The following is a 72,089-nucleotide window of genomic DNA, read 5'->3' as shown; positions in this document are numbered from 1 at the left end:
ATCTACAACTATTTAATGCTCAAATCTATTTTAAATCTAACATAGTACACATTAATTTTCCTATCATCTGAATGGACTAAAGCCTATGGTATCATGCTAGACTTTTTCACTTCTTAGACACCCTATCTCCTTTCAACCCCCCATTAAAATGTGCTGATTCATTTTTCTAGGATGCTCATAATTTTTTATTGTGTATATGTTTTGTAACAATCCTTGTGCATGTGTCACTTCTTTCCAAGGAAAATATTAGCTAAGTAAAGGCAAGGGTTATTTAATTATTTTGTCTTCCTGTGCACAGTACTCAGCCTTAGAATAGGGTATGACAGATTAGACACTTAACAAATTCTTATTAAATTTAATTTGACATTATGCAAATGGATAGGAGTCATTTCTATTCCCATTGTGTATATGAACTATATGATGATAACAATTAGGTTTTTCCCCCTCAAGTATATTAGGAGACTGAATCTGTCATATAATATTACATAGAAACAATTTTAATTTGTAGGTCAACCCTCAGGCTATAAGAACTTGATTCATTGCTATATTTAATTTTATTCTTAGCTTTAGAATAATTATGTTTTGATATTTTCTTTTTAATTAATAATCATCACATTTCTCAATAATTAATTAATTGGTTCACTGAAGAAAATTAAATTGTATTTATTAAATGAACTTGAGAACCTTCATTTTCAAATAACTTTTTCTATATCTTTATATATTAAATCTTCAAACAAACAATTAATATGGAAAATCTAAGATATACAACTTGTTAAATAATGTAATAAGTAACAAGACATTGTGAAAGGGAATTTCTTCATCTTAATTTAATCAAGTACTTTGGAGTGCCCCACCCTTTTAATCCAATCAGTCAGGAACCTGTGAATACTTTTGATAAGAATTTACACCCTCAGAGGATGGGAGCTGGATCCAACAGACACTGCCCCCTGGGCAGTGCTTGGCAGTTTGGAAGTTGTGATTGGTTCTCATGAAGTGGGAGAGAGAAAGGAAGTGACATGGAAAAAGAACTATAAAAGGCAAGACTGAGGAGAAGTTGTTCATTCATTCCTTGACTCATTGATGAGGAGACTCTCCTGGGTAAGGAAAATTCTTCATGATTCTGTGCTGGAGGCTTTCTGAGTTGATGACTGGAACTGAAGGTAGAGGCTTACACTGTTGAGGCACATAATGTCATTATCAGACTTCCACGTGGAGATTGGGACCTGAGGGAACTTTTGTTGAAGTTAAGCTGTATTTCTTTGGATTGGCAATTATAGGGTATTTAGCTAGGAAATATTTTCTGCTTCCCTCTTACATGTCTCTCTTTTGCTAAATTTATGTTACATTAAATTATTAAGAGCTACTAACAAACTTTTTTTGACTAAGGAAGTTAATTATTTTTATAAATAGTGACCACACAATCTTACATTTATAACTCTCATATTCAATCAAACCCAATTTCGAATCTTATAACATAGATAATCATTTAAACTATTTAACTATTTTTAAAAGTAAGTCAGTGACCACAAGCTCTTACTATAGCCACATATAAATTTTTCTCACTTTTTCTAAAATAATTCCTTCATTCATTTCATTTAAGAATCTGTCAACAATCCTCCCTTCATATTTTACATCAAGATAAAACAAATTCATTCTCTGAGGAAATCAATAAGTGCAACACTTTGTTTTCAAGTTATCTTATGTTCTAGCATTATATAGAAGATATTTAAAATTCACAATTATTCACAGACTCCCTTCCCTTTTTTTCTCCTCCCCCACTGTTCTCATTTACCCTTCCTGATCATCCCTTCTCTTCTCTCTGCTTCTCTCTCTTGATATATATTTAGTAATGTTATATGTTATCTTTAACATAGATTATTAGTTAAAATATTGAGAGATTCACCAAGTTGAATATCCACATACATACATTTTTTAGATATAGATTTATTTTATCTATATCTCTCTTAGATATAATTTATCTCCTGATCTCTCCCTATATATAATGTGTGTATGTTTATTAATAGTTGTGAAATAGTAACTTTTTACTTTGCTTGACATCTAGATATGCAAATATAAATGTCATTATTTGAGGTGTTTATTCCTATGGTGAGAGAAAATGTATGTGCATGTGATATGCATACATATATATTGTTGTTGGTTGTCTCTCAAACCGAGGATGACGATTGTCTTTGTGCATTTTTGTGCACAAAGACACCTGTGCATGAAGATTTAAGTGGAAAAGTCGATGCAAAGAGACAGTCCCACTCTCTTGGCGTTGGAAGCCTGGGTCCAGTGGCATGAAAAGTCGTTACACTTGGAGACTTCCTCAGCTGCATTGGATGGCCATGTTGTCTTTTGTGCTCCACCACGCCCTGAGCACTCCACAGTGCCTTGCTGCATCGCCATCTTAGCCGTTGAACCTTCTTGTTGGTTTCTTCTGCCTTTTCCGCCGAAGCAGTCTTTACATGCTGGGTGAGCAAAGCCCTAGTTCACCAGGGGTCGATGTTGACCCGATGGCTAATATATGTGTAGATATAAATGCATGTTGTTCTTATTCATTAATTTCAGTCATATATGACATTATAACTACATTTAAGATTTTCTTGGAAAATATCCAGGAGTGGTTTGTCATTACTTTTCCAATTCAATATACAGATAAGTAACTAATACAAACAGGGTTAAGTGACTTGCCCAGGGTCACAAAACTAATAAATGTTTGAGGGAGGCCCAACTTGAAATTAGGGAGATTATTCTTCTTTCTTTTAGGTCTAGCACTCTACTACACCACCGAGCTGATATAGAAAGGTAAATAGATTGGTTGATTGGTAGATAAATAGTTATATATATATACACATATGGCTATAGATAGTGATAAATAGATAGATAGATAGATCGATAGACAGAGAGACAGAAATTTCTATTTTTATAGGGGGGTGAGGAATGGGTGTAGTCATATAATCAGTCCTCAACTTTCTTACAGATAATATTTTTGGATGGGGGGGGCTGTTACAAGGGAATCACTTTAAAAGACTGATATATATATTAATTTAAGGTCGCCAAGGAATCAGCTATGTAATTCCTAAATGTAAAACTCAAGTCAGCCGTCAGCCTTTTTTGGAGTTTAATTACAATAGGAGTAAGAAAGGAATTAGAGATATATATACAGAGAGAAGGGAATAAGGCTTAAATACCCCTTCTGTTTAGGCTGGGCCAAAAGGCCCAAGCCCTTAGATAGCTGGGGCAAAGAAAAAAGATCAGTCCCTATTACTCACGTGTCCAAAATGGAGAAACAGTCTCAGAGGCCATCACCTTCAGCTTCCTTCAGAGCAAGCTTCCTCAGAGCCCAGGAACCACACCGACCAAAAACTCAACCCTCCTCCTCGAGTCTCCAGACCCTCCTATCTTTAAGGAAACCATCCAAGTTGCCTCCCCTCAGTCCTCACATCTACCAATCACTCTTCATCAATTTCCCTGTCAATGGAGGCTCTCGCTTAACCCAGGACCGCCCAGAGGTTTCTGGCTTTTGCACATGTCTGTTGAAGGTCATATTTTCAAATGATTAAATCTTTACTCCTTTGCTACAGCCCTTTCTAAATCCTGTTAACTTGAGTAGGGTAGAGATTGGAATAATTAAATTTTGATCTAGGCTGCAGCCCTTACTCAATCCTATTAGGACTGAATAGGGTGGAGTATCTCCATTGTATCAATTCTAAAATCAATCAAGACTCAAAGAAATTCCTGTTCTATGCTTAAGCATAGCTCAAAGTCCTTTCCATTGTTCAGAAAAGGGTTTCTGTCCTAAAGTAATCTTAAGAAGGGAAGAGAAGGAACCTCCCATGCCAATGGAGTTCCCATTCCAATAGACTATCAGTAAGAAATTTTCCAAGTATGAAATATCCCAATGGTGAAATTTTCAACAATTATAAGTCTAAGGAAATTTGAGGTTTACAGGGCAAACATAAGATATAGGGAATTAGTTTTCCCTTTCCTCCAAAAACTAATCTTTCACTAAAGATTGTTCAGAATATATTTTTTCTGCAACTAATCCTTTAAAAAAACATTGATTCTTTCAACCCAGTAGCTGTGAAATAAAATAACTCCATGAAATACAGTACAGAAAACAAAACTGGTAACTTGCAAAACATTTTTTCTCACTAGTACTTCCTTACAGTTTGTGAATTTCCGTGTTCACATATCAATAACAAATAATTGATTTCAGGTAATATTCACTTTTTTTAACATATGAAATCTAAATTACTACAAATAGTGTACAGAAAATAAAAATCTTAAAATGAGAGCATTTTAATCTGAATCTTATCTCTCATTATGTCACATGGTAACATGAAAGTGTGGTATTAAATACTATCCTTATATAAGCCTCTGTATCTTGGCAATCCTAGGAAAACCAAGGGAAAAATTGCTGGGACTTTAGAAATTGCTCTTACAAGGAGACTGGAAAGATTTAAGTATCACCTCCAATATTGTCCTTCATAGTTGGTAGATGGCATTGGAGATTATGAGGGTCATGTAGGTTTGAAATAATTTGTCAGCTGCATCTAGTTCCTGTTTTCTGATCCTTAAAGGTCTCCAAGTTAGGGAGCACAGGAGAGACAATTTGATGTTTAATCTTGAGGTTTTGTGATTGGTAGCTCTGAAATCTCAAGTCAGCTGGTTGATCAGCCTTTAAATTTGATCCCACCTACCTTTTAAGCTTGGAAGCTGTGAGTGGCTCATGATTGTCCATGCAAGAGTGAAAATTAAGTCATTAATAGAACCATCAGAATGCTTCAAGTATTGAAATTCAAACGAATTAATGTTGAGGTTTAAGGATATATCCATATCTATATCTATATAATCTACTCAATGATCCATCCATCTATCTATCTATTTATCTATCTATCTATCAACCTATCTATTTATCTATCTATCTACATACATACTGACCTATCTATCTAATCTAGCTATCTGCTATGTGTGTGTAGTTATTAAGATATCCAAATCAGAAATATCATCTCCCTGTCCTCTACAACTATCTAAATTTTAGCCATTATCTGGATCAACTATAAGAACTACTTCTATAAACTCTTCACTGACCATGCAAGATATGACCATTTCTTTCTTTCATCAATCTCTTAGATGAAATCTTTTCAATTAAAGCCTTGCAATATCACCTGTCACTAAAGTTTCTTTTATATTTCCTTTAATATTCATTCTGCCTAAATAAACTATTTATCTGATTTTGTTTTTATAGGTCTCTTGGTTTGTTCATATGATTTCCATATCCCATTTTTCTAATATCTCTCTATAAAAAATGGATAAATAATTTGAAGCTAATATGACAATAGGGAACCAGGTCTTGATAAATAATTAGGAATGTCATAGAAATGCAGAAAAGTAGATTAAGGATGTGAAGATTTACTTTCACATTCTGGCTTTGCTAAATTATTCACTAGATAATCTTGGAAATTAATTCACTTTAGTAATCTGGGACTCAGTGACTTCCTTTCTGAATTGATGGATCTGAACCAAATTATATTTAAGACTATTTCCAGATCTAATATTATGTACAGATCCTATATGCTGAGGGTAAAACTAGACAAAATGACAAAATATAAATTTACATTTTTTTTGTTTTTGTTCTCCCCTCCCCAATGTATATTTGATTAATTCATTTGCAAGATACAGGAGAAAGATATATAGCTTTATTCCTGCATATTTTCTTCCTACTAATCAATAGTTCAGTCACTAGAAATGTAACAAATTCCCCCACATTCTTTACATTCAAGATTGTACGTTGTATTCACCGAACTCGGCAGCCTTCAGGAACTTTGAACAATTGCATCTTCCATAGCTTTGACTGGGATGGAGATTCTTCTTCAACTTTAGGCTCTTCCTGTGTGATTTGCTTCACAAAATTTAACAGAGCAATGGGAATGACTACTTGATTTGTATTCAGAAACCAAAGTGCAAATATACCACTTGCTACCCATATAACTTTCAACAAGTTTTCCCAATAAATGCCTTTGAGTACAATGATGGGATATTTTTGTTTATTTTTTGCTTATTTATGAATTTCCCTCCATCTGTCTAAAACATTGCCTTGCACTAAATCAGTATTTTGTGCCTCTTTTACCTTTCTCTTTCCATATTTTCTTGTAAAACTTTCATTTCTTTTTTCCAATTTTTTCTACTGCTCATATCTTTCTTTACCTTATCTGTGAATTATTGTTTAGGCTATGTCAAATGTTAATTCTTCATTGAGGTTTCACTGTATCAGTTTTCATGTTGTCTTCTGAGTTTGTATCTTGGTTATCTCTGTTAACACAGTAGCTTGTTTTCTGATCAGTTTTTGTTATTGTTGCTTCTTTTTGCTCATTTTCTAGTCTATTTCTTGTCTTTGTCTCTTATGTTAAAACTGGATTCTGATGACCTTAGTAGATTGTGATAGGGCATTCTTTCAAACTTCAGGTTTATTTAATTAGTTCTTGTTTTTATGCTATTCATTTCAAAGCTAATTTTAGCTGGAAATAAGTTTTTGATGCTTAAAATTTTGTGTGATCCAGAGAGAGACACAGTCATTGTTCTTTTGGTTTTTACTCTTGTCTTTACCCAAGAAGGATCTCTGTTCTCCTGCAGCTATGAGGAGGAATACTCATTAGGGTTCTAGAACTGTAATCTGGTCCCCTGTTCTTTTGAGGGCAAGTACAACAGCTCCAAGTTTACTGCTTCTCTAAGTCCTACAACTATCCCAATGTCCCCTGCTCTGCTATAGCTATAAGTTCCAGTCTCTATGTTCTAGGACTGTGAATAGGGCCCTTGATCCCCCTTGACTGATCACAAGCACGCTTCTCTATCCTGGAATTGCAATGCAGAACTCCAGATGGGCAGGGAAATTGTTAAATTGCACCAGTCTTGTGTCCAATGGCAGAAAGAAATCCCCCTTTAATTTCTTCTGAATATTTGATAGATTCTGCTACCAGCTTTGGAATAGAGAAATTTGTGAAAAGATCTGCCCAGGAAAGAACAGTATATAGTTCAGTATAGTTAGATTGCAGAATATGTGGAGGACAGCAAAGAAGATAAAGGGATAGCCTGTAAAATGTTTAATATCAGGTGCTGATTGAAGCATAATTTGAACTTAATGATTTCTTAGTTTCTCAGAGAGAGACAGAGAGAAAGGAAGAGAAAAAGAGAAATAGAAACAGAGAGAAGTATATATATATATATATATATATATATATACATGTGTAAGTAGATAGATCATTTATGAAATGCTTACTATAAACTACTAGGTAGTATTCTAACTGGTGGGAAGAAAAACAATCAAATAAGGCAGCCCCTAGCCTCAAGGAGTTCACACTCCAATGAAAGATGATAAACATAGAAGCACTACAAAAGGGGGCAGCATAAAGGGATCGTAGTTAAATGGGGAGATAGTTAAGAAATGGATTGTAAGCATGAGCTCTAGCAAGAAAATTAGAAGGATGATTTATTAGAGTGTAGCAACTCAGAAATGGATTCCAAGCTTAAATTAAATTGGAAGGGAAAGTGAAGTGAATCAGCATTTATATAGTGACTACCCTTTTCCATGTACTGTACACTAAGCTCTCATTTAATCCTCACAACAATGGTGTGATATAGAGGATGTTATTATTTCCATTTTTGTAATTGAGGAAACCGAGAGATAATGAGGTCAAGTGAATTTCTTACTATTACACAGCTAGTAAGTATCTGAATTAGAATTGGAACTTAGGTCTTCCTACCTCCAGGTATGAAGATTGGATTTGGCTAGTCCCTGATTGTAACAATGAAGGTACTTAGCTCTTCCTTGATTGTATTTATTGAATTGTAATTCCCTATCTATTTTTAGATTTTAATCCCCAAAATGTAAAGCACAGTACTTAAAGTTGAGTATGGAGATCTACCCATTTTGGATTTTAAGCACAAAAAGGTGTGGACACCCATTTCACATATTGAGTGGGAGGACTGTGACCCATGTGTAAAAGAATGGGCAGTCTTGGAGTGGAGCTTTGGCTGTGATTGGTAGGTGTAAAAATTTAGGGGAAGTGACACAAGAGAAAAAGGTCTTTAAAAGTGGAAACAGAGACACACACAGGATACTTGAAGGAAGTCACTTGGAGTGAAGAGAGACTTGGAGTGAAGAGGGACACTTGGAGTTTGAAAGTGACACACTTGGCATAGAGCTTGCTGGAGTTGAATCTGACATAAGAATCTGCTGATTGAACTGACAATATGGTGAGTGTAAAGACTGCCTTGCCCTTTCTGGAGCCGTGAGCCTCCAGGAAAGGCCCATCATCTTAAGACTCCTTTCCCCTGCCTGGGTCCTTAGAATTTCTACCTGGTTCAGAGGAAGTGCTCTCTCTCTCTCTCTCTCTCTCTCTCTCTCTCTCTCTCTCTCTCTCTCTCTCTCACTGTCTCCCCTTTTCTCTCTTCCTTAATACCCTCCCTCTATTGTAAAAATAAACTACCATACATTACATTTTACTTTATTAATTCATTTTGGGATTTAGAACTTGAATCTCTGGCATCAATTAAATATTCAGTCTAACCATATAATTAACAATAGCTTCCCTTATCTGCCCCTGAAACAATAACAAAGGACAACTCAAAATTATACAATACTTTCATAGCTCAAAAATCATTAACTTTCCTGATTGCCCTTTCTCCATTTCTATTAGTATACCACAAGAGATTCAAAGTAATAAAATAATTGGGACCTCCTTTTCATTGTGCTCAGCATGTCTACATCATCCTAGATGCTCCTGATTCCTCAGGTTAAAGAGAACTCTTTGTTTCAGCTTTTCAGTAACTTGCCAATTCTTCTTTTGACAGTGTTCTTTTTTCCAAGCAATTTGAACCAATTTTGTATATGAAACTACATAAGCCACTTCATCAAATTCTTTACTTCAACCAAAATATATAACATCCATCGCACACTCTTTATCCACTAATCTTATAATTTCATCTCTGAACATTTGACAGGCATGATTTGTTCTCACCTTCTGCTCCACTTATCCTCTGTGTGAAATTGCAGGTCCAACACCATGAGAGATTATGTGGAATAAGGAAGAGGGAGGAGAGTGAGCAACTTTGGAAGCTGGAAACAGGTACAATAATAGCTAGGATCTATGTAGCAAAAAAAAAAAATTCCTTCTGTCTTAGAATCAATCCTGTGTATTGTTTCCTAGGCAGAAAAATGCTAAAGGTTAGGCAATGGGGGTTAAATGACTTGCCCAGGGTCACATAGCTAGAAAGTGTCTGAGGCCATATTTGAACCCAAGATTTCCCATCTCTAGGCCTGATCTCAATCTACTGATCTGCCCAGCTGCCCCTATATAACATTTTGGATTTGAAAAGCACATTACAAATATGATTTCGTTTTATTTGTAAAAATTCTGTAAATTTGGTGCTGTTATCCCCATATACACATGAGGAAACTGAGTCAGAGAGAGGATACCTGATTTTTCTCAACTCACACAGCTAATGTCAGAGGCCAGATGTGATAAAGGTTCTTCCATATTCCAGAACCACTAACCAAGAGAAGAAAGGAGCAGTTTGGAGGAGACACAAGTTGATGGTTATCTAGATTTTGAATGCACACAATGACATAAATTTTGTCTAAGATTACTATCAATAACTGCTATTGGGAAATTAACAATCTTTCATTAGTGGTAAGTGCCACATTCACTGTTTTAATGCTGGCAATTTACTCTTTGAAATTTATGGTTGTCCTGACCAGTTCCTACCAAAAAGCATCACTATAAACAAAATTTCTAAGATCTACCTACAGCCCTAATGCCTCCATTCTCACACCAAATGATTCCTAAATTACTTAAATAAGATTCAAACTACAATTATTAAATATTGATTGTATGCTCTGCTGTCAGATAAGTAGAGGAATAAAGTCCCTGCCATCAAGGAACTTTCTCTCTTTTCATATTCTCCTGTTGTTGGGAAGCAGTAGAGGAGCAAAAGAATTTAAGAGGATTGTGTCATCTAGTTTGACTGCAGTACAGAGAATATAAAAATGAGATGATATGGAAAAATGAGAGAGTAGTTATGAATAACACTGAATGACTGGCTAATGAGTGTACCATTCTATAAGCAACTGAGAATAGTAGAAGATTTGAAGCAAAAGTGATTTGCTAATATCAGTGGATAAGAAAGATTTGGTAGTAGCATGAGAAAGGGGTTGGAGAGATTAGAGAAATAAAGACAAGAAGCCTAAATAAGAGAATATTGGAACAGTTCATATCAGAAGAGGAAAGATTCTGTTGTAGGATGACAATAGAATGAGGATACAGAATTGGACAGATGTGGAGATAGGTGCAGAGGCGGGAATCAGCAAACTCAAAAAATGATTGGATATAGATAGAGAAGAAGATGGAGAAATCAGAGATGATTTGGAATTTTGATCCTTATTATAAGGGAGAAATAAGGTCTGGGAGTTCAGTCATCTTTCAAGCTGAACAATTGAAACTTGAATGGGATAAAACTAGATCACTAAAAAGTTCTCTTATAATAAATAAAATCTTGGCACATTTGATGTAGAGATAAAGAAATTAAGGTGAGTTTGAGAGGAGATAGTCAATTTAGAGTTTTCTTAGAGGAAATTCCAGGAGGATGATTAAATTATACTGTGTTAAGGTATGGAGGAAAGAGCATGGGGTTTGATTTCAGAAGACAAGAAGTTGCATTCTGACTTAGTCATTTATTATTTGAATATCTTTGGAAAATTCACTTCATTTAGCTGGACCTCAGTGTTCTGCTCCAATGTGTTTGAAGTTGAAGTTTTCCAATGTACCCTTCCAGGTTTCAAGCTCTTATCATATTGTTACAAGGGAATCACTTTAAAAGACTGATATATATTAATTTAAGGTCGCCAAGGAATCAGCTATGTAATTCCTAAATGAAAAACTCAAGTCAGCCGTCAGCCTTTTTTGGAGTTTAATTACAATAGGAGCAAGTAAGGAATTAGAGATATATATATAGAGAGAAAGGGGAGAGAAGGGAATAGGGCTTAAATACCCCTTCTGTTTAGGCTGGGCCAAAAGGCCCAAGCCCTTAGATAGCTGGGGCAAAGAAAAGAGATCAGTCCCTTTCACTCACGTGTCCAAAATGGAGAAACAGTCTCAGAGGCCCCCACCTTCAGCTTCCTTCAGAGCAAGCTTCCTCAGAGCCCAGGAACCACACCGACCAAAAACTCAATCCTCTCTCCTTCTCTCCAGACCCTCCTATCTTTAAGGAAACCATCCAAGTTGCCTCCCCTCAGTCCTCACATCTACCAATCACTCTTCATCAATTTCCCTGTCAATGGAGGCTCTCGCTTAACCCAGGACCGCCCAGAGGTTTCTGGCTTTTGCACATGTCTGTTGAAGGTCATATTTTTCAAATGATTAAATCTTTACTCTTTTGTTACAGCCCTTTCTAAATCCTGTTAACTTGAGTATGGTAGAGATTGGAATAATTAAATTTTGATCTAGGCTGCAGCCCTTACTCAATCCTATTAGGACTGAATAGGGTGGAGATTTATTCCAAGTATCTCCATTGTATCAATTCTAAAATCAATCAAGACTCAAAGAAATTCCTGTTCTATGCTTAAGCATAGGTCAAAGTCCTTTCCATTGTTCAGCAAAAGGTTTTCCGTCCTAAAGTAATCCCAAGAAGGGAAGAGAAGGAACCTCCCATGCCAATGGAGTTCCCATTCCAATAGACTATCAGTAAGAAATTTTCCAAGTATGAAATATCCCAATGGTGAAATTTCCAACAATTATAAGTCTAAGGAAATTTGAGGTTTACAATCCCCCCTGATGATCATTGGGAGACTAGTCTCCCCATTGATCATTTAACATAATTATTTTGTAGTTCTAAATTCACTTCTAACTAAAGATATACACAATATTCAATTTTCTAGGAGAAATTAGAATAGTGAGAGAGGAAATAGAAAAGAAAAGAAAGCAAAACCAATGTTTGCTAGGCGCATTGACAGAAAGCCAAATTAGGGGCAGTCCCTTTTGGCATAAATGTTACAATAAATGTTCAATCAAAAGTTCAGTCCAATCAATCACATCCAAAGTTCATTCTTGATCTTCTTGATGAAGTGTAGGTTTTCGGCATCTTTCTGCAACAGTTCATTCTCTGGATATAAAAGTTTCAAGCTTCTTTCTTGAAGATCTTTTCTTGAACAAAATCAAAATCTTTGAATTTTTTTATAACAGTAAAATCTTAAACAAAAGTCTTGGATTTTTATAAAAATACAATCTCAAACAAAAAAAATTCAAAAATTCTTAGATTTTAAATTAAAATACAATCCCCCCTGAAGTAAGTATTTAAATATATATATATATATATATATATATATATATATCAAGTTTAGCTCAGAATGCAATGTTCAGTTATGGGGGTGTATGTGTCAATTATCAAAAGAATAGAAAAATAATCAAAAACATAAGAAAAATTCAAAATAGACCTTGTATAGGTCCAGTTTAAAGTAATTTCTATCCCACAAGTATGTAGGACAGAATGCAGTAATATTTCACTTAGCCATTTGTAGCCAAGACTACAGGAAGTTGCCATAATATAAGAAGAAAAGAATTAGAATTCTATTTTGATGGGGAAATGTCATTCCCTTGTCTGATTTTTTTCCTTCAGAGATATAGGGAGCCAGCATGATAGTCAAGCTTTGTACTTGTTTGAGTACTTCAAAAGGAGTGTAGATACAAGGAAGTCCTATGACTTAAACATAAGTTAAGCGTCGCAACCTTGAGTCTCACTTTAATATTTCATGTGTGCTCTATTGGCACTATTCAGGTTTAGTCTGTGCTCCTTGTTTTTATCCCTTTTCCTGGAATCAGACACAAACATTAATCACAGTCCTATAATATTTTATCAATAAATGGCAGGTTCCCATAGTTTAAAGCTTTTAGGCATATATTGATATTATAGCAAGAGTATATATATTAACTTGTATTACTGCAGGGAAAAAAATATTAATATTAATTATGTGTACCTTCAGTACAAAAAATGAGAAAAAAATCAAATATTCTGATAAAAAATAAAAGAAAAGAAATAAGAAAAAATAAGAAAAAAATCAGTAATTCAATATATTCTTGAGAGAAAAAAAACCAGCATCCATTTGTCTATGGATTATTATCTCCAATTCTTATGATAAGATAGAGTCACAATTCATATGATAGGATAGAGTCAATCAGTCTCAGCAGAAGATGCTTTCTTCACATGTGAGCAGTGAATCCAAGAGTCTCTTTCTCCAATCTTTATAGATGTTGGAGTAGTTAATAATATTTGGAATGGTCCTTCCCATGAAGGTTCAGTTGCTCCAGTTCGCTTGAAATTCTTGATATAAACTTTATCTCCTGGGTTCAGGTCATGCAGAGAAAAGTCTAATGGTCCAGCTTGTACTGCAGCTCCAGATTCATGAAGTTCACGTAGTTTGTGCTGTAACTCCTGTATATAGGAAGCAATAGTAATATCTCCCCCTAATAGCGATGTATAAGCCGGGGAGAGAGGCTTAGCCTGTATAGGTGGATGTCCAAAAAGCATCTCAAATGGTGAAATATGTAAGTCTCCTCTAGGCCTGCTTCTAAGATAAAATAGGGCCAGAGGGAGAATTTCAGGCCATTTTAAATGGGTCTCAGTGCATAATTTGCCAATCATAGTCTTAAGTTCTTTATTCATCTTTCCTACTATTTGGAGAGGAGAAAAAAAAAACTGAAAAAGGTTAATTAATATCAACAAAATCAATACAATCTAAGAAGAATCATCTTTATTATACTGGGAAGTTCCCTGGGCACCCTCCTGAAGGGCACCTCTCTGAGGATCATTAGCACCTCGAGTAATTTTTGGACGAGCGCCATTTCTCATATATTGTTGAGTATTATCATTAAAATTTTCTTCAATTTGAGCATTGTCATTAAATTCCCAATTCCTATTTCTATAATTCTGGTTTCTAAAGTTCTTATTTCTATATTTATTATAGTTATTTCCATAGTCATTATTATAATTTCTAGAATTCTGGTTTCTATAACCATTATCATAATTTCTATAGTTATTATTTCTAAAACCATTATTAAACTGTGTATTCCTTCCAAACATCTTAAGAAAGGTTCTACATTCCATCATTTTGTGCCCCTTCTTCTCACAGAAGTGGCAAGTAATGAATTGATAATTGGATTTCTGGAGAGGGGCAATTGTCGTTGGTTCATTATCATGCCCACTTTCTAATTTAGTTATCCTATCTATTACACATCTCATTTTTTTCTTCATTTCCTCCATGTCATCATTATTCTCTTTCTCCTTTTCTTCGTTTCCCTTAAAAACATATATAGCTGTTTTTCACAATTCTTCAAGGTCCATATCTGACCATCTTGGGCATTGTGTTTTAAAATAATTTTTAATTACTTTGCAAGAATTATTTACAAAGATTCTTCTAACTTGTCTTAAACTATTCTCTTTATTTAAGTCCCAATCTAAGTATCTGTCCCCAAACTCGATAATTCTGTCCATAAATCTAGAGGGTGTTTCGTTTTCCTTTTGCTTAATTTTTTCCAGTTCCATCCACTTATCTGTACTGTCCGCACATTCCTTCATGGCCGTGAGGATGGCCTCTCTACAACGGTATAGTTGTAGATAGTCCTCAGGATTATTATAGTCCCATTCGGGATCCTGAGATGGCCAATGTGCTGCATTACGCCCCCGGGTTTTGTTGACATGAGCAATTATTTTATTTTTTTCACGTTCACTTAAAAAAGCCTGTAGTAAGCTCTCAACGTCCTTGTAAGACGGATTATATTGAAAAAATATGTCTCCCATCTTTTTTGTTACTAGAAAAGGATCTTGTTCATATGTGGGGATATTTCGTGTAAATTCATTTATTTCTTGGGGAGTAAATGGTATCCTATGTCTTAAAGTCACCACATCCCCATTTCGTCCTATTTCAGGTACTTCTCTTAGAGGAAACAGGCCTCTAGTTGAATTTTGCACCTGTGGGTCAGTTTGACAAGGACAGGTTTCTCTAGGAGGACAAGATCTCCCTTGCATTGGAATTTGGTTTTCTGTAGGAGAAGGAACATGAGAAGCTGGGATTGCAGGGGAAGGGTTTTGGGGATTAAATTCAGACAAGATTTGCACTGCACGAGAGAAGCAGTCTGTTAACTGGGCTATAGGGAAGGTGTTTTCCATCTCTATTTCAGGGAAGGAAATTTCCTCATTCAAAGGTTCAGAAACAGGTCTGTTTCTGGTAGAGTGGGTGTTTGCCCATTGATCCTGTAAGAAACATTTTAGATCTTCTAATTGGGCTTGCATTTTTTCCTCAATTTTTCCTATTTTATCTTCCATATCTCCCATTTTATCCTCAATATTTCCTATTTTATTCTCAATATTTCCTATTTTATCCTCAAGTTTTTCTATTTTATTCTCAATATTTCCTATTTTATCCTCAATTTTTTCTATTGTATCCTCAATTTTTTCTATTGTATCCTCAATTTTTTCTATTTTATCCTCAATATTTTCTATTTTATCCTCATTTTTTTCTATTTTATCCTCAACATTTTCTATTTTATCCTCAATATTTTCTATTTTATCCTCATTTTGTTTTATTTTATCCTCATTTTGTTTTATTTTATCCTCATTTTGTTTTATTTTATCCTCATTTTGTTTTATTTTATCCTCAATATTTTTTATTTTTTCATCTCTAAATATAGTATTGAGGAGTACAAAAATGACAGTACCTATTAATATAAAAATTTGGAGGTATCCTTCATTCCTCAATGCCCCTACTTCTTCAGCTGCCATATAATTGTCAAAGAATGTAGTACTCATTTTTATATGTATATTTTGTAATTTCACAAAACACGTGGGGAGCAGGGCAAAGCAACAAACTTTCCACAGGGTTTTTTTTTTTTTTTTAATCCAGGAAGTTGTTCCTTAAGGGAAAGGATATTTAGAAACAGTTCTTCCAGCCAGGACTTTAGAGTCCTGTTGCTGAGATTTAAAAACAGCTGTTTTCTGTCTATCAGAGTCACACAGCTGGGAAGTATCTGAGGTCCGATTTGAACCCAGGACCTTCTGCCTCTAGGGCTGGCTCTCAATCCGCTGAGCTACCCAGCTGTCCCTTAAGATTAAAGGGAAGAAAAAGAAAAAAAACTGCTGATTCCAATTTAACTTAAGGAGAAAAGAGAAAAAGTTTTTTATACTCACGTGTTCTAGCAGCTGTGTCTTTAAGCCAAGTTTTTTTGTTAAAAAAAAAAAAAAGAACTAAGTGGTGAAACAGTATAGTAAAAAGGCAAGGAAAAAGTTTTATTGAGAGGATTCTTTAGACTCCCGTGTGGTCAGCCACAATGTTACAAGGGAATCACTTTAAAAGACTGATATATATTAATTTAAGGTCGCCAAGGAATCAGCTATGTAATTCCTAAATGAAAAACTCAAGTCAGCCGTCAGCCTTTTTTGGAGTTTTATTACAATAGGAGCAAGTAAGGAATTAGAGATATATATAGAGAGAGAAAGGGGAGAGAAGGGAATAGGGCTTAAATACCCCTTCTGTTTAGGCTGGGCCAAAAGGCCCAAGCCCTTAGATAGCTGGGGCAAAGAAAAGAGATCAGTCCCTATTACTCACGTGACCAAAATGGAGAAACAGTCTCAGGGGCCCCCACCTTCAGCTTCCTTCAGAGCAAGCTTCCTCAGAGCCCAGGAACCACACCGACCAAAAACTCAATCCTCTCTCCTTCTCTCCAGACCCTCCTATCTTTAAGGAAACCATCCAAGTTGCCTCCCCTCAGTCCTCACATCTACCAATCACTTTTCATCAATTTCCCTGTCAATGGAGGCTCTCGCTTAACCCAGGACCGCCCAGAGGTTTCTGGCTTTTGCACATGTCTGTTGAAGGTCATATTTTTCAAATGATTAAATCTTTACTCTTTTGTTACAGCCCTTTCTAAATCCTGTTAACTTGAGTATGGTAGAGATTGGAATAATTAAATTTTGATCTAGGCTGCAGCCCTTACTCAATCCTATTAGGACTGAATAGGGTGGAGATTTATTCCAAGTATCTCCATTGTATCAATTCTAAAATCAATCAAGACTCAAAGAAATTCCTGTTCTATGCTTAAGCATAGGTCAAAGTCCTTTCCATTGTTCAGCAAAAGGTTTTCCGTCCTAAAGTAATCCCAAGAAGGGAAGAGAAGGAACCTCCCATGCCAATGGAGTTCCCATTCCAATAGACTATCAGTAAGAAATTTTCCAAGTATGAAATATCCCAATGGTGAAATTTCCAACAATTATAAGTCTAAGGAAATTTGAGGTTTACAATATCATCTATATTTAAATTCTTATCTCACAGTGAACTAATTTATTCTAGAGTATTACATAATATTGAATTGTATGAAATATATTAAAATTTCAAAGTTATTAAATTTCTACTATTTTTTAAAACCCTTACCTTCTGTCTTGGAGTCAATACTGTGTATTGGCTCCAAGGCAGAAGAGTGGTAAGGGCTAGGCATGGGGGTCAAATGACTTGCCCAGGGTCACACAGCTGGGAAGTGTCTGCGGCCAGATTTGAACCTAGGACCTCCCATCTCTAGGGCTGGTTCTCAATCCACTGAGCTATCCAGCTGCCCCCTTAAATTTCTACTATTGAACTAATAATGACTTAGAATTATATAGCATTTTCTCCATATTTATTCTTTTGGGCTTCCAGTTCATGATACTCCATGACCTTGGTAGAGTGACTTCACCTCTCTGAAACTTAGTTTCCTGATTTATACAAAGGAAGAGTTTGGCCAAATGGAGTTGAAGTTCCTTTCCAACTTGGAATATATGATTTTCTGATTTAATTTTGACAAAATTTAGCTGGTTGGGCTATGAGGCATCTCTATCTCTAATTTCAAGATAAGACAACTGAGACTCAGGAAATTTACTGATTCACTCAAGATCACATGACTCTAAAGCTTAAGGCAACTAACTTGACCTATTCAGTACCACCCCAGTGCCTTGCATATAGTGTGATCAAATATTTATTGAATTGAAATCAGATCTTCTCACTCCTAATCCAGTGGTCTTTCTGCCTCTCCTCAGACATCACTTGCCTTAAAAGAAAACTACAAGATTAATCACTAACTACCAAGGGGAAGATGCAGGGATAGTGCTAATGACCAAAAGCAGTAAATAAATTGTTTTCCTCTATTAGGGACCACTTTCAGGGAGGAGAAGAGGGTGGACTCATTGAAACACTCCAATCTTTCATGAAGAATGATTAATGGAAACACCAACAGAGACCCACCAAAATGCTGAGTCACCGGGCAGCATACAAACAGCAAGCATTAAGCTGCCTGCAGTGTCACAATTAGCTAGGAATCAGTATTTAATTTCCTTCCAGCCTGACCTTCGAAGACAACTGTGGACAGATACCAATTTCAGGTTGATGCATGGTGAAAGAACAACATTTTTCAGAGGGAACATGGCCATATCATAAAAAAAGAAAGTACAATTAAGTCAGATAGGGCTAGAGATTTGTCACCATATGAAGGCATCATTAGGAATATATCACAGGCAGTGGAAGGGTATGGAAGGAGGAAAAAAAATTACTTTACTCATGAAAGTTAGTGAAACAATATTATTTCCCTTCATTTTTTTCTTTATCTTTATTAAGATGGTTTATGATTTATATATTTTATTATATATGATCATATATAATATTGTTATTATATATGATCATATATAATATTGTTATATTATATATGATCATATATAATTTATAAAATTAAGTTCAGTCCAAGGATGCTTATATTTTACTGTGTTTATTGCTCTGAGGCTACATCTGTGTATTGCTAAAATAATGTCTTGGTTTACTTGATTTTTAAAAGTCAGATCAAAGCATTGATTTGCTGACAATTAGTTACTTTTGGAGTATTAGAGCTGATACGGGTGGGCTTGGGGCAATGAAATTCATTTAATCTTCACAACAACTATCATTTAGGTATTGCCATTATCCCCATTTCACATATGAGGAAACTAATGCTTACGCAGGTTAAGTGATTTACTTAGGATCTCACAGTATGCAATTGTCTGGGTCAGAGCTTGAACCTAGCTAGTCCTTCCTGCCTGTAGGTCCAGGATTCTCTTCATTATGCTTCCTAACTGCCTCCCATGATAGAGGAACCAGATTTGAAGTCAGGTCTAAATATGGGATTTTGCATATGCTACATCATTTTCCTGGTTCTTGATTATTTATTTGTAGTTCACTGACTTTTAGATAAACATCCTTCCATTCTGTATATTTTTTAATTAGTTGGCACGTATTAGAGCATTTTGGCATTATTATTTAGGAAGACAGAATCTACTTTGGAACATACCTCATTGAAAGCAATAGAGAAGGAACCCGTTAATCTCATGAAGGGTATCAGCATCTATTAATAGGATTAGAGCTAAGCCTATAACTGCAGCTCTTGGTAAGGGCAAGCCACTCCAGTCACTTCCAGAGAAGCAGACAGGTGTTGAAAGGAGAGGTCACTACCCAATATAATTTGCCTCTTCTTGACAGAAATCACATAAGCCGTAATTAGACAATGCAACACGTTATCATCTCCATATTTACTCTTGAAATAAAATTGTATTTCTGTCACTGGTGGGATTGAAAGTGTGATCACAACAGTGTGTAAAGGTTTATGCCAAAATATCCCATTGTCCTGATCTCAAAGTTTGTTAGACTCTCCAAAATCTTATTAAGGAATGTATTAATTGCTTAAGAAGAGAGGAAGAGACTCATATGCATGCTTACTTGAGGGAAACAACTGCAGCAAATAACCGGTACTCTAATCAGAGCCTAAATTAAAAAAAAAAGTTAATTTTTCCAGTTCAAGACTAGCATGTTTATACATTGTTGTTCAAATACTGTCTCCTCCATTAGATTGGGATCTCATTAAAGGCCAGGATTGTCATTGACCTTAAAAAAACCACAACCACCACCACAACAACAATGAAAACCTTTACCTTCTGTCTTAGAACTGATACAAGTATTAGTCTCAGAGCAGGAAAGTGGTAACAGTTAGGTAATTTGGGGTTAAGCATTTGACAAGTCACACAGCAAGGAAGTGCCTGATTTGATTTGAACCCAGGTCCTCCCTATTCTGGGCTTTTCAGTCTCTCCACTGGGTGACCTGCCATTCCCTTTTGCCTTCATACCCACCTCTTAGCAGTTTTCCTGGCACATAGTTGTTACTTAATAATTGATATTATTTAAATGACTATCAACAAAAATGTTAAGGCAATAGGATGTAGAGTAAAGAGTTGAATTCAGGAAAGGAGAACTGGGTCTATCACCTATTCTATGACACTATAAGGCTGGGCAATTCATGTTAGTTCTCTGAGCTCTAGTTTCCTTATCAATGAAATGGGGTATGTAACACAAAAAGATTAGTGTGCAACTTGAAAAAGATAATGAATTTTAAAACATTTGACCAATTTTGAGATGCTAATTAAATTGCTTTTCCAGTGGTGGGGGATGTGATGGTTGAGTTATACAGAAACTCTGGAACACTGAAGGTTACCCCTGATTGACTCCTGTTTAACTTTAGAAGACTTTATTGCCAGAACAGTGAAAACCTTAAACATCATATAGTCTCATCATCTTAATTTCAAGAGGAGAAAACCAAATCTCTTAATTGCATTGTCTAAGACTACAGTATTAATTCATCAATGAGAATCGATTCCTTTACCTGTATTATTTTGTTCAAGAAATTTTGTTGATAAAAGGTTTCTTAGAGAAGTATTTATTATTATTGGCTCAATTTTACCAATGATGAATGTATAGATTAAAGAGAACTCACCTTGCCTTATATCAGAAAACTAGACTGAGTTAACAAGTAGAACTGCAAACAAGAACTTCTCAACTTGAACTCCACTATGTTATGATACAAATACTTGGAGGTCCTTTGAGTTTGTTTGTTTTTCTCATCTTGTATGGTAAACACCTGAATGGGAAAATCTTATCTGCAAAAACAAAAGCAAAAAACACGGTTTGCACCTTCTTTGAAATTTCAAATTCTAAAGACTTTGCAAGGGCTCTGAGAGATCTAGTAAGTTGCTCACGGTTGTATAGCATACATGTGCTGGATTAATGGTTTTCAGGCAAACTCTCTATCCACTATGCATATATACATGCATGTATAATTTCTTCCTCTAAAATAAATTGGGAAGTTCTCTTAGGGAGTTACATGGATCTCCAGAAAGTGAAGTTAGTTGTCCAGGGTCTCAAACTCAAGTCTTTCTCATTCTGAAGCTAACTTTCTATACACTGAAAAATTCTTAGGGTTGTGTGTGTGTGTATGTGTGTGTGTGTGTGTGTGTGTGTGTGTGTTTGACTGTGCATCTCTGATATAAAATAAACCTAGGTTCAGTTTCTATTTCTGACACACAACTTTGTAGCCATTAACAAAGTGGATAATAGATCAGTTCTCTAGAACTGTGGGAATAGAAACACAGAAGAAAAACAACTGCTTGATCACAAGGATCAATGGGGATATGATTGGGGATGTAGAATCTAAAAAATCACCCAAATATCAATAATATGAAAATAGGTCTTGATCAAGAACACATGAAAAACCTAGTAGAATTGTGTGTTTTCTACAGGAATGGGGGGGGGTGGAGGAGAGGAAGGAAAAAAAAAACATGAATATTGTAACTATGGAAAAATATTCTATTAATTTATTAAATGAAAATTTCAAAATTAAAATATATATGTATGTGTACATATATATATATATATATCAGTTCTCTATATAGTCCTTTGAGAACATAAATTAATGACCAGCTGCCAATTTCTACAATGAAGGATGATTCTACACTAATAGTCCCATACAACAATGAAGTCACTGGTCTGGACCAAAGAACAAACAAACAAACAAAAACATCTCAAGAGACTAGTGGCATAACCTCTAATTTCCTATATTATCCTTAGGCATAAATATCTTCTGGTTAACTCAATTCAGTGAATATTGATTCAATATAATATGACAGATATTGATTAAGTATGCCCTTTGTTCATGGCAGTCTACAGGGCTTTCAAAGAGATACAGACTTTAAAGATGTTGTCTTTGCCTTTCATGGAGCTTTTAAGAATTTACAGGAAGATTTGACCCAAAATAGGTTCATTTCAGAATACTGAGTAAAGAATTAGAAATCTTGACTTAAATGATTCAGATAGATTCCTGGAGGAAATAACTTTTGGACTGAATTTTAAAGGATGTGAAAGGAAGAATGGAGGAAAGCAATCAAAGCTCAATTCCTTATGGGAAAGGTATTCTTTGAGAACCTTGTTGTCCTGCTCTTGGACTGAATAACTATCTAACTTATCATTGACTTTACCTGCCACATTTCAGTGAAAGGCTTTTTATAGGAACTAGTCATTAACAGTGTAAAAACTAATTGCAAGTTGCATGCCACATTAATTTTTCTCATAAACAAACAACTGAGAAGTAAAACATATGCTAATGGAAGCCTGATAATTTTACCCACATACCTGCCAAGACAGATGGAAGGTACCTCAGACAGAATTTTGATAAACACCAGCCTCTCTAACAGGAAACGGTACTGAAGGTCTTTGGAAATTAAACAAGAATCATGAACCCTAGTCATTTTCAGGTGTTATTTGGCCCAGCTCAATGGTTCTTCAATATTAACTTTGATTTGGCTTCAAGTGAATATAGTCTCAACCTTGGAGCAGAGGAAAGGGATATGATTCAGCCAATTTGTATAATCTTGGATTCTGGCATCCTCAAACTTCAAGACATCTTAAGGCTTCCATTTTGATCTTCTCACTTCACAGGGAGGTGGGTTATTAAACCAGTCAGTAGAGATGTTTGTCTTGCCTCCTTTAGTCAATCAAAGAATTACTGATTGCTCACTTCCAAGGTCCCTAGGGATGCTAACACTCTACTTTGACTCAACTAATCAGGAGGATTTCTTATTTCACTGAAGTTATCAAGATGATTCGAGAGAGAAGGAAATTATTGTTGTCTCTTCAGATAGTAAGAGATGTGTGAGAAATCTGTATCCTTTCTTGTATTTGTTTCTTCCCTTATTGCTTCTTTTTTTCCCTTAATTTCTTCATTCTTTCTTGCTATCTTCCTTTAGTTCCTTCCTCTCTTCCTCTCTCCCTCATTGGAGGTCTGGAAGAAAACTATAATGCTATAACACAAATGACGCTAAGGTAAAAAGAGTGATGAATTTGAAGTCAGAAGTCTGATTTATTAAGTCTGCCTATTCAAATTACTTCTTCTGTGTGGTTAGCCACTCTTAACATTAGGTTAATTTTAAAATTGTAAAATGAAAAAGTTGGTGAGTTATTGTCTCTAATATATTATAATTTAATTAACCCCATCTGCATAAAGATGTGATGAATTTAGGGTTCAGTATAGTTACTTCATCGAGAAACAATGAGTGAACTTATTTTGTTTGATTCTAAATAACTGTTACAAGGAACTTCTTTTTTTTTCCACTTAGGAGAAGTGAAGTAAGAGAAAAACTGCTAATTTTTAATTGAAAAAAATAAGGAACCATCATCACTTTAATTGAGTCAACCCATAACAAACTTTTGTATACATCCTCAATTTTTAGTGTTAGTTCTCCTTTCAAATAATCCTCCACCGGGATATGATTGGGGATATAGACCCTAAATCCTAGTGCAAACATCAACAGCATGGAAATAGGTTCTGATCAAGGACACATGTAATACCCAGTAGAATTGTGCATTGGCTATGGGAAGGGCAGGGGGAGGGGAGGGAGGAATTAAATATGATTTTTGTAACCAAGGAATAATGTTTGAAATTGACCAAATTTAAAAAAATTAGAAGGGAAAAATAATCCTCCATCTATGTATCCGTTTTTCCTGTTGCATATCACAGGAGAAGAACACTTCCTAAATGTAAGTAAACATTTGTTCTTTCTTTTCATTTTCATAGTTCTAAGAGCCAGAATGATATAGTCAGGGATTATTAAACAAGGCTTAGAATCTTGGAGAATTTGAGTCTTACCTCAGACATATAGGAGATAGATGATCCTAGGAAAGTTTCTTAAATTTTCAAAGCCCCAGGAAATCATTCTCCCAATAGAAGGTAAATTTTTGAGGCTATGGACATGTTTGGCTTTTTTGTTTTTGTTTTTCCCTCTGTGTCCCAGAATAAGTGTTTAAACTATTAACTAATAATATTTCAAGTTCAATCTAATTTAAATCTTGAAATGGAATAAAAATAGCTTCTTTGATTATGTAGGAATAGTGTCTTCACTAAGTACAAGATAGACAATAAATTCATAATAACAAACCAAAGAACAAATTCCTAGTCACCCTATTGACCAGTGATGGTGAACCTTTTAGAGGCTGCAATTCATGCCCCATCCCCCCCAGACTGTGTGCCACATTCCTCCCCTTTCCCCAATCTTATCCCAGGAAGGGGAGGAAGAAAGGCAGTAGAGTGGCATGAATCCTCCACTCAGGGGAGGGAATGTTTCCATAGGGCTGCTGGGTAGAGGGGCAGGTGATGAGGGGCTCATGTGGACAAGGGAAGGGGAGTGACCCAAGTGCTCTCCTTAGGGGAGGGAGTAAACACTTCTACTGGGCTGCTGGGCAAAAGGGCAAGGAGGTGTGGTGGGAAAGGTGTAAAGAGAGAATTAGATTCTCTTAGTTTATTTTTAATGTAATCAACCTTTAATCGAGTCAAAAACTTAATGTACCTCTACTTAGCATCTAGCTAATCATTAAGAAAGCTCACAAGTCACTTGCTAGAGAAAGGTCACACCTTCACAAGCACTGCCCCCCTCACTCCAGCAGTGCTAAGCAAATTGAAAGGCTGTGATTAGTTCCTGTGAAGAGGGGGAGAGACAGGAAGTGACATGGGAAAAGGAATATAAAAGATAGGACCAAACATGGTCTGGGACACTTTTTCCTAGATTCATTCTGCTTTGGAGAATGGGGAGACTCTTGGATGCAGTCACTTTTTCCTGGATTCTTCCTGGGCTGGCAATTCTGTGCTGGAGAGGCTTGCTGAGTAAGTGACTTGGGTTGAAGGAAGAGGCTTGCATTGGTAGATTTCTGGCTGAAGACACCATTGGGACTTTGTCGAGATTGGGGCTTGATTGAGCCCTTGCCGGGGCTGAGCCAGACTTCACCAGATCAGTACTTAGACTGGTAGGCCAGACAATTCTCTACCTCCTTCCTATAATTCCCACTTTAATATCTCTACATTGTTGTAAATAAAAGCTAATAACAGTTTTCCTGACTTAAGGGTTAATATTTTATAAATAACAACTACAATATTTCTTTTATAACCCTCATATTTAGTGAAACCTAATTTTAAATGTTACAAAGGGAAAGAGAACAGTTCCACCCAAATTCTTTTGTCTTTCTAGTAACTAACTCTGGCAGGTGATAATGCATGTGCCCAGCATGTGCCCATAGAGGGGTGTGCCATCTTTGACACACGTGCCATAGGTTTGCCATCATGGCTATAGACCTTCCTTTAAATATATATATTGAATATTTTAATTGAAAATACCCTCCCTTTGTCCCACTCCTCCATTTCCCAATGAGAAGAAATAATGTATCAATTATTGATCTCAAGTTATGTAAAATATTTCCTCATTAGATATGTTACATGAAAAAGAAAATGAAGAAAAACAAAGTGAAAAAATATGTTTTGATCTGCAGTTCTCTGTCTACAAGTGAATAGCATTTTTCAACTTCATTCCTTTGGATGTTCTCAGATCATTTTGTTGATTGAGATAGCCAAGTCTTTCACAGTACATCATTGTTACAATATTGCTTCCATACTGTTTATGATATTCTCCTGATTCTGCTCAGTTCCCTTTGATTAAATTCATATGTCATAGCACGTTTTTCTAGTGGTATAGAGTGCCTTGACTAGAGTCAAGAAATTTCCTCATTGGAAATTCAAATCTTTCTTCAGATATTTATTAACTATGTCAACCTGGGCAAATCACTTAAAACCATTCATCTCAGTTTTCTTGTTTTACAAATGAGAGAAAGAAATGACAAACCATTCTAGTATTTGCCAATAAAATCCTAAATAGGATCACGAAGAACTAAGCATGACCAAAAAAAAAATGCTGAACAAGAAGATTTTTCTGAAACTATTCTGATACAGTGGTACCTTGACACAAGAATTTAGTTTGTTCCACAGTCAAGCTCATAACTCAATTTGCTTGTGTGTCCAATTGAATTTCCCCATTTAAATTAATGAAAATGCAATTAATCTGTTCTAGCACCAAAAACACATTTTTTTTATTTTATATGTTTTAAATATGAAAATGTACTTTATAAATGGCAAATATAGATAATGAGAAGGAATGTAAAGAAATAAACTAGCTTATGAAATGTTATTTACCTTTAAGGTCAGGCGAAGATACTGCCACAGAAAGTTTTCATTTCGTGCATTATCGGTTAATATAACTTACTCTCTACACAGGTAATACTACATTTAAATGCAAAATTGACCTTACATATTACTTGTGATATGTAACTTTATTGCTAAACTTAATTGCTATTTTTTTTACTTTACTTAATTATCATCATTTTCTTCATTGAGTTTTGGCTGTTTTGCCACACTTTCCTCAATTTCATTTAGAAGCCGCTTCAACAAAAATCTCTCCATGAAAGTGTGTTTCTTTTTTCCTTTCAGAATGTTTCGATACTTTGTGAAACAAATGTTTTTACACAGCTCCAACATATGACTTGTTGCAACTTTTTCTGGGTGTGTCTATTCAATAAATTGTTTAATTTTTTCCCCAAATCTTCAACATTTCCTTACTCTCTCTTATACTGATTACATCATCCACCTCAGGCTCCTCTCCACTAATTTCCATCAAAACCTCCATATGTTACTGCTGTAACTCCTTCAATTCCTCTGTCATTGGGACCCATAGTTGTTAAAAACTAAGAAATTTTCCAAAGAAAAAGATAATAAAGACAAAAATAAAGAAGAAACCAAAAAGAATTCAATACAGATGCTTGTATGGCCAGATAAAAACTGAACTAAATGAGGCAGCCTCATGTAACTTGTGAAACCAAAGGTTCAGGAGGCTATCTAGTGGAGGGTGCAGAAGCTCATGATGCAACTATCTGTTGGTAACTTAAAACAAAAAATCCCAGGCATGACTGCTTATATCTCAAATTACTCATGACTTAAGTTGCTTGTGTATTAAGGTGCCACTGTGGTCAATTCATAGAAATTATTAGAATATTGACTGGAAAAGAATAGAGAAATAATAGAATAGAAATAAGAAACATTTCTTAGGAAAAAAATCCATCACAATCATAAATGAGAACTTTCTAAATTTCCAATTTTTAACCACAAAAGTGTCTGTAAACATTTCCATACATAGAAATCCCTATCATTTTTCTTTGATCTCTTTGGGATAATATAGTAATGGTATTGTAGAGTCATGGGATTTGTATGTGTATGTGGGGTGTATGGGGTGCTCAGGGAGGGGTAATATCTCTGGTATGGAGGGCTTGTTGTGCCCTTCTATGGCAGCTCTCCAGCCACTGACTCTCACCTGACACCCAGCTCTCACTTGTGGCTCCTATTAGCTGCTAGCATGCGGCAGCGGCCACACCCCAGGCAATGAGGGTAGCCATCGGGTCGATGTCGACCCCTGGTGAACTAGGGCTTTGCTCACCCAGCATGTGAAGACTGCTTCGGTGGAACAGGCGGAAGAAACCAACAAGAAGGTTCAACAGCTGAGATGGCGATGCAGCAAGGCACTGTGGAGTGCTTAGGGCATGATGGAGCATATATATATATATATATATATACATATATATATATATATATATACTCACACATACATATATATCAGGGTAAATTATAGTTTAGGTCTTTTAAATTAGTAGCTTAGATTTTTTTTGGCATTAACTTATTAGATAAGGATTTAATCATTTAATCTTAGGTTCACATATTTCGCCAATCCCCTGCCCTAGTTATCAAGACTTGCTATAAAAACAAAAAGAAGAGACTATGAAAAGGGAAACAGAGAACCACTCCCCCCCACCATCACCATCTAGTCTGGTGTGAGATCCAGGAAATTTTAAAGGTAGACAATTGCATCAAAAGAATTCTATCAGCTAGACTCCGTATTGGGTAGATGGGAATATTTTAACACTAGGGAAATCAAGGCAGGAGAGGTCAACCTCTACCTGAGGAGTCCGTTCCTCAGCTTTTCTCTTGAGACATAATTACAACTGCAGATCTAGTCATCATCCTATAGAGCTGTAGGCATTAGGAATCATTTCCTTAATAGCACATCTTGATGAGAATACCTGGAATAAGACTCAGAATAATATCAATTATGGTCCCAAAAGATTTCACCTTAAATAGCACATTTCATTACAGCTTAAGGCTAAATTATTTCTCACCTGTTGTTTCAATTTTAAATTTTATCAGGTCAGCAACTCTTACTTACATCCTCTCATATTGGCTAAATTATTCCAAATAAAATCACTCACTAGAAATCAAGCAATTATTTGCCTTTTGGAATTTCTTATGCATGGGATATGTGTGATAGTTTTGTCATTATTCTATAAACATGTTGGCTAATTGCTATAAATCTCTGGGCAATATATTAACTCATAACTCCAGATTACAATTCCATTTTAAGAAAACAAATTCATAGTTTACAATTAAATACTACTACTACTACTAATAATAATAAATAATAATAAATTCTTAATTATAACACCTCAGATAATGCTTCCCTTTAATAAAGAAGTCTATTTAATGGAGCGGAGGATAAGAATTTTCAATTGATGTTATGAATTTTAAGCAAAAAGGACATTTAAATTAATCTCTTCAAATTTCTCCTTCAAAAATTTAGCCCATTAAATATCTGATGAGTTTTAATATTATCAACATTATGCTATCACCTTAAAAACTTTTGAACCATTTTCATAAAGGTGTGGGACAGGATTGAGTGTGTTATTCTCAGAATGAGCTAGCTTATAAGAGCTAGTTCCTTCTTTTTTTGTTGGTTGAGATATAAGGAAACTTAGGAGAGAGACTGTTGAAGGATAGCAGTGGCAATGGACATCTTGGTTGCTTCTCTTGACTCACCTGAATTAGGTTGGAAACTCAAATGTTTTGATTTGTAGATCAAAGTCTTTTGGTGGTGGGGGGTAGACAAGATAGGGGAGAGGAGCCCTGTGTATATATTGCCTGCTTTCTGCCTAGTCAGTCATTGCGCCTTAGCTTATCACTGAAGCATTCTTTTTCATAAAAGGGAATAAACACTGGCCCCTTTTTATTCCTGCCTTCTGATGCTGACTTTGTTTATTTCACTGAGTGAGGCGCCATTGCTCATTTTTGAGCTAGGCACTTGCATCTCAAACTGATTGGTGTAGGATACTTGTGCTCATTTTTCAGTGAGGTACTTGTCCTTTCCTCACCCAGGTGGAGGTCTGTCCGGGATCCCTGGGACAGTAGAGAGACCCTGGATACCCTCCCCGATTGGTGTGAGGAATAATCAAGTGAGCCTCTGCCAACTTCCAAACCCTAAAGGATAAGAAGGTGAGAATAAAAAGTAGAGCTGGTCCAAATGGGGAGGGGAGAGAGTTGTAACAAAATTTTGGATCACCTCCCAAACCTGTTGAGATTTTGCAGGGTTGAAACACTCTGGCTGGTCCACAGGATGATCCTGATGTTTGGGTGTAGACTAGGGTCTGATTCACAAAATCTGAGAGTGAGTGAATCAGGGAGGTTGGCTTGCAGTCCTCAGGATGAACCATTCTAGTACCTGTTCCTGGGAATTTGACAGGTTTCTAAACACCTTGATTTTGATGCAGGTAGATCTAAGAATGGACGAGGGAAATCCAAAGTCACAAAAGGGCTTGTCTTCCACTCTCCAGAACTGGAGTTTGGGTTGGAGCAGACACAAAATTGTTTAAGCCGTTCATCTTTGTTTTTGTAAATCTAGTACCTCAGCCTATTTTATGTGTTTTAAGTGATTTTACAAAAAAGGCCTGTGGCTTCCCTGTCCAAGATCCTTAATCTAGACCAGAGAGTGGCTTAAATGCTTCCAGCCTGTGGCTGCTGCTGCCACTGCCACCTTGGTGGAAGAGAACAGAAAGGGTTCTTGAAGCTAGCAGGAGAAAGAAGGGGATCCTGGGCAGGCAAGAGGACTGGGTTCTGATAAAGGCAATGAATTGACCCCAATCTGAGAGATGCCCTTCCAGGTTCTCCTAGCAAGACCCAGCCGTGCGGATGATTGAGCAAGGATAGACCCATTATACCCAATTAAATGGGCCAACATCTCCTCCTGTCTCCTGGACTGCTGAGGATTTGGAGGAATAGCCCTAACAGTGACATTCAGAAGGACACTGGTGATGGGATGAGATCAGACTGATTGATTTTGGACTGGGAATTTGTGGACTTTTAGACCTTTTGATTTGTATTTTTATGTGTTTTTACCTGGAAGAGGAAACTGAGGCAAGTAAGAATAGTACATTTTTGAAAATTGAAAAAAAAGTGGGGGGACTATGAAGGGACAGGATTGAGTGTGCTATTGTCAGAATGCCATTTAGCTTATAAAAGCTAGTTTGTTACCTTTTTGTTGGTTGAGAACTCTGGGAGAGGCTTCGGAGGGAAACTGAGGAAGGAAAAAGAATGCACAATGAACAAAGCAGTTGCTTCCATTGCCCCACCTGAGATGGACTGGAAGCACTGGTGTTTTGATTCAAAGGCTGGTGTAGGGGGCCTGACAGGTGAGGGGGAGGAGCTTGTGTATATATCACCTGCTTGCTGCCTAGTGAGTTAGCACTTCTTAGCCTATCATTGAAGTGTTCTCTTTCACAAGGGGGACTAAACAGCTGCCTCTTTTTATTCCTGCCTTCTGACTCTGGTTTTGTTTATTTCACTGAGTGGGGCACTTGTCATCAATTTTTATCCCACACAATAAAGTTTAACCAAATTACTTCAGAATAAAATGTAATGCTTCAGCATTAGATTTTTAAAAGTATTAGAGTTGAAATTAAAAATGTTTAAAACATTTTAAAACAGGGCTATTAAAATAACTTTTTCAAATATATGTATGTTACTTTAAAAGTTTAGTTCATAATCTAAAAAAATTAAAAACCCAGATTACAGAGAATTATATCACCATAAAAATAATAATATATAATGCTTTTTGTTAAATCTCTTAGATCTTAGCATTCTCATTTACCCATTAGACAGAGGGGAAATCAGATGACTAGTAAAATTATCCAGACTGGATTGTAAGTAACTCAAGCCTTTTCTGAATCCATATGTTTCCTAGCATTATTTTTAAAAGGCCAAATAACAAATGCCTTGTATTCTGATTCAATAAAATTATAACTGAATAGGAAAACACACTTCACTGTTAATGACACTACACTATGACTTAGTTTCAGGATCAAATCAAATCACAATTTATAATCACTAATGAACTGACATCATTTTAATAGTTCCCATTATTGACTCTCCAAGAGGCTGGAAGAAAGAACTCAAAAGATTGAATGGGCTGAATTTCCTATGAACAGGTTTTGCGTGGCTTCTGGAATTTGCCCCTCTACCCAGAAGATGTTAGAAGATACATAACTTGAGAGGACTTCTCAGTCACCTTTAGCTAAAACAATCTCCTCTTAAATACCAGTTCAGTCTCCTTAACCTCTCCTATTTTATCTAGGCCATTCCCAAGTATCCTAGCTTTTAACTAGGTCCTCAGGTCACAAGCATTTGTGATTTTCTCTGATGACTATTTTTTTCTTTTAGATTGACAAAAGATTTAGATCTCCACATATCTGGGCAAAAAGAAAGAAAATCTCAATTAAACAAAACATGACATTTTAAATAAATTTAAAGAAATATCCAGATTCCTATAATCTCATTCTTATTTCCTTTCAAAGAGTTGGATCCAGTTTTGTTACCCATTCAAACTCTGAAAGAATTAAACCTTTGATCAGTTTCAAAGACTCTGTTTTACTGATTAGGGATAAACTAAACAAAATTTAAGGGTCAAACTTGATATGTATTCATGCTTCCTAATGCCTTGAATAATCACTTTTCTGTTAACACAAATAAATTGGTGAACTGAGGTAATTTCACCTCACACCTTATGTCAATTAAAATAATAGCATAAATCTGGCAAATTAATTCCTTCATTAAAATCCCTAGGAGGCAGCTGGCTGGCTTAGTGGATTGAGAGTCCAGCCCACAGACTAGAGGTCCTGGGTTCAAATATGATCTCAGACACTTCCCAGCTATGTGACCCTGGACAAGTCACTAGACCCCCATTGCCTAGCCCTTACCACTCTTCTGCCTTAGAACCAATCCCCAGTATTGATTCCAAAATGGAAGGTAAGGGTTTAAAAAATAATCACTACAACTATATCAAATAATATTACACAGAATATTCAATATCCAGAATTTTAGCACTAATTTTTATAGAACCTAACTAATTTTACAGCTCACAAATTTCATCTAATCTAGGGACAGAAATGTAAAAGGGCTATTCCTTGTTTTCCCTTAAATTTTGCCTAATAAAGAAAAGATTTTAATTCCGAACACATTTTCGAAAAATCATGTCTGAGTTTTTTTTTAATTGCTAACATAACGTTTTATTTTATTTACTTCTGAATCACTTATCAAAAGAAAAATGGTCACATCATAATTTAGAAAAAATTTTAATATGAATTTTTTACCAACAATTTGAGTCTCTTGATTCTTAATTTGTCTTTCCCAGTCTGCCTTCATGTTTTACATGATTTTATCTCTGGTTGATCAGGAATAAACAGAAAACAGAGTTCAGAAAATTCTGCCAGCATTGTCATAGTTGAGTTTCCATGGGGAAGGGGAGACAAGAGTATCAACTTTTTATTTGACCAATACTGCTAAAAACAAATCTCAGACTGCAATTTTTTAGCAGCTCTTTGGTTTGGCTGCACTTATTCTACCAAAATATTTCAAGGTGATGCTAAATAAGACACAAACAAAGATTTTCCTACATTTTAAAAAGAAACAAGCAACAACAAAAAAGACAAAACAAGACAGAGGTTTGGCAGAATAGGATCTTCCAAATGACTAGTTATTAATATTTTCTATAACGGGAAGAGCCAAATTAACCAATTACCATAAACTTGCTAGCTTAAAATGATGGGGAAAAAAAGTGGTGCAAACTGGGTTATGGAGGTAGGATTAAGGAATTGGCATTAAGCAAACATCAGAGAAACTGGCTCAGAGAGGGAGAATAAAAAAAATACATTTACACAGTCATACACACCCACAAGATGATTCATGTAGTGGAAGTCTCTGCCTGAGATGCCGCCTAGCTGTGTGACCCTGGGCAAGTCACTTAACCCTCATTGTCTAGCCCTTACTGCTCTTCTGCTTTAGAGGCAATGCACAGTACTGACAGGACTTAAGGGTTGTTTAAAAGAAAATGTCTCTGAGTATACCATTTGAAGATTGGGGGTTTCTAGGGTGATAATGGCTCCCTATTTCTAAGAGGCCTATCTCATTAATGACCCAAAGACTTTAAAAAGTAACCACACAAGAGAAATGGAGAGCTCATTTCCCAAAAATGCACTTAACTCACAACATGAAACAGTAATTATTCTGGGATTTCCTATCAAGTTTTTGTAATTGTAAGACATATACATAAAAATGCACATTTCCCCCCTAGGAGTGATTATTAACTATTGAGTAAAAAATTTTAAAGCTGTAATTTATTTGGTTATTTTTGCAAATAAAAATTGTATTGTTCCTAATCATAGAATCTGGAGATTCTATGAATCTTCAGAAAAGTGAAATAAAAGATTAGTAAACAGTGAATTGTAAACCTTAAAATTCCTTAGACTTATAAATGTTGGAAATTTCACCATTGGGAAATTTCATACTTGGAAAATTTCTTACTGATAGTCTATTGGAATGTGAACTCCATTGGCATGGGAGGTTCCTCCTCCTCCCTTCTTAAGATTACTTTAGGACAGAAACCTTTTGCTGAACAATGGAAAGGACTTTGACCTATGCTTAAGCATAGAACAGGAATTTCTTTGAATCATGATTGATTTTAGAATTGATACAATGGAGATACTTGGAATCAATCTCCACCCTACTCAGTCCTAACAGGATTGAGGAAGGGCTGCAGCATAGATCAAAATTTAATTATTCCAATCTCTACCCTACTCAGGTTAACAGGATTTAGGAAGGGCTGTAGCAAAGGATCAAAGATTTAATTATTTGAAAATATGACCTTCAACAGACATGTGCAAAGCCAGAGACCTCTGGGCGGTCCTGGGTTAAGCTAGAGCCTCCATTGGCACAGGGAAATTGATGGACAGTGATTGGTAGATGTGAGAACTGAGGGGAGGGAACTTGGATGGTTTCCTTAAAGATAGAGGGGTCTGAAGACTCAGGGTGGTGGTTGAGGAGTTTGTCTGAGTGGTTGGAGTGTGCTCTGAGAAGCTTGCTCTGAAGGAAGCTGAATGTGGGGGCCTTTGAGACTGTTTCTCCATTTTGGTCTCGTGAGTAATAGGGACTGATCTTTTTTCTTTGCCCCAGCTATCTAAGGGCTTGGGTCTTTTGGCCCAGCCGAAACAGAGGGGGTATTTAAGCCCTATTCCCTTCTCTCCCCTTTTGCTCTCTCTCTCTCTCTCTCTCTCTCTCTAATTCCTTTCTTCCTCCTATTTGTAATTAAACTCTATAAAAGGCTGACGGCTGATTTGAGTTTTCATTTAGGAATTACATAGCTGAATTCCTTGGCGACCTTAAATTAATATATATATATATATATATATATATATATATATATATATATCAGTCTTTTAAAGTGATTTCCTTGTCACAGAATTTCCCTGAGATCTAAACTAGGAGATCATGGGAAAGTAAAGCACCATACTCTAAGTTTGTACTTCCTAAATAGAAGGCCAGGTTACTGCCGGAACCATGTAGTTGTCATGGTAGCTCACTTATACTTCTAGTCGAGTCTGTTATATAATGGTTGTCATGCTAACTTTTCTAGGACTTCTCCAGATCTTGAAGCTCAGGAAATGTTACATGATATATACTACAGTGCCTTCCCCCTCCTCCACCTTCTTTTTGGTGGAGTAGTTTTAAAGGCTGAAATTAAAGTAGGATTATAGAAATACCTTCAAGGGGTGTAATTTCCCAATCTTATTTGAAACAGAAAATACATGGAAAAGGGAAGTAAAAACACAAGGACTCTACGTTGGACTCCAGTTCCTAAGCTATTCCCTTCCCTTTTAAAAAAACAATTTACCCAACATAAGTTGAGGGGCTTTATGTTCCACCTTGAAACAAAGACATAAAACAGACAAAACACAATTATTTACAGAACATTTTCAGTTTCCTGGAGAAGATTTGACTAAAGTGTACATGGATAGAATTTATCCACAGTCACAGATTCTAAACTCTATTTTTTTAGGGGGGAAAGTGTCCTCCTTTTGGACTTATGGATTAGAGAGCAATTTCTGGCACGCTTCTGAAGCTTGCAGCTTTATTCCATAGACTACCAGCATTGTGGAACTCTAGCATTGGGATTTTTTCCCAATGGCGAATGTGAGGCCATTTCTCCAAGAATTACATTGGTTATTAACAAATGCATCTGCTAACAAAGAATGACTCTCATTCATGGTCCTTCCACTTAATCTCTTACTTGTGAAGGGTCTAGTGTTCTTTTGATTGGCCAGTCCCCAGTGGCAGGTATTTCCAGAGAAGAAGTGGTATTAGATACCTCAACTCTTCCCTCATTACTTCATCAGAGTAGAGGCAGATCTTATAAGGAAGACATTAGCAGCAGCTTTCCACAGCCATGTGGCTTCAGAACTTGCTGACTTCCTTTCTTGAGTTCTTACTTACAGATAAATAAGAGCCAGTTCTTCACACTGACTCTAACAAAAGCCAACTCAGTGATATGCCTGGAGATTTGGGAATAAATTGCTTAAACTTAGAAGCTGGCTGACCTTCAAAACCGAGGGTTTAAGAAAGGTTTCAAATAGAAATTATTACAATTGCACATTAATATTCCTTATTTGTGCCCACTCAGTTGGTGGGAGTGTGGTTAGTGTCCCAAACTTCAGTTGTTTTTGGTTTGTTTTGTTTTTTAACATCTCTGCCTTCAGAGCTACTATTGGGATGCTGGAAGTTTTCAGTGCTTCCATGATGGATTGTTCCAGGGTGTGGTGTGGTCACTGTTCTCTTCCTCTGGATCCTGATCTTTATATACTTGGTTCCTGATCCTTTGTAGCCACAAGCCATATTGCTCCTCTGGCCCTGGCTCTCTTATAACTCCCATTATAGAGTGTTGAACATAATACATTCTAAATAAATATTTTTAAAACTGTTCAAATTTATGAGTGATTTGACTCATTCTAAAGTATGAAAAAGACAAATATTTCAATTTAAATAATTATTTTGATTGATGGGCATAACTTTTTTCTCTGGCCATTACAAAGGCAAAAAAGACACATTAATCAAATTTATATTTCTGTGTCTTATGTATCACCCAATCTCCACCCCTCCATATATACACCTATGTGTATACACACACACACACACACACACACACATACACACACACACACACACACAAATGCAATTAAGTGGTATGGTGGCATTACAGAATACAGGAACTGAAATCATGAAGACCTGAGTTCAGAGTTAGATCTCAGACCTATGCTTCCTCTGTGATCTTTTGCAACTCAGTTAACCCTCTTTACCTCAGTTTCCTCATATGTTAGCCACTCTGGTATCTTTGCCAAGAAAACCTAAAATAGCTTAATGGTTTTATGAAGTGTCAGACATGACTAAAACAATAGAAGAACAAAAAAAAACACATATGTGTTGCTACCACTTTCATTCCTCTAAAATAAAGATTATAGTAGTCTCAAAGGACTTATATATTATAAAAACCATTATTTTTAAGGATAACCATCTAATTTTACAATATCCTTACTTAGGTTCAATTCCATGATCTAAACACTAGTGTGTATTCAATGTGGGAAATACAATGAAAAAACTGTTAGGCTGTGCCCTTGAATTACATATTTATTAAATTTAATATGCTCTTCTTTAGCAACTGCTATGTATCTGCCACTATGTTAAGTGTTGGGGAATACAATGACCAAAGATGAAAAAATATGACAAATATCTCTCTTTCAAGCCTCACAAAGTCTGTCATATTGCTTAATATGCCTGACTTTATAGTATTTAAAGAATATATGACCTATAGTGGTGAAAATAGGTATATAAGAAGTAAAGCAAATGGATGGGAGCAGATTTCAATAAAAAGTAACATCTTATTTGATCTAGTGGTTTTCGCAAGAGAAACTAAGTATGTATGTTTAAAGAGAATGTTAGGTTGACCTCAGTTGTGCTGGTTTGATTAATGAAATATACCTGTTTTAAAAAAATGATAATTTTATAGAAATACTTTTTTACAATTTTTTTGAAATTTTAAAATTTATATTTTCTCCCTCACTCCTATTTCCCCTCTCCTCACTGAAAACAGTGAATAGTCTGATAAGGGTTATACCCATACTTTCATGTAATGCATATTTTTATGTTGTTCATGTCATAATATAAGACACATTATACATAAAATAGAAATCCTATGAAAGAAATATGGTGGGAGATGGAAATCTGTACACAAATTCCAATTCCCTTTCTTTGCTGCGGATAGCATTCTCATCAAGCATCCCTTGTGATTATCTTGGAGGTAATTACTTTGCTAATAACAGTTTATTCCTTCATAGTTAATCATTGTACATTTCTCTTAGGCTATACATTGTTCATACTTTATTTTGCATCAGTTCCTATAAGTCTTTCAATTATTTTCTGAACTCATCCTATTCATTGTTCTTTATGATGTAATAGTATTCTATTTCAACCCCATAGCACAACTTGTTCATTCATTCCCCACGTGTTGGAAAACCAATGAGAAAAGCATGTACCTTTGAACATTGTGAGAACAATGAAATGATATAAAACCAAACAACAGACAAAAAAGACCATCTAATTAAGACTTTTGGTCACTTTAAGAAAGAGACAGAGAATTTCTTAACATACCATATACTTGACTCTTATTCATGAGTGATCCTAGCAAGTAACCAGAAATTGTCAAAATAAATGAATACATTGAAAATATGAAAATTTTTTCCTAGAAAATGCATCATGTTCTTTCTTGATCTGTTCTTTTTCTTTAGGTCTTCATAGTTAGACTCATAATCAGCAGACTATAGTAGACATTACAAACTAATTTCTTTAACACACTTAATTGACAGGTGAGAAAACAAACTCAGAGAGATGAACTAACATAACCTGGTACTAATTTATACAATGAAAACACAGGACTAGAAGCCAGACAATCCCTGCTATCCACTGAAAGAAGGCTCCTTTCGCCTGCCCTAAAGTGACTTCCCCCTGTGTAGGGTATGTACCACTTAATACTGGAAACTGATCTCTGGTCCTAGGGGAAAGAGGAACTAAAACTTCCTCACACTCCTTTTATATGCTGCTGCCTGGGACGTTCTCACGGAATTTGACAAGGGGGCAGTCAAGAAGCCTTCCATTTACCCCAAAGCAATACTTTTTATCTGTGACAGATCAAGATGACTGACTTCAGCCACCATCTCATTCTTAAAACTAGGATTTGGTACAAAGAGGAATAATCTTTCTTTTTCACCTCAGACATTCCATCCCCTATTTCTGCCTCTCTCTTGAGAGAAAAGATTGAAAAAATATGTGGGTAATGAGACCTTCTTATACTGCTTGGCAGGTTCAAATTATCTCCTACTGTGCCCTTTCCTAGTGTATCTCCAGCCCTCTGAGTGAGAAGTGTCATGAACTGAGAGCTCCCTTCATATCATTTGCCTTCCATCTTGTGATAGTGAAATCACTTTTAAAGACTGATATATATTAATTTAACGTCACCAAGGAATTCACTTAGGAAATTTCTAAATGAAACATACAAGTCAGAATGGAGTTTTATGGCAGTTTAATTACAACAGGAGTAAGAAAGAAGGAGAGGGAGAGAAGGAAAGAAGGAGACAAGGAAAGAGGTTAACTCAACCTTCTGGCAGAGCCAGAGGGAGTTTAGGCCTTGGAAGGCCAAGGCAGAGAAGGGAATCAGTCCTTTGACTCACATGACTGATCTGAAGGAAAGCTGCCTGCAGGTCTCCTCCCTGCTTGAGCTCCTAGAACAAACTGGCATCTAGCCCTGTGCCCAGGAAGTGAGCGAACTCCAGAGGCTATTCTCTACTTCACTTCCTGCCCTCACAAGTGCCAATGGTGGCTCAAGCTTGGTTTAGGACAGCCCAGGTGGGCAGTTAGTTATTTCTGACTTGCCATTGACTAGCACATGCCCATGTAGTGTGGGTGTGCACAATTTTGGGTGCTAGACCAAGCAAGATTGAGATTTAAAAATCACAATCTAATACTACACTTGCAACCAGCCTGATCTCCAGCCTCCTTTGGGAAAGAGAGTTACCTTCCATTCAATGCTGAATATCTTCACATTTGGTTTTACCCTTTTCATTTCAGTGATTCTGAACACCTATAGGCTATCATCTAAACTTCATTCCTCATCTTCCCCTTACAATTCTTTATTCCTGTCCCCTCAACTTTTTAGATACAAAGTTCTAAAGAACCAAAAGTCATTCCTTCTACTGTCTCTCTGGAATGCCTGTTCCACAGACAGAAACCTTTCCTTTGTCCAGAAACTCTTCATTTCCCATTGCTTCCATCTGCTAGGAATAGTAGCGACCCTGTATCTCTATAGTATATGTTACAAGACCAACAATATATGACTGACATTGTGAATTTAACCTGACTCCTTGTATATGTTCTCTCTCTCCCCACTCCTTACCTAATCTCTACACTCAACAGTTTTCCACTACTACCCCATAAAAGCACTAAAAAATGAAATTGAATGTTGAAAGAAATGAAAGTAAAAATAGAAAAGACCTTCTCCAGGAGAAGACGACTGCTCTGATGGACTATACTTTTGAAGTGGCTGTGCTTTCAACTCATAATGCTTCATAGGCTATGGTACATAGAGGTTGATAACTGAAATTCTGAATATTGAAACAAATGATGAGGTGGTTCTACTTTTACTAAAACCTAACTCCTTAGTGACATACCTTCCCTGGCCACCCTTTTTAACACTGGCTGTAGCTTCACTTATTCCCATGGCTTTTGATTTGTTGTTTCCAGTAATAACCAATCTACAATGCAAGAGAGCCAATTCTGTCTTTTAATAAATCTGATTAACATATCCTTCCCCCCCCCCCCATATTTGCTCAGGAATGTTCCTCTTTTTAACATTCTTTTCACCTAATTGAAATCTAACTTTCTATAACAACACACTAAATTAGTTAAGCACAATGATAACAAAGACCAATGAGAGAAAATGCATGAGTTTCATTGTTCTTATTTATTATTGGTTCTAAATAAGTATTAGTATTTTATATTATCAACCACTTTTTGAGTCTGGGGTACCTGCATATTTCCTTATTATCCAGACCTCTTTTCATGTGTAAGAATGTAGAGGTAGAGCAAATAAGCAAGTAGAGATAATCATTGATGACTGAAATGGAGAATTTCCTAGAACCAGTTGGCCAAGTTATCATTCATAATGAAGCATTATCAATATTGAAACTATATGCACCAAATGTTATATAACCCAATTTTTTAAAGGAAAAAATGTTTTACAAGAGAAAATAGACAACAAAAAATAACAGAAGTCTGGAGATGAATAGAAACTTAGGTATGCTAAATATGATAGATATCTGGAAAGAACTGAAGAGTAATAGAAAGGAGTATACTTTCTCAGAAGCACTCGGTATTTTTACAAAAATTGACTGCATATTAGAACATGAAAAATATAGTTAAATTCAGAAAAGCAAAATATCAAATGTAAGCTTTTTAGACCATAATGAAATAAAAAACATATGTTACAAAGAACCATGGAAACACAAAGTAAAAATTAGTCAGAGGCAAAATTTAATTTTAAAGAATGAGTAATTTTAAAAAAGTCATAGAATCAACAAATAATTTTATTAAATAATTATAATAACAAGACAACATACTATAAACTATGGGATTTAGCAAAAGCTGCAATTAGAGGAAAAAATTAAATCTCTAAATGTTTATATCAATAAAGAGATCACTACATTAGGAATGTAATTTTAAAAATTAGAAAAATAAATAAAAAAACTCCAATTAAAAACAAAATTGGTAATTCTAAAGTAAACAAAGGCAATATCAATAAAATTGGATATGAGAAAACTATTGAATTAATACATAAAAAGGGAATTGGTTTTATTTTTTTTAAATCAACAAATTAGATAAACCATTGGTTACTATGATTTAAAAAGAGAGAAAAATAAAAAAAACTAATTTTAAAAATTAAGAGGATGAATATACCACCAACAAAAATAAAATCAAAACAATTAATACTAATAACTAAACATGAAAAAAGAAAAAAATCAATTATTATAGGCCATTTTCATTAATGAATATGAATGTGATAATCTTAAATAAATCATAGGTAGATGACTACAACAATACATTCCAAAGATTATAAATTATGATTAAAGAAGATTTATACACATAATGTAGTAATGGTTTATTTAAGGAAGATTATAATCATAATTGATCATGCCAATAGCAAAAATAATAAATATAATATTATATTAATAATTAAGAAAATATAATAACAGAAAGTTTGGGTGAAAAAAATCAAAGGCATATATTGGCATATGAAAAACATTTTCTAAATCACTACTGCTTAGAGAAATTCAAATAAAAACATGAGATATCATGTCATACCTATTTGGCTAATATGATAAAAAGGCAAAATGACACATATAGGAAGGGATATGGAAGAATGGGGACACAAATACATTATTGGTATAAATGTGAACCAATCCAACCATTTGGGAGAACAATTTGGAATTCTGCCCAGAGAGTTATAAAACTGTGACGCTAAGCAATACCACTGATGGGTCTGTTTCCCAAGAAAATTGGGGAAAAAAAAGGAAAATAATTGAAATGTTCTAAAATATTTATAGTACCTCTCTCTCTCTCTCTCTCTCTCTCTCTCTCTCTCTCTCTCTATCTATCTATCTCTCTCTCTCTATCTCTATCTATCTATCTATCTATCTATCTATCTATCTATCTATCTATCTCTCAGTGGCAAATAACTAGAAAGATGGGAGTTGTTCATCAGTTGGGGAATTGCTGAAAAAGTTGTTCCACAATATGATCGAGTACTACTGTGCTATATATAAGAAAGGATAAGTATAGGATAAATCATTTTGCCACTTCTAAAAGCGAAGAATTAGAATAAGAGTAGTCAAAGGAAATTCCCCTATATGCAGAAAGTGTACTCATTACAGGTGATTGGTTTGCATTTCTAAAGCTTCCTTGTCTTAATACTCTTCCACTGACAGCTTGCAAGGGAGCAGAACACCCACTGGTGATGAGTTCCTAATTTAAAGATCTGTCCTTAGAACCACATGGGGTGCCTCATTATTTATCTCAACAACCACATGTTCACAAATTCTGAGGCCTAGATTTTGGCTAGACTTTAATTCATAACATGTGTACCACCATTTATATGTGAAACAATGTTGTTATTCAGTGAAGCATGTCAATCCTGGAGTATATCCAAACTGATAAAACAGTTTAACCTATGAGCTCTGATTTCCTGTAAGTAGAAAAAAATAATCACCAAGCAGATTCTATATCTACTATCAAAGCCAAGTTTGTAGAGCCTGAGTGACTCAAAATTACTTTTAAATGAATTTAACTATTTTGTTTACTCTGTTCAATCTAAGTCAGAAACAAATGGTGATTTTTATTATAACTATACCCTCCTGACAGTATATTATCATTTAGTTAACTGTGAATGACCTTAAGATATTCATATTTGGCTAAATAATATTTGTTGTCATCATGATTATCTACAACAATAATATAAATCCTGAAGATGTTATTACAATCAATAATGGTTTATTATGCTTGTTTGAAAATTCATGGTTTTCTAAGTGTCTTCATATTCCCTATGGTTTTATTAGATATTTATAATCATCTTGAAAGGTAGTTATTGGAGTTGTTATTAACATGATTTTATAGATGAGATTAGCACTCACATCATTTAAGTGACATATTCAATTTCACACAGCAACTAAATACTGAACCTGGGATATGAACTCGTTCATTCTAATTCATCAATTTGATCTTTTACTTTATATCTCTTGAAGGAAATAAAGATTTTTAGTCTAGAGAATAGTTAGGGGAAACATGGAAATTGATGGATAGTATTGTGCAGTTATATCATATGAAAGGGATGTCGGACATTTTATTTGCATTCAAAGAGCAGATCAATTAGAACTTGCATATAGTGGAATAGAGATAAGAAAAAAAATTTTTTTCTCAAAAATGAGACCCTTATAACAAGTCAAAGATGGGAGGTTAATTAACCACTGTCACTACAAGATTTCATGTAAAACTTTAATCTATTATCAATCTATCTTCTATTTCTCTATCATCTTTAGATCTCTCTCTCTCTCTATATATATATATATGTATATATATACATGCACATATTATGTAATAGTATATGCATTTAGTTGGTGGAGTGGATAGCCTTTATATTTCAAGATAAGTTAGGCAGAATTTTTTAGACTTTAAATATATTTACATTTCTTTTTGCTATTATATGAAATTTGCTCAAAATTATTAATTCTTTTTCATGAAAAAGAAAGACAGGTGATCATTACAGAAACATAAAGGTATACTTACTTTGGTTTTTTAGATTGCAATGGTAAGAATCACTAATGCTTCCCTTTACAATCCAGCCTTCAATTATAGACATAGACTTATAAAAGCAAAGATTATACATATGATAAATTATGAATTTTAAACAATAAATATTGAGTAAAATATATTTCATTAGTGAAATTAATATTTCAAGCTAGCCTCAATTTCATTTTGTAAAATGGTGGTGGTTTATCCCTACCAAAAATATGCCTACTTGTAGTTAGGAAAATGAATTTTTCATATACTTTCATGAATATTCAACATTGGCAAGTTCATCAAAATACACAGTCAAAATGTATTAGTTCAAGGACACATTAGGTTTTAAATTAAATTTATTTTTATTTAATTAACAAAAAAATTCCCTCCCAATTCCATGTTATAAAAATTTCAAAATAAGTTCCCTTTTAAAATATATATTATTTATTTATTTATTTGTTTGCTTGTTTGTTTGAAAAGTTTTAGTTATTTAATTTAGAGTATTTTTCCAAGCTTACAAGAATGATGTTCTTTTCCTCCCCTCCTCAAATACCTCCCATAGCTGACACAAAATTCCACTGGGTTTTATATGTGTTGTTGATCAAGACCTATTTCTATATTATTAATATTTGTACTAGGGTGATCATTCAAAGTCTGTATCCCCAATCATATCCCCCTCAACCCATATGATCAAGCAGTTGTTTTTCTTCTGTGTTTCTGCTCCCACAATTCTTTCTCTGGATCTGGATAGCTTCTTTCTCATAAGTCTCTCTGAATTTTTCTGGATCATTACATTGATACTAGTAGAGAAATCCATTACATTCTATTGTGCCACAGTGTATCCATCTCTGTGTATAATATTCTCCTGGTTCTGCTCCTTTCACTCTCCATCCATTCCTGGAGGTTGTTCCAGTCTCCATGCAATTCCTCCAGTTCATTATTCCTTTTAGCACAATAGGATTCCATCACCAACATATACCACAATTTGTTCAGCCATTCCCCAATTGAAGGGCCTCCCCTCATTTTCCAATTTTTTTGCCAACACAAACAGTGTAGCTATTAATATACTTGTATAAGTCTTTTTCCTTATTATCTCTTTGGGGTACAAACCCAGCAGTGCTATGGCTGGATCAAAGGGTAGACAATCTTTTACTGACCTTTAGGCATAAAATATATAATTTATTTATTTTTTTTTTTGTGGGTTAACCAATCAACCAACTGGCATTTATTTATTTTTTTTTAATATTTAAACATTATTTTATTTGGTCGTTTTCATACATTGTTCATTGGAAACAAAGATCGTTTTCTTTTCCTCCCCTCCCCCCCCCCGCCTTTCCCTCTCCCATAGCCGAAGCATGATTCCACTGGTTATCACATGTGTTCTTGACTCGAACCCATTTCCCTGTTGTTGGAATTTGCATTATAGTGTTCATTTAGAGTCTCTCCTCAGTCTTATCTCCTCCAACCCTGTAGTCAAGCAGTTGTTTTTCATCTGTGTTTTTACTCCCACAGTTTATCCTCTGCTTGTGGGTAGTATTTTTTTTAGATCCCTGCAGATTGTTCAGGGAAATTGCATTGATACTAATGGAGAAGTCCATCACCTTCGATTGTACCAAAATGTATCAGTCTCTGGGTATAATGTTTTCCTGGTTCTGCTCCTCTTGCTCTGCATCACTTCCTGGAGGTTGATCCAGTCTCCATGGAATTCCTCCACTTTATTATTCCTTTGAGCACAATAGTATTCCATCATCAACATATACCACAATTTGTTCAGCCATTCCCCAATCGAAGGGCATCCCCTCGTTTTCCAAATTTTGGCCACCACAAAGAGTGCCGCTATGAATATTTTTGTACAAGTCTTTTTGTCCATTATCTCTTTGGGGTACAAGCCCAGCAGTGCTATGGCTGGATCAAAGGGTAGACATTCTTTTATCGCCCTTTGGGCATAGTTCCAAATTGCCCTCCAGAATGGTTGGATCAGTTCACAACTCCACCAGCAATGAATTAATGCCCCTACTTTGCCACATCCCCTCCAGCATTCATTACTTTCCATAGCTGTCATGTTAACCAATCTGCTAGGTGTGAGGTGATACCTCAGAGTTGTTTTGATTTGCATCTCTCTGATTATAAGAGATGTAGAGCACTTTTTCATGTGCTTATTAATAGTTTTGATTTCTTTGGCTAAGAACTGCCTGTTCATGTCCCTTGCCCATTTGTCAATTGGAGAATGGCTTGATTTTTTGTACAATTGATTTAGTTCTTTATAAATTTGAGTAATTAAACCTTTGTTGATGTGGTCAATTATGTGGATAGTTTTCCTAATGTTGAACCAGCCCTGCATCCCTGGTATAAATCCTACTTGATCATGGTGGATGACCCTTCTAATCACTTGCTGGAGTCTTTTTGCTAGTATCCTATTTAAGATTTTTGCATCTATATTCATTAGGGAGATTGGTCTATAATTTTCTTTCTCTGTTTTTGGCCTGCCTGGTTTTGGAATCAGTACCATGATTGTGTCATAAAAGGAGTTTGGTAGAACTCCCTCTTTGCTTATTATGTCAAATAGTTTGTATAGTATTGGGATTAACTGTTCTCTGAATGTTTGATAGAATTCGCTGGTGAATCCATCAGGCCCTGGGGATTTTTTCTTAGGAAGTTCTTTGATGGCCTGTCGGATTTCTTTTTCTGATATGGGATTATTTAAGAAAACTATTTCTTCTTCTGTTAGTCTAGGCAATTTATATTTTTGTAAATATTTTGTAAATATTCATCCATATCACCTAGGTTGGTATATTTATTGCCATATAGTTGGGCAAAGTAGTTTTTAATGATTGCCTTAATTTCCTCTTCATTGGAGGTGAGATCCCCCTTCTCATCCTTGATGCTGTTAATTTGCCTTTCTTCTTTCCTTTTTTTAATTAAATTAACCAGTACTTTGTCTATTTTGTCTGTTTTTTCAAAGTACCAACTTCTAGTCTTGTTTATTAGCTCAATAGTTCTGTCACTTTCTATTTTATTAATTTCTCCCTTAATTTTTAGGATCTCTAGTATGGTTTTCTTCTGGGGGTTTTTAATTTGTTCATTCTCAAGTTTTTGATTTGCATTTCCAATTCCTTGGTCTCTGTCCTCCCTAATTTGTTAATATATACACTCAGGGATATGAATTTTCCTCTAAGTACTGCCTTGGCTGCATTCCATAAGGTTTGAAAGGATGTTTCGCCATTGTCATTTTCTTCAACAAAATTGTTAATTGTTTCTATGATTTCTTCTCTAACTATCCGATTTTGGAGTATTATGTTGTTTAATTTCCAATTAATTTTTGATTTGGGTCTCCATGTACCCTTGCCGATCAATATTTTAAATGCCTTGTGGTCTGAAAAGGCTGCAGTTAATATTTCTGCTTTTCTGCATTTGAGTGCCATGTTTCTATGACCTAGTGTATGATCTATTTTTGTGAATGTGCCATGTGGTGCTGAAAAGAAGGTGTATTCTTTTTTGTCCCTATTTATTTTTCTCCATATGTCTATTAACTCTAATTTTTCTAAGATTTCATTCACCTCTTTTACCTCTTTCTTGTTTATTTTTTTGGTTTGATTTATCTAAATTTGATAGTGGTTGGTTCAAGTCTCCCACTAATATGGTTTTACTGTCTATTTCCTCCTTCAAGTCTCCTAGTTTCTCTATTAAAAATTTGGATGCTATACCATTTGGTGCATACATGTTGATTAGTGATATTTCCTCATTGTCTATACTTCCTTTTAGCAGAATATATTTACCTTCCCTGTCCCTTTTGATCAGGTCTATTTGTACTTTGGCTTTGTCACATATCATGATTGCAACTCCTGCCTTCTTTCTATCGGTTGAGGCCCAAAAGGTCTTACTCCAACCTTTAATTCTAACCTTGTGAGTGTCAACCCATCTCATATGTGTTTCTTGAAGACAACATATGGTAGGGTTTTGGGTTCTAATCCAATCTGCTATTTGTCTACGTTTTATGGGTGAGTTCATCCCATTCATGTTCAAAGTTATGATTGTTATTTGTGGATTCGCTGGCATTTTGATACCTTCCCCTAGTTCTGACCTTTCTTCTTAAGCTTTCTCCTTTTGAACCAGGGATTTACTTTAGGTCAGTCCCCCTAGTCCCCTCCCTTGAGATGCTTCCCTTTCTATCCCCTCCCTTTTTATGCTCCCTTCCCCTCCCCCCTCTCCTTCCCTCCCTTTTTGTACTCCCTCCCCCCACCCCCTCCTTGGGTTTCCTTTCTTTCTTGCCCTAATGGATAAGATAGAATTCATGATCCCACTGGATCTAGATGTTCTTCCCTCTCAGATTTGATTTCACTGAGAGTAAGGTTTAAGTAATTCCACTTCACGCTCTCTTCCTCTCCTTCTCATATGAGAGTTCTTCCCCTCCCCTTCCCATGTGTATCTTTATATGGGAAAGTTTATTCTATTGATTCCCCCCCTATTTCTTGAAGTTAATCTTAGTATTATCGCGATTCCCCCCTCCCTTTTCCTTTCTTTGCCCCAACTTTCCCCAAGTCTTCTTAATGCCCCAATCTTTCCCTATGCATGTTTCTTCTAACTACTCTTATGATGATACAATTTATGAGAGTTACACAAAACATTTTCCCCACATATTAATATATATAATTTGATGTAAATGTAGTCCTTATAGAAGAGAGTTTGACTTAAAGAAAAAGATAAGATTTATCTCCTTTTCCCTTTCTTTCATATTTACCTTTTCATGTTTCTCTTGATTTCTGTGCTTGGATATCAAACTTTCCACAGAGCTCTGGTCTTTTCTTAGCAAATGCTTGGAAATCTTCTATTTTGTTGAATGCCCATACTTTCCCCTGGAAGTATATAGTCAGTTTTGCTGGGTAGTTGATTCTTGGTTGGAGACCCAGCTCTCTTGCCTTTCTAAATATCATGTTCCATGCTTTGCGGTCTCTTAGTGTGTTAGCCGCTAAGTCGTGTGTGATCCTTATGGGAGCCCCCTTATATCTGAAGCTCTTCTTCTTGGCTTCTTGTAGGATTTTCTCCTTTACTTGTAAGCTCTTGAATTTGGCAATTACATTCCTAGGGGTTGTCTTTTGGGGATTTAGTATAGAAGGTGTTCTATGAATCCTTTCTATTTCTATTTTGCCCCCTTGCTCCAGAATGTGAGGGCAATTTTCTTTTATAATCTCCTGTAGAATAATATCCAATTTGTTGTTTACCTCTGGTTTTTCTGGGAGACCGATAATTTGGAGATTTTCTCATCTCCCCCTGTTTTCCAGGTCTGTGACCTTCTCAGTGAGATATTTTATGTTTTCTTCTAATTCATTAATTTTTTGGGTTTGCTTTATTGATTTTTGCTGTTTTATCATCTCACTTTCTTCGAGGTGCTTAATTCTGGTCATTATGGACTGGTTTTGCTTTTCAGCCTTGTCTGCCCTTCTATTGGATGCTTCGAGTTCTTTTTCCAATTGAGCATTCTTATCTGTCAGACAGCTGATCTCTTTCTCCCATTTTTCTTTCCAGGTTTCCATCTTTTGGATAAGTTCCAGTTTGAGATCTTTCAGAGCTTGTTGATAGTTTCCATTTTGGGAGGCGTGTTCTGAATTTTTTTGGATTTCTTCCTCATTCTCCTCTTTTCCTTGGGTACTTCCACCATAAAAGTTTTCAATAGTCACTTTTTCCCCTTTCTTCCTGGAGGCTTGATTTTGGGCAATGTGAGCCATCCCTTTGGTGGTTTTATTCCCCTTTCCTTTTTGGTCTGGGATCTGGGTTATATGTGTGGTTTTTCTGTGAATTTAGGTTGCTTCAGACTAGTTCTTCCCAGCCTCCAAGGTTTGTTAGAGCTCTGGGTCCCTGATCACAGCCACACTGCCCAGGTGTTCAGCTCCGCCCTGGTGTTCAGCACAGCCCGCCCTGGTGTTCTGCGCAGCCTGCCCTGGTGTTCAGCGCAGCCCGCCCCAAGTACAGTTCTGCTGGATTCTCCAGTGAAAGCGCCCTGAGACGTTTTTTCCTGGCAGTCCCCAGATCCCAAGGACCCTGGAGTGCCCCCCCCAGAAAGAGACGCTCCCCACTCACTCGCTGTCCCGGTGAGCGCTCAGGTAGCTCACTCTGGTTTAGTGGGGGAGGTGGGGTGGGGGAAGGGCGGCTCAGTTCACTTTTCTGTGCAAGCTTTTCCTTCTTATTTTAGTGTGGAAATGTTCAAGCCCCACGTACCTTTGCCTCTGTGGGGTACTGGGGAGTCCTTTTGTTCCTCCAAAGGTGATTTTATGCTCCTTTGATGTAGTCTATTTCATTCGGTGCCGGGGAGAGGAAGCGTGTGGTGTCTAGATTGCAGCCATGATTACCCGGAAGTTCCAAATATATATAATTTAAAGAAAAACAATTTCCCAGTGGCCTTGACTAAATAAAGCAACAAACACAAAGAGGGATAGATACATGGTAAATATTAAATGAATGAAGATAGAGATAATTAGATGAGCAGATAAAATCAAAGTATGAATAAATAGGTAAATAAAGTAAAAAAAAGAATAAGTGAATGAGGGAATAAATGAATAGAATATGTCTATATCTTCTTCACTGGAAAGTGGTTATAGCTTGATTCATCATTGGTAATCCACAGTTTTATTTGTCATTTCATTGAGAAGAATTCTTATCTTTCAAAGATGTTTATAGCTTGTAACTATACTACAAATTATCATCCTTGTTCTGCTTCCTGATCTCTGCATCAATTCATGCAAACCTTTAGAGATTCCACTGAAATGTTCCTCTTTATATTCAATGTGGCATGTAACCCTCGCATATTTATATCACTTTATTTTAAAGCCATTCACATATTAATAGGCATACCCTGATTTTCCAGATATTTGTGACTAAAATTATATTATATGGATATATACATATTACTCTCTGTATCAGGGTTCTTTTACATTTTCTACGTTTTCTTTGGAGTCAAATCCTAGTAATAGTGTTGCTAGGTCTGAGGGTATTAGGAGTTAAATAACTTTATAGTGATAGCTCCAAAGTACCTTCCAAAAGGATGGTACCAATATATATTTTGGAATTTAAATTTCTTGTACTCAATTTTTATTTTAGGTTTGTATTCTTTAATCGTAATATCATTAATCTAGGTCTGGAAGTGACTATTACTTTTCAGATGTGGCAACTGATATCAAGAGAAATGTGGTTGACAAAACGCATAAATCTAATGAATGGCTGAGGCTAGATATAATCCCACATCTTGTTGTGCCTAATTTCTATTCACCCTATGCTATCTCTTCAAAATATCTTAATTTTAAAAGACACTAGGAACTTATCATGTGACCTTGGTTTAGTGATTTGCCTCCTGTGTATTTATTGTCCTCTCAGGGATGCTGTGGTGTTTAAACTCTATGCTCTCTAATTTTATCCCAGATTAATATTTTTAGAATTCCAAAATTATTGTGGAAATTTTAATAAAAATATTAAACAGCATCTATCAGAAGACTCCAGATGAACTATTTCTCCTCCATAGGTCAGGTCAACAAATGGTCTCCAAGAAAATTTCTAACCCATAACTTTAATTCAAATCCAACCATACAATTCATCAATCTAGAAGGGAAATTAGTTATCAATAGTAGGTGTCTTCAGGTTGAGGGTACATAAGTGAATCAATAAATATTTTTGTCTATATTTTATTAGTGATAATACTCTAATTTAGAAAGAGGATCTTTAGTATGTGGCTCAGAAGATTCAAATTTTAATCCCTTTTATGACACTGTTACTATATTACCTTGAGCATGTCACTTAACTGAGGGTCAATTTCCTCATCTATAAATTAGTAACAGATTATATAATCTTGACTTTCCCATTTGAAGTAGTGATACATATGAGTTAGGTTCAAAAGTTCTTTCAATAATCACAACGAATTACATGTAAACATATGTGTGTATATATAGAGATATGTCAACTTAAATATGTTACACATAATACATATTTAATGATAATTCAATAGTTAATATACAAATTGATAGTCAATGCATATGTAAACTTCTGTATATACATGTGTATTTATGTAGAGTGTACATGCAGACACACTAAGAATTTTAATTGATTAAGAAGTTTTTTTTAAGAATGTACTGTATCAGTCACTGGGTTAGGAAATGGGCTATGTGTCCATGTTCTTTGTCCCTATACAATGAAAGCTCTATGGGGTTGGAGATATTTTCTTTCTTCTTTTTAATTTGCCTTGATATGCCTAATAGTTTATATAATATGTGTCAAATAGTAATGGCTTAATATCTTCTCCATTGACTGAGAAGTAAGTATTTACATTTTTACTTACTTTGGCTATTTCCAGGTCTCTAAATACTTGTTTTTGAACAATATATCCATTAAAGATAGTGACTACATTTTCTCTCTCCAATTCTGTCTTCAGGGAACATAGGTTTACCCTCAGAGGGATTATTGCGGTCACCTAATCCAAATTCCGCGCTTAACAAAAGAGGAAAGTAAGTCCAACAGAGGGAAAATTTACTTTAACAAAATTACAGAGTTGAATTTTTAACTTGATTTCTCTGATGTCAACTTCTCTTTCCAGTGGGCCCCTTATAACTCAGTCACTCTAGCCTGTCACGTATCAGAGACATGACTTCATACAGCTTGGAGGAGACTTCCCCATCTCTAAGTCCATTATTGCAATGAAGATTTATTAAACTATAAATAAGTAGTTAGCGCTCTACCTAGAATCCCCTTGACGTTGAAAAGGTTGCTATTTATATTTAAATCCATAAACCGTATCTACTCTGTTCTGTACTAAATATAACAGCCAATTTGCTCAATTTACTACACCTAGATAGCTTTTCGCCTCTTTGTGTGGATCATAAAATGGGTAATCTTCAGTGAAATAGTGCCCACCAGAACTACAGCCGAATCACCATACTTTGTGCTTTGTACTACCACAGTTTAATAACATGGAACATTTTCAAATTACATTAGATTTAACGAGCTTCTTGTCCAGTATTAAATCTGGACTTTAAAAAATCTCATTGCCTGAGGTAAGGAGGGGTAAGTGGGTTTCACTGAATCACACAGTAATAGAGAAGAAAATGGCTAGTAGAGGTCATGTAGTTCGTTCCCTTTGTGAGCACACATGCCTGGACAAGAACCTTTCTTGACTGATGAGTCTCTATCCAATTTTAAAAATCCACAAGGGATGTTCTTAATCTTCCTCAAGAATAGGAATCAGTGTGCTTTTCAACATGCCATCTTCCTCAATTTATTTAAGAACTGGGTCAATGCAAAGCCAAAAAACTAAAGAAACTAACAAACAAAAAACCCCAACAACTAAAAGCAACCCAAAAACAATTGCAACCAATATTATCTGACTGACTACATCCATTTAATGTGTTCTTGTACTGCATGTAGTTTACAGAATTTCATGTACAATTTGAATGATATCATCAGTTTTTAATATTGTCACTTTATTTTTCTTTCCTGAAATGACCCCAAACTCACAATTACAGGGAAATCAAAAATATTAGAGACACTCATGGTATGTTCCATGCTATCTCTAATGACAAACTGATGAATTGATAGCTCTGAATCTGGGTGTCTATCCAAACTTTTCCCACAGTGAAGCAGTTATGGAACAGGATAGACCATTCAGGAAAGAAAGTTGTAACTATGAAAGTCTTTAATACTGTTCAGAAGTCCAGAATCAGAAATGGTTATGGAAGATGGCAGAATAGCAAGCAGGAGAGCAGTCCAGAGACTCAAACGCTATTTCTCCAGATAGATCAGGAAAATGTGCCAGAACAAATCCTAATGGAGAAAATCATGAAAAATATCATGAGTCACAGCAAAGGGCAGCATAGGAAGACAGGCCGATGTGTCATTGGGTTCTAGGGATTGTTTCTGGGAAGAAGAAAGCAATGGGGAACTGCAATGCCCAAATGGAAACTACAGAGCAAAGCACAAGGAAGCCCAAAATCCATATTGGAGAACTGTAATAGAAATATTTGCCCATTGGCAGTTTTGTCAATCACTACCTAGTTCTGGATCACAGATCCAGAGCAATGTTTGAGAAGATTTATATTCAAGGGATGTTTTCTATGTTAAAGAGTGATAGTTCAGAGAAAAGATCATGTTTGGAATTGAGCTAAAGCAATGCAACTCAGCAGAAGAAGAGTTGGATCTCATTTTTAGCTCCCTCAGACTTCAAAGAGTGAAATCTGTAAAGGAATAACCAGGGTACAACTCTCCAACCAAAAAGGAAATTTCAGTTGTGTCATTATAAATCAGCAGATTTTTCTATATAGCTGATAAAGGCTGAGTCCAGCATCAGTCTACTATTCGTCAGATCCAATCCCAGGTCTGGAACTTGCAGATCTCATATTATAGATGTTGGAGTAGGGGAATCTATCTATTTTGGATGAAATGAAAGCTTGAAGGTTTTCATCATGTAGTATCCCTGATATCCTGGCATAATATGCAATTCATCATGCTATGAAAGGCGAAACAAGACTAATATAGACCTTGGGTCAGAAATTATTGATTTTATTCTATGATTAAGTTCAAAACTAAGAAGTAGACTTGAAGATTGAGATAAAAAGGTTTCATATCATAAAAAGAAATTATTATGACAGGAATACACAAGGCACAAACTCAATAAATGAGAATGACTCCAAGAAATTCTGAAGAAGACTTCAAGGAAAAACAAAACAGTTTGAGCAAAGATTTCATTCAAATTTCTAGATGCAGAAGGGTTGTTTTTTTAATTTTTTTTAATAAATGAAATGAGAATATGAGATAGAAAATGGAAAATGACCCAGTTAAAAAAAATAAGAGCTTAGAAAAAGTACAAAACCACACACATTTTACAAAGTTCCTGAAAATTAAAATGGACCAATTAGATATCAATGATTCCATAAGACAAGAGAAATAGAAAAGTAAAATATTCTAAAATATGTAATATTTTGTCTCATATTGGACATATCTCCTCAATGTATCTCAGAGCAAAGAAATAAACTGAAAAATAAATCAAGAAGGAAAAATATTAAAATCATCAGATTACTGGAACATCATGACAAAAAGTCAAAGTATTATGCTTCAAGAAATCTTAAAATAAAATTACTTATTGTGACAAAAAAAACTGGAAATTGAGAGAGGGGATGGCTAAACAAATTGTGGTATATGATTGTAATGGAATACTATTGCACCATAAGAAATGATGAGCAGGATCATTGAAAAAAAAGAAACTTAGAAAGGTCTACTTGTTAAATGAACAACAAAATGAGTCAAACCAAGAGAACATTATATATGGCTATAAATTCAATACTTGTAAATTAATTTTATTAATTAAGAAAACCCTAAAAACAAAGTATTCAGATTTTTGAGAACCAGAGGGCAAAGGACAAATATAAAGGATACACTAGTCACTTACTGAAAACTTCTTCCCAATTACTAATGTCACACTCAAAAAGAAAGAGGTACTATTTAACTACATATAATGATCCCTATCGGCCACATATTGAATTCATTTTAAAATGAAATACTATCTGTTGTAAATTTATTATATGTTTAATATATTTCCTAAATACATATTACTCTGGTTTGGTTTGCAAACTTACTGTGTTGTAGGCAGATTGTAAACTCTGTGTTTGACAACTCTGCTCCATATGAAAACTCTGAGAAATATTATCCTTAACATCTAGAATATATAGATAAAAACAAAAATACTGTAAAATGTAAGAGTTAAAATTAAGAGACTGGCCATAAATTAATAATCTTATTAAATTAAATCAAAAATAGTAGTGGAAAAAGATGAAAAATAAGAGGAGATATAAGATACTTTCCTTATTAATACATTAGCTTATTAAATCTTTGGCCATCATGAGAGCCTCCCTAGCCAGGTTCACAAAGCAATCCAGTCAGCAACAAAATCAGATAAGAAATGGAAATTTGTTCTTGCCTCAGTTTATCTAACCTATTCTCAGCCCACTAACTCTCACACATGATGTCTCAAGAACTAACCATGACTCTCTGTTTTGTCTGTGCCACCATAGGGGGGGGGGGACAGACCAGGGGATATTTTCAGGGAAAATCACCATGCCCTCTGTCTCATAATATTCTTGACCCCATTGCTCCATTTTTCTGGCTACTGTTCTATCCTTGTGACTAAGTTAACCCAATGATTTTGCTCATTCAGTCCTCACTTCCAGGCCCAACGCCAGATAGATACACATAGTCAAAAGGGGGGAGTGTAAATTTCCTTTTTCACAAAACAGAAAGTTAGATATCAGGTACTGAGAAGCTACTGTTAGAATCATATATGACAAAAGCAGCCACCTTTAGAAAGGAGAATGGCATTTTATAGGGGCTTGATATTACAAAAGAGTTTGGAATGTGATATTAACAAGTCAAAATAAGTGAGTCGCTAGCCAAACATAACACATTCCACAAAACTGTGTCTAATATAGGGGAAAATTGGGAATATAATTATTTGAGGATTTCCAAGCATTCTTGAAGAAAAGACTGAGTAGAAAAGAAAAAACAATTCCTGGATTTAAGAGTGTTACAGTTAAAAGAGTGGTTGCCTTAAACTGTGACCATGAAAATATGGTTTCAAGACAGTGTCTTGAGATAAATAAAAATATAGTGGTCGCCATGGGAAAATTCCCAAATATTAAATAACCAAGTCAGCTGGGTTTTATGGAGATTTTAATTAACACAAATTAAGGAATTAAAGAAAGGGAGAGAGAGAGAGAAAGAGGAAATAATGAGAAAAGGGCTAGGCCAGCCTAGGCTTAAGCCTTAAGAGAGAGATCAGTCAGTCTTTAATCCACTCAACACAAGGTTTGTCCCAAGCAAGATTCTAGTGTTCAGAGAGATCCACCAGTTCAGCTCCTCATCTCAACTAAGTTCAGCCACTGAGCACTTCAATTCAGCTTTGTCAAACTGACCTCCCCACAGGCCTTTCTGACCTCCTTTTAAAGAGAATTTTCTCCTATGTCACCTCCCCTAAGTTTTCACATCTACCAATCACAGAAGACATTTTCCAAGGGACTGACCATTCTTAATTCACACCTTCTTTAGTTCTCAACTTCTCTGGGTAGACTAAAACTTCACACCTCTTTTGTTAAGCTTTTCCTTTGCAAGTTTGCAAGTTGCCTGACCTTTTATTGATTAATTTGACCTTCATAGGTACTTAGCACCCTTTTGTATTAGATCTAAAATAGACTTAGCTTAAGGGCATTTGCCTCACTATAAGTATGAATCAAGTACTTTTTATTGTTCAGTAAAGAGTTTACAACTTTATCTTCCACTAAAGTATGCTTAAGTATGGGTGGAGTAATGTTAGAGTTCTCACATTCCTGATCAAGTACCTTCATTGTTGAAAATGGGGAATGGTCTTAACCAAATGTTCTAAGTTAGAGTCTGAGAATTTTTAACATTCATAAGACTGAGAAATTTTAAGATTCACAAGAGGAACTTCAAAAAGGTAATCACGAATGAACTCTAACAAAGGATTATGCAAGAATAAATTAGTAACTTTCATGTATGGGGAGAAGATATATATGTCCACTATGAAAACAAGCATTATCTAGGGTCAAATAATTCTAATAATATAGAAGTGCTTAATGTGGTTTGTGATGTCTTGATCATAAAAAGAACAATGGAAAGAAGAGGATTATATTGGCAGTGAGGAAAGAAAGTCATCTAAGAAAAAATATATTTAACTTTTTCAGGAAACTCATGTAGAAAACAATAAAAAAAATAGATGATTGGATTCTCATCTGAACTGGCAAAAGAGAGAACACCCACATCTACACAAACACATACACACAAACACACACACATACACATACACATACACAATATTTCTTGAGTACAGAAACACATTTGCTCCCATAAAGGAATTAAGAGGGAAAGAAAAAGAAAGAAAGGGAAATTAGATGTAAATGACATTTCAAGTAGCAGTATTCCTAATCAAAATAAATTTTCACTAAACACAGAGCTATTGAGCTATCTATCTTTTGAAGGTACAAAAAATGGAATGTGAGGTGACTCATGAACTGGGGAGTGACTTAATAATTTTTATATATAAATGTGATCAAATATTCTTGTGCTATATGAAATGATGAATCAGATGGATTCATCTGAAAGACTTATATGAACTAATTTGTGGTGATGTATATGTAACCAAGAGAAGAACTTATAAAATGACAAAAATATAGTAAATATAATAAATAGTATAGTAAAATAATATAGTAAAAATAAATAATATAGTAAAAAATATAGTAAATCACCAACCGTGATTTCAGAAAACAAATAAGGAAATATGCTACCTACCTCCAATTAGAGAAATGAAGGGTTCAGACTATTCAGACTAGGTGATTCAATTGAGGGATTCCTGGTGCTCATAAACACTCCTCAACATATTTCCAGTAACAACCAGTTCACAAGACATTGTAGAAGTATCATTCATGAGATGTATGAATAGAAATAAAAGTTCTGGGATAACTGAATAGCATGTAGCCATCTAGACAACAACTTTTTTCTAGTTTTCTTCCTTATATATTAGATGATTGTTATTTAGTCATTATGCATCCATTTAGAAATTTCTTTAATGTCCAAGGTTTTAAATCCAATCTTCAGAATCTAAAGACATTCAAAACCTTGTGACATCTATGAATGCATTTCTTTAAGGATAGAGAAATTAGAAGTTTTATAAATCTCTTACTATATTATTTGATTAAAGTTAGTGTATAATTATAGCAATTTCAATTACTCTTGATTAAATGAATTATAAATTAAATGAATAATTATTGAACCCAATGCTCAAGATTGTAGATAGGATATCAGTTCCCAGAATGACAAAATTTCAGAACTGTAAGGAACTCAGATGTCATCTAGTCAGTATAAAATACAGTAATTTGAGCTTTCTGGTTAAATAGTATGTAAATTGGAAAAAAGTGGAAAGCAATGAATAGTAGTAGGAAACTTTTGTTAGATTCTAGGTGGATACATGGCTTATGATAGGATGAGACTCATGGGGCTCAGTAATTCATGGTCTGAGAAGATCTGAGGTTGAATTTCTTTTCCTATTTAGTAAAATTCATGTTCTTTCTCTCCTCTTTTCTTTCCCCCCCTCCCAGAGCAAAAAATTCTACAGGATTATAATCACTTAATAACCTGTTCCATTTTATTCATTTTCCTTATAGAGTAATCTTTAAAAACCAAGAGCTCACATCCAATACCCATATAAACAAGTGATATATTAAATGTTTTCCTTCTGCATTTCTACTCCAACAGATCTTTCTTTTGATGTGAATAGCATTCTTTCTCATAAGTCCCTCAGGATTGTCCTAGATCATTGCATTGCTGTTAGTTAACAATGGAGAGTTAATCCCATCTTCACAATATTTTCATAAATATTAGCCCATTTCACCTAAATTGTCATATTTATTGCCATATAATTGGGCAAAGTAGTTCTTAATAACTGTCTTAATTTCCTCTTCAATATAGATGAGATTGTCTTTTCACTTTTGATACTGTTGAGTTGATCCTCTTTTTAAAAATTAGATTTACAAGGTGGTCTTATTTATTAGTTCAATAGTTCTTTTATTTTCAATTTTATTAATTTCTCTTTTAATTTTTATGATTTCCAATTTAGTTTTTATCTGGGGATTTTTAATTTGTTCTTTTCTAACTTTTTAAGATTCAAGTCCAATTCATTCATCTTCTCCCTCTCTGTTTTGTTGGTATAGGCACTTAGAAATAAATTTTCCCCTAAATACTGCTTTGGCTGTATCCCATAGATATTCATATATTGCCTCCTCATTGTCAATCTCTTTAATGGAATCAGAAATTGTTTCTATATTTTTTGACCCACCAGTTTTGAAGAATTAGATCATTTAGTTTCCAAATAATTTTAATTTTGCCTCTCCATGAACCCTTATTAATTATAATTTGCATTGTATTATGATCTGAAAAAAATGCATTTATCATTTCTACATTTGTTTTCAATGTTTTTTATACCCTAATATACAGTCAATCTTTATATATGTACCATGTACTTTTGAAATGAAGATATATTCCTTTTCTATACATGTCTAGTTTTCTCCAGATATTTATTGACTCTAATTTTTCTAATACTTCATTCACTTCCCTTTTTTCTTATTTATTTTTGGTTTGATTTATCTAGTTCTCATAGGGGAAAAGTTGAGGTTCTTCACTATCATGGATGTGCTATCTATTTCCTCCATAAGCTGCTTTAGTTTCTCCTTTAGAAATCTGCACTCTAAACCATTTGGTGCATAAATATTTAGTATAGAAATAACTTCATTGTTTATAATACCTTTTGGCAAGATGTAATTTCCTTTCTTATATGTTTTAATTAGATCAATTTTTTACTTTAGCTTTGTCTGATATCATGATTGCTACTCCTACTTTTTTCACTTTAGATATTGCATAATAAATTCTGCTCCAGCCTTTTACCTTGAATCTGCATGTGTCACCTTGCCTCAAATGTGTTTCTTGTAAACAGCATTTAGTAGGATTCTGTTTTTTTAATCCACTCTGCTATCTGCTACCATTTTATGGGTGAATTCATTCCATTCACACTGTGTATTGCCCTCGATCTTATTCTCCTCTTTTAATACTGCTCTATTTCCTTTCACTCTGTGTTTTGCTTTTTATCACCTCCCTATTTTCCCCTCTCTCTAATTACCTCCATCTTCCTTTTTCTTATTCCCCTTCTATTTCTCTGTAGAGTAAGATAGAATTCTGTAACCCAATGAATATATTTGTTTTTTCCTCTCTGAGACTATTTCAATGAGAGTAATGAACTGGCCCATCACCACACGTATCCTCCCCTCCCCTTAATGATTTGTCACACCTATTTATGCTGTATAATTTACCCTATTTTATTTCTCCCTTTCCCTTTCTGTCAGGACAATACTCTTTTTCAACCCTTGACTTTTTAAAAAATGGCATATCCTATACATAAATACATATATATATATATATACATATATATATATATAATTTCATACTATCACATTTACATACACATCAGATCATCATAAATTATCATACACATCATATCATCATCATCAGTTTACTTCTCCACCCTCTTTCTAAATATATTCCTTTTGTCTACTCTATTACTAAGAGTAATTTTTGATAACTAAAGATATCCTATTACCATGTAGAAATACATACTATTTGAACTTAAAGTGTCCCTTAAATTTTCTCTTTCTAATTTGCCTTTTGGGGCTTCTCTTGTGTTTTGTATTTAGACTTCAGATTTTTTGTTTATGTCTGACTTATTACTCAGGAATCCTTGGAAATCTTCTATCCTATTGAATGTCCATTTTCCCCCCGAAAGAATATATTCAGTTTTACAAGATAGGTAACTCTGGGTTCTACACCTTGATTGCTTACCTCCCTGAATAGCAAATTCCATAAGTTTTGATCCCTTAGTGTAGAAGTTGCTAAGTACTCTGGAATCCTGATTGTAGCTCCTTGGTATTTGAATTGCTTCTTTCTTTTTGGCTATTTGCAGTCTTTTCTTCTTTGATTGGGGATCCTGAATTTAACTATTATATTCCTGGCAGTTGTCATTTAAAGATTTCATTTTATCAGTGATCTGTGAATTCTTTCAATTTCAATTTTATTTTCTTGTTTGAGGATAACTGGGAAGTTTTATTTGATAATTTTTTATGATGTCCAAGGTTTTTTTTTTTTTTTTAATCATGCCTTTTAGGTTGTTCATTGATTTTTAAATTCTCTTTTCTGGATATATATTCCAAGTCAGTTATTGTTTTCAATAAGAGACATTATGTTTTCTTCTGTTTTTATTTTCATTCTTTTGATTTTGTTTTATTGTTTCTTGATTTATCATGCAATCATTAGTTTCTACTTTCTTAATTCTCATTTTTAAGACTGGATTTTCCTCCATCAGATTTTGGGTCTCCTTTATCATTGGGCCCATTTATTCTTGCATTTCTCTTCCCCACTTTTCATCTGTGTTTCTTAATTGGTTTTTGAAGTCTTTTTTGATTTCTTCCAGAATCTGTGTCAAATTCATATTTTTCTTATAAATTTTGTGTATGTCTCCTTTGCTTTCACTCTCCCCTTCTGTGTCTTTACCTTGCTCTTTGTCTCCAAAAAAAATTCTTTAGAGTTAGGTGCTATTTTTTTACCTGCTTATTTTTCCTACCTTTTTATAGGTAGGCACTGTTTTCTGAAAGATTAGGGCACCTTCTTAAACTTCAGTTCTTTCTTCATGCTACCCTTAGCTTTTTCTTCTGGGTTTCTTCCAGTTTCAAGACTTCTAAGATGGTATGATGGCTTGAAGTCTAGGAACTCTGAGGGCCACCTCCCATTGTTAATTCAATTAACCCTTGAGATCCCAACAGATTAAAGAATTGCCTCAGTTTTGGGCACAAACTTTTGGTTTTAATCTGAGCATGATCAGGTCAGGGACTGCTGAAATTCTAGCCTCAGGCTTAAGTGTAAGTTTTTGGTCTCACTGTGTACTTGATCTAATTGGGCACACAATTGATTGCTTTTGTGTTGTAGCTCTGCCATGGCTTTTTGACAAAAAATCCAGACCCCTTTTGGTTCTGCCAACTATCCGAAACTGAGATCTATGTGCTCACCTCAGGCCCAGACTTCGACTCCTAGTTTGCTCTGGGCCCACACAAATCAGCCCAATTCAGCACAGACTGCCCTGAGCTAGAATTCTGGATTTCATTATAGCTTTAAAATTTCAAGAGGTATGGGTTGTTTGGACCCCTATTTTGTCCAGGCAGGGTCTCAGGGTCTGAATGTTGTCTGGTACCTAGGTTCTGAACCTGGAACAGCATATGTGGAGAAAGGGTTTGTGGTTTTCTTTTAGCTTGCTCTTCCCCACCCCTTGCTAATAGCCTCTTTCTGACCATGCTCCCCTCTGATCCCAGTGTCCCTGATGTTCTCTGCCTAACTTTTGGATTTTTCTTTACTTGGAAGTTGTTTAACTCTGTCTTGTTGGTGCTTTCACTCTTGTATTTATTTTGTGGCAGTATTTTACTATTAGTTGGAGAGGATTCTCATGGTTACTCTAAGTTTCTTTGTATTACTCCACCCTCCTGGCTCTGACCCTGGAATTCTGACCTGTCAGCAGCTTCTATATGTATTATCTTCATTCTAATTATACCAGCATATTGTGAAATATATATCCAAATCATAATCTCTTCTACAAGGTGGGCCATAAAATGTCTTCCTGCATCCATAGGAAGTCTTCTAGAAAAGGGGGATTCATTGCTTCCCAAGATGTTAAGATGAAATTATATAATTACATATATAATTATATAATGAGTGATAGATTTAAAGCTAACATCTTTGGTTGTGGATATCTCCTTTCCAAATTAGGAAAAATGAGATTTAGAAATGTGTAATTCATTCCCTAAGGACAGATAAATACTTGGAAACAAAGTCAACATAATATATTAATCTCCATTTTTGAAAGATGAGTCCATTAAGGTCTGAGTCAATATTTGAAACTACTATTCAAAGGGACAGTTCTAAACACAAATAAATTATGGGCAAGTCATGAACTGCAACAAATAAGTCAATCCCTTACCACATTTCCTAATGCTGCCTGTACTATATGTTTTGTCCCTTGAAGGCATTCCATTTAGAGACTAAATGAGGTCTTTAAATAGACATTTATTTAATGTTATAATTAAATTGAACTCACTCTGATACTTTAAATTTTGATTTCCAGAGTTATAGGATTCAGTTATTCCTGAATTCTTCACACTGATATAACAAAGGATACACACCCAGGATGATAGAGTGGAGAATAAAAATGTATAAATTATTTACTTTGTGCCAGTGATTATGTTAATTGCTTTATAAATATTATCCCATTTCATTCTTACAACTCTGTGTAGTAGTCATTATTTTCCCTATTTTAAGTAGAGGAAAATGAGAGAAGGAAAAGTTATATAACTTGAAGAGGGTCACACAAGTAACAAGTTACTAATTCATTAAACCAAGGTCTTCCTGATTCAAAGTTCAGCACTACTGTTACCTAGAAGTAGTTTAGAACACAAGCATGATGCATGACACCTGATGGAATAAAAGTACCTCTTTTCTCTAAATGCCCTCAGTTACTCCAACCTGCTCCCACTTGAATAGGTAGTTTCCCCCCCTAGCCAGAGCAGAGGTCATGCAATAGCTATGCAATTTTTATCATATTAATCATCTGCTTCTCTCTTTCTCTCTTCCTCTCTCTCTCCATCTCTCTCTCTTTCTCCCCTCTTCTTTTTCTGTCTCTCTCTTCACCTTCTTGTGATTTGAACTCAACTAGTATATTTCTCACCCTCATTAAATGAATCACCATGATATATTTAACATTTTTACCCAAATATTTTATTTGTTTTAAACTTGAATTTAAAAAAAAATTGAGTTTCAAATTATCTTTCTCTCCCCTCCTCCACCCATTGTGGAGGTAAAGAATATGATATCAATTATATATGTGATGCCATGCAAAATATATCTATGTTAGTCACTTTTGAAGAAAGGGGGGAAATTAACTAAATTAAAAGTATTTATTTTAATCATTATTCATATTTTTATTATTTCTCTCTCTCTCTGGATAAAGATAGAATTTTTCTTTGGGAGCCCTTTGAAATTGTCTTGGATCATTTGTAGCTAAGGTATTTGTTTTGTTTTGTTTTGTTTTTACAGTATGACAGAGACCAACCAAATTTGGGGCTTAAGAAATTAGGCAAAGGTCCAAACTTTGGAAATAATATTCCAGGTCTAAGGACAAAGATGGGAATGTGAATAGCTCCCCTATTCCAGTAGACTAAATATCTTAGAAAGTGGCACAGATGCCCAGAAAAACAACCTTGAGAAAGAATATGTTTTTGTACCCATTTAACCATGAACTTGCATAACCCCACATGTACTCACACTCTCCCTGCTCCTTCATTCCTATGTTTTTTTTTCCATTATAAACCCTTCCCCTATTCAATAAACTTGACTGGCAGTAGGTATCAGCTGTGCAGTCCTTCTGACCCCAAAGTTTCTAATCTCTCTGGTCTTTATTTCTCACTCCTACCTAAGGGACCTTCGGCCGCTGGTCTGAGCCTTTGGGGCTCTTCTACCCCCCATAGGCTCTAACAGATCTGGAGCCTGGATCAGGGACCTGAAGGTCACCTTTACATCTGAGGAGAGGAACGGCATTTAATGGAGGATACAAATGTAGGTAGGCGATTTCTCCTCATCAGGGAGGATTTCAGAAGTAAAACATGTGGCAATTGGTTTTTCATGAAAAGCAGCTCTTTGCCAAGGTCATTCCAAATATGCGTAAGGCTTTTAAGGCTTGTGGAGCCAACATTTCTCTTCACTTCTCACAACTTTTAAAGAGATAGTACTTGGGAAACAGCAAGATGAATGTTTTTGGTGAAGTTTTCAGACTGAGACAACACAAGAGGAATTATGTATATATATATATATATATATATATATATATATACATATATATATATACACATTTATGTATATATATATATATATACACACACATATATATATGACATAATATTAGAATAGTTATCAGGATTCTGAATTTATGTTTAATGTTTGTTTCATGTGTTTTATGTATGTCCACATTACAAGTCTCATCTCTCTGTTTTTCTAATTGGGCATTCACAAAATATGCTTCAGAGTCCTCCACTGAGGGAGGTGATTCTGGCCTCTAAACTTGTCAGTGTTCCATAAATCTTTTTTTCTTATTTTAGATGGGCCCTCTGAGAGAAGAAAAAAGATTTAAATTGGAACACACAAAGGGAAATTTTAGCCCATAATTTGACTATTCTCTTAAATTTAATATTTAAGATTTATATATATGTATATATATATATATATATATATACCTTTGGAAAATTGCTTATGAGTCTGATAACGTACTATGATACAGTGTAATTTTATAGTGTTTATTGTGTATCAGGTAATATGAAATGTCAACTAAATTTAATTCTGCACAATGCCTCAACACCAAGTTAGAGAATTCTAAATTATTATTTGGACTGATAAGGTATAATGATTTCAGTAAATTTGAGAACTATTTGAATGCAATTTATAGCCAGCTCAACACTAAAGGAAATTTTTATTTTACAAAGTCACAAAATCATTCTGACTGCTTATTAAACAGGACATTTTAGTGCTAAATTTGGTTAGGCAAAGGTTATAGTGTATTGTGGAGAATTTTTTCTAAGATTTAAATTTTGGATTTTATAATTAAATGTTCTTTCATTACATGTACTATTAAATATAGCAACAAGTGATTACATGTTAGCATTAGGATTTTAGGAGTTTAAATTTAGTAATCTGTTTATTTGAAGTTACACAGGTATTTAGAATTTTAGTGTATTTAAATATGATTTGTTATAATGTCATAATACAAGTATGAATTTGTACTGTGAAGAAAATTATTTTTATGCAATTTCTGTATAATTAATTGGTATGAAAATTTGACCAGTCTAGAAATCAAATAGGACTCAGTATTAGGTTATTATATATAGATAAGTATAGACACCTTTTTTCTATTTATAGTAAAAGAAGCCAGATGAGATGAGAGTAATAGTAAATTGAAAAAAAAAGTTATGAGGAAAGTTTGTTCTGAATATTGAGAGAAAAATGATCACTTATAGAGAAATGTTTGGAGTTATTGAGGCAAAATTGGAGGTTTTATTCTGCCTTTAGCAGAGGTTTGAAAGGAAAATTGGAATAAATGGAACATTGTTAAGGGACTTTAATCAAAGTCAATTTAGAAGTTGTTAAGCTTTTAATTAATATCCACTGGGAGTGATTTGTTATTTAGGTTTTAAAACATGCAAATTTTAATAGGCATTGTACTTAAAGTGTTAAAAATGCATTGGAAAGAAAGTATACTTTTACTGAGAGTGAAGCCAAGCTTTGAGATAAGAATTGCTGAGGCCTTGGATATATTTGCAAAAGTAATTTAACCCCTTCCTCACATACAGGTTAGAGTTAATTAAACTAAATTAGTAATGCAATGACTAACTGTTAGATGCTAATGTGAATCCCTCAGAAATGAAAGATTTATGGTCCAGATAGTATAAATTTTTTAGGAGAACATCTAGATTGCCTTTTTTTATAAGTCAACATGTCAGTCTTTCCTGCAAACTCTTCTGTGTCAATCATAATATGTTCTTGATATAAATTTTGGATTGCATTTTGAAAAGTTAAGTATATTAACCCCTCCTAGGAAATTGTTTGTTAAGCAAAAATTGACAGAAAACAAACGTAATGACTTATTCACAGCCTCTTCTCCCCCTTCCTTCTTTTTTCTCACAGCAGGAGTTGAATAAACAAACTCTAGCTGACAAGCAGAAGCAAGTATTTTCATTACAAATAATTTCGTTGGTTATTAGAATAAGGATACCATTATCTACCTTTATGTATGAGAATCCATGTATATATATATATATACATATAATATATACATATATATTATTTTAAATTCCTATGATTTTAAAATACTACTATTGAAGTGTTTTGTTTGTTTGTTTGTTTGTTTTAAGTAAACCTGTCTTCTCACACCCCTCCCATCTCCTGCTGCAGCAATGGGGCACTCTCACTCGCCCTTTTCCTGCTGCAGTGAGCAGTGTTCTTAGAGAGCATTAATAAATACTGTCATAAATAGGGTCAACTAACTTATATCTTAAAACAGACAATGGCCCAGCATCCACATCCAAAGCTCTTGCTAACTTCACTTCACAATTCAAAATAAGCTTAACAACAGGACTCCCATAAACTCGCCAGTGAAAGGGTCTTTTGGAAAGATGTCATCAGTAATACTCGGCAGCCTCCCGCCCCAAGTCCTCTTTTGGGGAAGAGGGTCTCTTTGTACTTTTCCTCCAGCCAGTGACTCCTCCTTCGGGGTTGACTTCACCGTGACTCCAACCCCCAGTCGCTGAGATCTCCTGCCTGGGGACTAACAGAGCCGACCTACCAATATAGGGACAGCTCAAACGCCTTGTTGCCACAGCGGAGGCTACTTTACCACCAAAGACCCTGCTGAGAAACCAGTGGCCTTATTCTTGGCTATCCGCGCTCTCCTTACCGTAACATCTTCCTGGACATCAATGCATAACCCTCCCTTTGGGTAACCTGTGACTTGGGAGTCCCCTGCTCCCCCTCTTATGTAAAACCCTTTGTGTAAGTAGCCCAGGCGGGATTGTTTAACTTCTGCGTGGAAGCCCATTATCCAATTATGTGTTTCTCCTTTAACCCTCATCCTGGATGTAACTCCTTTACTATCACACAATACGTGCTTCAAAGCCCCTCCTAAACTTCACCTCCTTAGGACGAGCCATATATGCATCTAGGCCCATTTATAGCAATTGGCACAACAACACGGAACTCTGGGCTTCTCCGACTTCCTGCAGTACCGTTTTGTGAAAAAAATTGTTTCCTTCCGCTTACCCCATAACCTATTTTATCAATGCGCCTATAATCCTCCTCTTCGGCTACCCGTTATCAATTCTACCCAGTTTATTGATTGTTCCCTTCCTGGAAATTTTTCACAACTTGTGAACCTCTCTAGCCCTCCAGGGTTTCTAGCCCCCTTCTACAGTATAAGAACATCGCTGATAAATATTTATGGATCACTTCATACTCTCTGTAGGTGTTAGCCCCAAATGATTTGAGTGTGCCTAAACAAGTCCGTGCAATGAATGACCTGCTTCCCAGACCTTAACTATACCTTATTGGGAAAGTACCAATTCCATTTGTTAATGATTCTTTACATTACTCATGTTCAAATTGTAAATTGACCAATTGTATCACACCATATCCAACACCTGGCACGTACAGGACGCAATTTGTGTTTCGCCTCTAACCCTTAATGAATCTACCTGGAGGTTAATGAAGCACTACCGCCCTCATCAGGGAGCTACATCTGATGATCCTGGCTTCTTAGGACAACATGTAGACATTCTACAGATATCCCATAGACACTTGAATAACTTGCCCTCATTTCACCCATCTGATTTTATACAAGCTCTCCAGCATATCCCTTTAGACCTTCTCCATCTCCTTACTACAGGAGCAATAAGCCTTACAGCTTTTATCCAGTCTTGCCCTTCCCTGTCTCATAAGGATTTTCATGACATCTTATGGGCAACTGTGAACTGCCACTCATCACCTTAAGTTAAAGCTCAAACAAATAAAAAGGGGGCATTGACAGAGACAAACCAAGTTTGGGGCATAAGAAATTAGGCAAAGGTCCAAACTTTGGAAATAATATTCCAGGTCTAAGGACAAAGATGGGAATATTAATATCTCCCCAATCCCAGTAGACTAAATATCTTAGGAAATGGCACAGATGGCCAGAAAAACAATCGAGAGAAAGAATATGTTTGTATAACCATTGAACCAGGAACTTGCTGAACCCCACATGTACTCATGTTCCCCCTGCATCTTCATTCCTATGTCTTGTTTTGTTTTGTTTTTCCCTTCATAAATCCTTCCCCTACTCAATAAATTGGGCTTGCAGTAGGTATCAGCTGTGCAGTCCTTCTGACCCCAAAAGATTCTAATTTCTCTGGTCTTTATTTCTCACTCCTACCTACAGGACCCTTGGCCCCTAGTCTGAGCCTTTGGGGCTTGTCTTTCCCCTTAAGCTCTAACAACAGTAGATCATTATTACAATATTATTAATGTATAAAATCTTCTCCTGACTATGCTGACTTCATTTTATAGCAGTTCAGATACATTTTCTCATGTTTTTTTTTCCTAAAACAATCATACAACTTTCCCCTTATTATTTTTATGACAAACGTATTTCATCAAAAGGTTATAACAAAACTTGTTCAACCATTCACCAATAAATGGATATACCTGTATTTTAAATTATTTGCTACAACAAAAAAGCTGCTATAAATATTGTTGTACATATAAGTCTTTTCTGTTTTTTTTTTTTAATCTCTTTGGGGAAAAGACCTTGCCTAGTAGTGCTATTACTGAGTAAAAGAATATATATATGTTTTACAGTCCTTTGGTTAGAGTTCCAAACATTTTCACAAATGGTTGAACCAGCTCACAATTCAAACAATGATCCATTAGTACCCTATTTGCTCTAGATACTTCCTATCATTTATTGTTATCTTCTCTCATGTTAGTCATCTTATTTTTTGTTTTACCTTGCCCCTCTTCAAAAGCCTGTTTTGGTTATGAGCACTGTCTTGCTTGATTTCCTCTTATTATCACTCCTCCCTTCCCCCATCTCTTCCTATATCCCAGTTGATTAAGATTGCTTTCTATAACTAAATAAATGTACATACATGTTCTTTCCTCTTTAAATCAGGCCAAATAAGAATGAAATTTCAACATTTCTGCTGCCTCATTTTCTCTTCTGTTGTAAAAATTCCTCCTTCAGAACCTTTTTGAATGTAATGTTTCCTACTCCCTATTTCTTCCCTCTTTCCCAGTAAATTCTTGGTTTTTACACCTTCATTTTTTACATAATTCCAAGATAATCAACTAGCATACATTCTGTCTATGTAGAATGTTTCTAACTACTCAAATGATGATAAAGTTTTGAGAAGTCATATATATCAGTTATCTATAGAAGAATGAAAAGAGTCTAACTTTATTAATTAATTCCCTTATGACTTCTCTTTCATGTTTACTTTTTTAATGCTTGTATTTAGCCTTCTGCTTAAATGTCAAATTTTTCTATTAATCTCTAGTCTTTCAGATAGGAATTCTTAAAGTTCCAATTTCATTCAATTTTCATTTTTTCCCCCTGCAGAATGATTCTCAGTTTTGCTGAATGGGATTTTATTGGTTGTAATCCTACCTCATTTGCCTTTCTAAATACCATATTCTTACCTCTCATTTCCTTTAACATGAAAACTTCTAAATCTTTTGTAATCTGACTGTGGTTTATGATACTTGAATGGTTCCTTTCTGTTTCCTTGTAGCTTTATTTCCTTGACCTGGGAGCTCTGGAATTAGTTTGGAATACTCCTGGTAGCTTTTATTTATAGTCTTTTTCCAAGAAGTGATTGATGGGCTCTGTCAATTTCTATTTTTTTTCCTTTGGTTCTAACATATTAGGATAATTTTATTTATAATTTCTTGAAATGGAATCACTAGACTCTTATTATTATAGCTTTTAAAGAGTCCCAGAATTCTTAAATTATCTCTTTTCAATCCAATTTCAAATTGATTGTACCTTTGATGACATATTTAACATTTTCTACTATTTTTAATGCATTTGATTTTAAAACTGTTTCTAGATATGTCATCAGGTCATTAGCTTCACTTCTCTAATTTTAATTATTACAAGTTTATTTCCTTCACTGAGCTTTTTATCAATGATATTGTGTACCTCTTTTACAATTGTTTCATTTCTACTTTGAAAAGAATCCTTTTCTTCACTGGGGTTTTGTATCTCTTGTATCATTTGGCTAATTCTATTTAAGGTATTATTTTTTTCATTTTTTTAGCCTCTTGTAGCAAGTTGTCAATTGTCTCTTCATAACTGCCATATCACTCCTGTTTAATTTCTCAATATTTACTCTTATACTATTATTTGATTTTTAAATTTTGATTTTCTGTTCTTTCTTTAGCTTTTTTGGGGATATGTGGAATATTCATAATCATCTAGCATCTCTAGTGTGAGGAATTGCAAAGCTCTTTCAGGTATGTTCATCCACGTTTGGTTTCTTTTTGTCACCCAACACTCACCTATTTCTTCAAAAAGTTATAACATGTAAAGTAGTTATACACCACTTAAACAGTTCTACAAGATGGGCTAAACCAGGATTAGGTAAGTGGCAAGCCTAAAACCTGTCAGTGACTTGGGAGTATGTCTACTCCAAGTGGGTGAAGATTTCCCGGGGAAAAAAATAGGGGAATGAGAATATTTTCCCCCCTTAATGACCATGAAGATGGTGGAAGTAGGTACTGTGTAGTGTCTAGTGTTTTGTTAGATATCAAAGACACCAAGGTCATTCATTGTATCCTGGACTATCTTCAGTTAATTTTACTTTTTTCTTGTCACTGGAGTTTGATGACTTAAGAAAGAGCGAAGGTGATGATTTTATGCAAATATGAATAAGTTCAATTTATGTGGAAGTCAGGATCCCATGATTTCATTGATCCTCTTTTAAATTAAGGATCAACATCAAAACTTTTCAAAAA

The sequence above is a fragment of the Monodelphis domestica genome, chromosome 1 (assembly GCF_027887165.1).
Source record: "Monodelphis domestica isolate mMonDom1 chromosome 1, mMonDom1.pri, whole genome shotgun sequence".
In the NCBI taxonomy this organism is placed as follows: domain Eukaryota; kingdom Metazoa; phylum Chordata; class Mammalia; order Didelphimorphia; family Didelphidae; genus Monodelphis; species Monodelphis domestica.
The sequence above is the reverse complement of the archived record's forward strand: the minus strand, read 5'-3'. Positions refer to the sequence as shown.